Genomic DNA, 72089 nt, shown 5'->3' on the forward strand with positions numbered 1-72089 from the left:
AACAATCTTTCTTGGTCGTGTGACAAGAACCCAGTTTTTCCTACAACATAAATATATTTAATAATATTCTGTACATACATATATAATAAGTTATTGTTAATAGAAATAAAACAACAGCTTGAAGCAAGTATAACAAACACTGTCAACGCCTGGGCCTGCAGGATATCAATTGTTGCTTTTCTTTCATGACAGTGGATGGTGGGTGAGGCATGGAGGAGAAAGATATCCTATGATTCATCAGTAATAGTGGTTGTAAGGAGAGCTAAGGTGAGGAGCCCAAGAGAACAGAGCCAGAGGCTAAAGCCTCCTGGAAACTAGAACTGGAGAAAGAAGAGGAAATCAGACCAGAAGCCCGCTAGGGCCAGGCTTGTGAACAGGAAAGCAAGTGGAATGAGATAGGAATAGATGAGATGGCTCCACTCTAATATAGTTCTTGTGCCAAGTGAAGAGCTTTGAGAAAATGAAACACAGTGGGTATAAATATGTGAATAAGGAACATGACATTTATTGAAGGCATAGTTTATGTTGGTCATTTGCTAGGTTCTATCAACTGCTAAAAGTGGAAATGAGTAATGTAATTATATTTGAGAGTAAAAGTAAAATGCTGTAAAGAAACAGTTTTGTTGGCATTTCAAGTCTCCACAAAATTGGAATGAACACAGATTGCTAGTAATCAGCCAATTAAGAAAATGTGTGGGAAAGAATTGATGAGAAATTATTATTTGAATAACAACACTTAGACAAGGGAAGTGTGTCATTTGTTAAGCTCTCATTAAGCCAAGCACTTTCCATGTGACATAAGCATTATTATTATCCCCTTTTGCAAACAGAGGTAATGAGCCTCAGACTACCCAAGGCCACACAGCTTCTAACTGGCAAAGTCAAGATTCAAAAACAGGAGCTAACTCTGAAGCCTAATTTTCTTAACCACTTTGACAGTGAATTGTCAAAGGACATTCTATTCATTTATATTTTTTTAAATTACTGAACGTTATTATGTACCAGACATTTTTCAGGCACTGAGAATGCAGTGATGAATGTAGAATGAAATTTACTTTTTATTTAGAAATGATGAACCCTGTATGATATCTTCTCCATGGTATTCAAAATTTTAGAATTTGGTTAAAATCATACTTGAGAATAGAAAGAAAACAAAATTTCAACCAGAGGTAAGCACAGACCATACATTTGAAAATTTTGGCCTATTTTAGTGGCTCACACCTGTAATCTCAACACTTTGGGAAGCCGAGGTGAACAGATGGCTTGAGTCCAGAAGTACAAGACCAGCCTGGCTAACATGGCGAAGATCCTATCTCTACCAAAAAAATATAAAGAAAAGAAAATTTTATCGATACAAAGCCGTGTTCTAAATGGAACTTAATGATACATAAATTGCTGGGTATCAAGGGAGAATATCCAGGAGAGTTTAGGTTATATCGTTGTTTGGATTTTTTTTAAACTTTTTGTTACATTAATTTTTTTATTAGTTTATTTTAAGTCATATTCATTGAAATATAATTTACATACATAATTATGTGTAATTTTCACACAGTAAAATATGTATAATTTTCATACAGTAAAATTTATACTTTGCTGAGTGTTGGCAAATTAAGATGCAAACCACAAAATATAAACCATCTAAGGGGTTATGTCAGCAAGATAGCAGAATAGGCAGCGCCAGACTCTGCTTCCCTGCGGGGAGACACCGAATCAACAAGAATACATAAATCAATTCCCTTTATAAGAAAACCAGAAACAAGTTAGGAGGTTCCTGCTCTTCAAGGGAAGGCAAAACCAGCCTCACTAAAGCCAGTAGAAAAACTCATGGCACTCACTCACCATAGTCCTTTCTCCCATTTCAGTGTGAATGATCAAAAGAAAACTTCCAGCTACTGTCTTCTGCTTGGGGAGGGAAAGAGAAGGCTAGACAGTACATCCAACATTCAGACTCTTTAGGGGGCTGGTCAAGGGACTGGTTTCTGTCTTGCCTGAATCTAAGTGCAGACAGGAAAGAGTGTCAGGTTGAAGGCTGCTAAGAACAAAGGTGAAGGTTTGCAGCACTCACTTGATGTACTTGCTCCTCCTGGCTCATTGTAAAATAAGTAGGAGAAAACCACCAACTCCTGGCTTTTCCCTGGGGAGGAAAATTATTGGAGCATGTGTTCAATGTTCTGGTTTTTCAGGGAGCTGCCAAGGGATTGGTTTCTGTCTCACCTGTCTCAGAGCACTGACAGGACCTGACAATATATGTAGGGACCACTGACAACAAAAGAATCGGGCAGCTTGATACTGCTTAGGAGGACCTGTGGTATAGCAGATAGAGGCCAACACAGCTCCATAGCCTCCTCGTTGGGGTAGAAAGAGAAGAATTCCATGTATGTCCATGTTCCAACTATTTTGGGAGCTGCCCAAGACACTGGTTTCTGTATCCCTAGTCTCACAGCACTGACAGGACCTGGAATATGCTAGAAGCCTGGAGGTTGCTAAAACCAAAAGAGAATGGGGCAGCTTGAAGCAGCTCCAGAAAATCTTGAGTGTTGCAGACAGACACCAGAGGGAGCAAGAGATTGTGAGCTTCTCCAAAAATAAACTGGCAAATCCCTCTAATTCCGAATTTATGTGCTCAAATACAGAGATAATGCACCCACAGAAAAAGTTTGAGAGACCCCCAGAATCTCTAGCTGGGATAATTGGTGAGGGTATTTTCCTGTTCAAAGTCAGCCCATAAAGACTGGGAGAGGTGGCTGTTTTCTCAAATGTGTAGATCCCAACACAGTTACAAGGCATACAAAGAAACAGAAAGCCTGGCCCTATCAAAGGAACAAAATAAACCTCCAAAAAATGATCCTAAAGAAACAGAGGTATATGAATTGCCTGAAAAAAGTCAAGATGTTATAAAGATGCTTAAAGAGCTCAAGAAAGTGATACATGAACAAAATGAGAATGTCAACAAAGAGAAAATATAAAAAAGATCCAAACAAAAATTCTGGAGCTGCAGAATACAATGTGAAGTTACAGTGGAAAGATCTTCCTCTATGAAGGAAGTGGGCCCTCACCAGGCACCAAATCTGCTGGCACCTTGATGTTGGACTTCCCGATTTCCAGAACTTTGAGAAACAAATTTCTGTTGTTTATGAGCAACACAGTCTAAGGTATTTTGTTATAGTAGCCCAACAAATTAAGATAAGGGGTTCGACAGCAGACTTAGTCAAGCAGAAGAAAGAATCAGTGAACTCAAAGACAGATAAAATAGACTTTAAGTCAAAAATCATCACAAAAGACAAAGAAGGACATTATTTATAGATAAAAAGGTGAATTCACCAGCAAGATAAACAGCTATAAACATATATGCAACCAACATCCAAGGACCCAATTATATGAAGCAAACATTGATAGAAGTGAATAGGGAAATAGCAGTACAATAACAGTGGGAGATTTCAATACTCAACTTTTAAAAATGAGAAAACGTTATTCACATGCAAAAAATGTAATTAGACCCTTATCTTATACCATACACAAAAATCAACTCAAAATGGATTAAAGACATATATATATATATATCCTGAAACTACAAAAACTCTAGAAGAAGACATAGGGAAAAACCTTGATAACATTGGTCTTGACATTGATTTCTTGGATATGACCCTAAAACCACAGGCAACAAAAGTAAAAATAGACGAGTGAGACACCATCAAACTAAAATGCTTCTGTGTGGCAAAGGAAGCCATCAACAGAGTCAACCTATGGAATGGGAGAAAATATTTGCAAACCGTATATCTGATAAGGGATTAATATCCAAAATATATAAGAGACTCTTACAACTCAATAGCAAAAATAACTGATAACCCATTTTTTAAAAAAATTGGGCAAAGGACTGAATAACCATTTCTCCAAAGAAGACATACAAATGGCCAACAGGTATATGAAAAGATGTTCAACATCACTAATTATCAGAGAAATGCAAATCAAATCTACAATGAGATATTACTGCACACCTGTTAGGATAGCATCATTAAATAAAACAGAAAATAACAAGTGTTGACAAGGATGTGAAGAAGTTAGAACTTTAATATACTGTTTGTGGGGATGTAAAATTGCACAGCCACTGTGGACAAGAGTTTGAAGATTCCTCAAAAATTAAAAATAGAACTACCAAGTGATCCAGCAATACCACTTTTGAATGTTTATTCAAAACAACTGAAAATAGGATGTATTTGCACTCCCATGTTCAATGAAGCATTATTCATAACAGCCAAGATGTAGAAATATCCTAAATGTCCATCGACAGATGGATGGTTAGAGAACATGTATTAGCCAGGTGCGGTGACTCACGCCTGTAATCTCAGCACTTTGGGAGGCTCAAGTGGGCAGATTGCTTGAGGTCAGGAGTTTGAGACCAGCCTGGCCAATATGATGAAATCCCATCTCTACTAAAAATACAAAATATAGCCAGGCATGGGGGCACGCACCTGTAATCCCAGCTACTCAGGAGGCTGTGGTACCAGAATTGCTTGAATCTGGAAGGCGGAGGTTGCAGTGAGCTGAGACTGAGATTGTACCACTGCACTCCAGCTTGGGTGACAGAACAAGACTCTGGAAAAAAAAAAAAAAAAAGAAAAGAAAAAGAAAGAAAGAAGGAAGGAAGGAAGGAAAAATGTATTATAGGCTGGGTGTGATGGCTCACGCCTGTAATCCAAGCAATTTGGGAGGACAAGACAGGCAGATTACCTGAGGTCAGGGGTTCAAGACCAGCCTGGCCAACATGATGAAACCCCATCTCTGCTAAAATTATGAAAATTAGCTGGGCGTGGCAGCAGGCGCCTGTAATCCTAGCTACTTGGGAGGCTGAGGCAGGAGAATCGCTTGACCCCGGGAGGCAGAGGTTGTAGTGAGAGTGAGCAGAGATGGTGCCCCTGTACTCTAGCCTGGGCAACAGAGTGAGACCCTGTCTCAAAAAAAGTGAAAAGGTAGTATATAGGGGTGTGTGTGTGTGTGTGTGTGTGTGTGTGTGTGTATACATGAAGATATATTATTCAGCCTTAAGAAATAAGGAAATCCTGTTAGAAATCCTAACCTTGAGGAAATCATGCTAAATAAAATCAAACTTTAGGCACCTTGAGGAGATCATGCTAAATAAAATAAACCAGTATTAGCGGACAAATATTAAATACCACATGATTCCACTCAGATGAGGTATCTAAAATAGTCAAACTCACAGAAGCAGAAAATATAACAATGGTTGTGCCAGCGGCTCAGAGGAAGGAAAAAATGCAAAGTTGCATTTCAGTGTGCCATGGTCTGAATGTTTGCGTCCCACCCCCAAAATTTCTTTGTTGAAATCCTAATCCCCAAGATGATAATATTGGGGATTAGGCGGTGATTCGGTCTTGAAAGCAGGGCCCTCATGATTGGGGTTTGTGCCCTTATATGAGAGACCCTCTTCCCCTCTGTGAGGACATAGCAAGAAGGTGTTATCCATGAACCAGAAACTGGGCCATCACCAAACACCAAATCTGTCAGCACCATGATCTTGAACTTAGCCTCCAGAACTGTGAGAAATACATTTCTATTGTTTATAAGCCACCCTAAGATATTTTGTTGTAGTAGCCTAAACAAATTAAGATAAGGGGTTCAACAGTAGACTTGATCAAGCAGAAGAAAGAATACAGTTTAACCCAGCATTGAAACTTCATGTGACACCCAAGCATTGCTTCAACAACCTAGGCCATATTGTCCTCCGGTAAACATCACGTGCTAGATTAAAGGAAGACGTAGCCATTTCCATTACCTCAGAAAATTCCTTTCGCCCTTTTGCATCAGTCCCTCTCTCCCACTCCCAGCCCCTGGAGACCATTGATGTGGACATTTGTACTTTCTAGAATGTCACATAAGTAAATTAGGCAGTATATAACATGTTATGTCTGAATTCTTACCAGTAATATGTTTTTAAGATTCTTTCCTATTGTTGCATGTACGTGGTTTGTTTCTTTTAATTGCTGAGTAGTATTCCAGTTTGTTTTGACTTTCTCAAGAATTCGATTGAAGTCCAATATGTAATGCTATACCAGAAATCTGTAATTCATGTTCCCCCAAAACAAACACAATACCTAAGAAACAGAAGTGATATGGAAACACAAGAATTTCTGATGGAAGTAAATATCCAAAGTCAGGCTGCTTTGTTGTTGGATGATTCTGTTTTGTTGATTCTGCACACTTTTCTTTCAAGGGCTGTGGTGGATTGAAGAGGTTACTCTTGAAAACCAACTTTTCTCCTTCTAAGGCAGGGATAGCACCAATGCGTGCTGTCTGTTGTTTAGTGAAATAAAACTCTAGCTTACTAACGGAGGAGGGAAAAGAGCAAATTATAAACCTCTCATCCAAGTTACTGGTTCTCGAACCTGCCTAAGTATCAATTTCCCATTAGAAACTTAAAATATAAACACATGCCAATCTCCACCCTTGACTTTGACATTGGAATCCTCAGGTTGGCACTAAAGTGTGAGTGTTCGAAACGTAGTTCTGGCCGAGTATGGTGACACTCACATGTAGTCCCAGCTACTCAGGAGCTGAGGCAGGAGGATCACTTGAGCCCGGGAGTTTGAGTCTGTAGTGTACCATAATCAGGCCTGTGAATATCCACTGCATTCCAGCCTAGGCAACACAGAAAGACTCTGTCTCTAAAAATATATATAAATAAAAAGAAAAAAAGAAAACATAGACCTCTGGTGACTGGTTCCAATGAATAATCAAAGTTGAGAAATCCAATATTTGAAGCTTTTCTTGATTCTGACAACTTGAATTCTCTAGTTAGAACAAATTCAAGCTCCAATTTTTCTCATCTTTTTTCTGCTCTTTTCCCAAGGTGGAACAAAGACTGAGATAGGTCATTTTAGAGAAGCCTTTGATGCCACATCCACATTTTGTAGAACTAGGTTCAGGAAGGTGGGACCCATAACTCAAAAGAGTCCTGGGAAATCCCATTATCCAATTCTGCTGCATCCTTTCAGAGGAAAGGTGAGTAAGGAGCCAATAGTAGGCGTGAAAGAAAGATTGAGGTCAACCTACTGGTTCACTTTTTTTTTTTTTTTCTTTTTTTTTTTTTGAGACAGAGTCTCGCTCCAACATACAGGCTGGAGTGAAAAGGCAAAAATCTTGGCTCACTCTGCAACCTCCCCCTCCCAGGTTCAAGTGATTCTCGTGTCTCAGCCTCCTGAGTTGCTGGGATTACAGGTATGCGCCACCGCATCTGGCTAATTTTTGTATTTTTAATAGAGACAAGATTTTGCCGTGTTGACCAGGTTGGTCTTGAACTCCTGACCTCAAGCGATCCAGCTGCCTCGGCCTCCCAAAGTGTTGGGGTTTCAGGCGTGAGCCACTGCGCCCAGTCTGGTTTACTTTTGAGCATAGCACACCACTCAGAGCGGTAGGTACCACGTAACATTATGAAGTATAACTAAGGCTGTATGACCAAACTGATGGACTAAAAAATGACCAATTCAGTATTTAGGTCAGCTTAAGGACATGATGATAGAAGCTCTATAACTAACCTTCTTTATTTCTCTATAGATTATACAAAGATAGTCACTAAACTTGTCTGAACTATTATGCGATGAAAAGGAGTTTATGTGTTGTCTACAAATAGACACAGCTTATTTTTCCACTGTCTTAATTTTATTACGAAGAATTTCGATCATTGTAGAGGAAATGAAACCCAGACACATAATGTATTACTGTAACCGTAGTAAATTCACAGTAAACTAAGCTGACCGCATCTTCCTAAATAATGTGAAAGGCTCTAAGTCATACACCGAAGTAGGAAGAGTTCTTATTTTTTTCTTCCTCTTTTGCAGAAGTCAGAATGGTTTAGATTACATTCTCACACATTTTCACAGTTGGTGTATTTTAGGTGGGAATGACAAGAATTGCTCAAAAGACTGTTTAAAAAAAATTAGTGCAAAAGTTGCATCCAGTGGCCAAGGTAGGGGTATGGGATGGGGGAAAGAGCACGTACAGGGCATGGAGCTGAGCACCTCCTCTGCTTGCAGTCTCTTCAGAGCTGCTGCTCAAAGTGGTTTCCCGAGCAAAAGTCACCATGCTGATATAGACGTGTGACCTGCCATTGCGACCACAGATGATTAGCTCAAAGAGTGATCCCTCACCCAAGGCACTCGCGGTGGGAAAATAGTCTCTGGAACATGATCACGAAAGGTCTGCCCAACAGAGAGGCTCCACACTGAATAGTGACTGGTCAACCAATTGGATTCTCTGTCAGAGAAAGCTTGAACATGGGCATGTTGGTAAATCAATAGAGACAGAAATAGGATCAGTACAAGTCCACCTTAAAAGTTTGGTTGCTCCTGGCCAGACGCCGTGGCTAATACTGTAATCCCAGTACTTTGGGAGGCCAAGGCAGGCAGAGCGCTTGAGGTCAGTAGTTTGAGACCAGCCTGACCAACATGGTAAAACCTGAACTCTACTGAAAATACAAAAATTAGCCAGGTGTAGTGGTGAGCACCTGTGGTCCCAGGTACTTGGGAGGCTGAGGCATGAGAACCACTTGAACCCAGAAGGCAGGGGTTGCAGTGAGCTGAGATGGCACCACCGCACTCCAGCCTGGGCAACAGAGCAAGACTCTATCACACAAAAAAAGTTAAGTCACTCCCACTAGGTATATGCCCAAAGGAAATGAAATTTGGATTTTGAAGAAGTATCTCCACTCCTATGTTCTTTGCAGCATTATTCACAATTGCCAAGATATAGAAACATCCTAAATGTCCAACAATGAATAAATGGATAAAGAAAATGTGCTAGGCAGGGTGTGGTGGCTCACGCCTGTAATCCCAGCACTTTGGGAGGCTGAGGCAGCCGGATCATCTGAGGTCGGGAGTTCGAGACCAGCCTGACCAACATGGAGACACTGTCTCTACTAAAAATACAAAATTAACCGGGCATGGCGGTGCATGCCTGTAATCCCAGCTACTCAGTAGGCTGAGGCAGGAGAATCACTTGAACCCAGGAGGCAGAGGTTGTGGTGAGCCAAGATCAGGCCATTGAACTCCAGCCTGGGCAACGAGAGTGAAACTCTGTCTCAAAAATTAAAAATGTGAGATATCTATATATATACACACACACAGAAAGAGACACAACAGAATAGTACTCATCCATAAAAAAGCTTGCAACAACACGAATAAACCTGGAAGACATTGTGCTAAGTGAAATAAGTCAGACACAGAAAGACAAATACTGCATTATCTCACTTCTATGTAGAATCTAAAAAGTCAAGTTCAGGGAAGCAGAGAGTAGAATGGAGGCTGCCAGGAACTGGGGGATGGGGAATTGGGGAGATGTGGGGCAAAGGGTACAAACCTTTGGTTATGCAAGATGAATGAGTTTTTGAAATCTAATGTATAGCATCGTGACTACAGTTAATGATGCTGAATTGTCTACTTGAAATTTGCTAGGAGGGTAGGTCTAAAGTGTTCTTACCACAGAAGAAAAGGAAGGAAAGAAGGAGGGAAATAGTAACTACAGGATGTGATAAATCAAGCTAATTAGCTTGAATGTGATGATCATTTTTCAATATACACTCGTAGGAAACATCAAGTTGTACACCTTAAATATATACAATTCCTACTTTTAATTATACCTTTTATGGAAAAAAAGTTAAATCACTCCTTGAATAGAAAGTTAAAGTAGAAAGTAATGAGGCCCACTTATAGGAAGTCAATTAGCACAGGAACTTTTGATTATGAAGCAAGGCTGGGTGGAGGACGACTGCAAATATTGGAGGGGAGTAAAGGGTAAGAATGTGAGTGGAAACCTACTGACTATATGTCTAAATATTTAGAAGTTACGCATCAACTCATGCCCATGGCTCAGCTCTTATTCCCAACGGAAAACCTGCAGCTTATTCCTCAGATGTGGCCCTCACAGACTAGAGGCCAAAGTTGTGTGAACTCCTCTGTCCCTGCTTCCACTTTATCCCATCCCTTCACTACCTCTCACCTCCAGCCCCCAACCTCCAGGCCAGCAGCCTGTCAGTCTGAGTGTTAGTGTGGCTCTCTGAGGGCAAGACAGGCTGGAAGCTGTGCTCTGACACCACGGCTTAACCAGACCTGCCCAAGCCTAGAATGGGAACTGACTAGTCCAAGTGCCCTACAGTGCATAGATGACCTTCCCCAATGCCTCACTTTTCTGACATAAGATTTTCAGGTGGTTCTAAGCACCTGCCCAAACTACATGACCCCAGCAGGGAGGAGCAAGGGAGCAAAGATATCTGGGTGACCTCATCTGCATAGATGCCCACTTCATGTGATCTAAGGCAGACAATTTTAACCTTGATCCCCCCCAACCCCACCATCCATGTACACATATTGCCGCACTCTCAGCCTTGTCTGTACTGACTCTGTGGGCCAATGCAGCTTGTGCTTCCTTCTCCCATAATGCCATTCACTCAAAGGGGGAGCAAAATTTCAAAAACCTTCTTATGATACCAGATTTAAAAAGTGTTTTTTTTAATGTGTAAGACACTCTATAAAGTATGGGGCCCAGTCTGGGGGTCCTTCTTGCCCTGCTCCAAGGATGGCATGGCTGTGAGCCCGCAGAGCTTCCACCGATCTTCCTCATATCTACAAGCATCCTCACCATGAACTCCCACTTTCCAGGTAACCCGGGGTTTCCCTGTGCCCAGCACTCGAAAATACCTAACTCCAGGACACTAGATCATGAGAAGGGAGACAAATCTCTCTATCTCTCTCCTACTCATTTTATTATATATACATGTATGTATACATTAAGCTTACACAGATATGTACAAATACACATATATGAATATACTTTTCATGATCCCCGCCATACACTGAGTTTCCAGTGAGAATACAGAAAAGATAATAGGCAATTTTAAGGCCAAAAAAAAAAAAGGGTTGGGGGAGGCCATGCCCCTAACTCAAACCTGGAGCCAGGGAATACTTCTGAGAGGAAGTGACATTTAAAATGAGACTTAAAGGTTGAAGAGGGAGTTAGCTGGGATGGGAAGAATGTCCTATACTAAGGCCAGAAAGGATAGAGAGCATCACATCTTCAAGGAACTGAAAGAATGACTGAAGCTGAGGCTGCAATGGGGTGGGGAGGTATGGAGGTAGGGGAGAGGAGAATGAGGGGCCACAGAGTGAGAGGCAGATGGGGTGCATGGCATCAGGACAGGTGGATGTTTATAAGCCATTCTGAAGAGTCTCAATTGAATTCTGAAAGCCAGGTAGAACCATTGATGGGTTTTATTTTATTTATTTATTTTGAGATGGAGTCTTACTCTGTCCTGCCCAGGCTGGCATGCAGTGGTGCGATCTCGGCTCACTGCAACCTCTGCCTGTCAGGTTCAAGCAGTTCTCCTGTCTCAGCCTCCTGAGTAGCTGGCACTACAGGCGTGGGTCACCATGATCAGCTAATTTTGTATTTTTAGTAGAGACGGGGTTTCACCATGTTGGCCAGGCTGGTCTCGAACTCCTGACCTCAGGTGATCCACTCGCCTTGGCCTCCCACAGTGCTGGGATTACAGGCATGAGCCACTGACCCCAGCCATTGATGGGTTTTAAGCAAAGGAGTGACATGTTGTTCAATAAGGAGGAAGTTACTAGATCCTTTTTTCTCTTTCCTGAAAAAATGATTAAGACTACTGGGTGACTTTGGCCTCTGGTGTATGTTTGCACTTTTGTCTAATGGGGAACTAATTTGGAATTATTTTTGATTAATAATAAAGGAAAACAATAGATCTGTCCTAAGTATAGAGTAAGAGGAAATGATATTTTGACCCCATGTAGATAATATTCTAAATAAAATGAACTGATGAAAAACACCTTCTTGAAAACAAAAATATTTTAACATTCCATATTTCTTTTTTGTGTGTTTTGAGTCATCTATATAAATTTGTACTGAAAAACTTTATACATTTCTTGTCTGATTGATTGGTTCTTTCTACCTAGAAGGCGATTCTTTCTTGTTCAAACCCAGCCCAGATACTCGCATACTGCATAGGGATGTAGGAACAGTTTCTGTTTGCTTTTGGTCAGTCATGAACCCCTACGTATCTTATAAACATGTGAGATGTAACTTCAGGTATACTGGAGAAAGAAAAGATCCATCCAGGTCTCAAAGACTTATGATCTAATTAGATCACAGGCAGAGGAGATAAAAAGACAGAGATGCTCGAGAGGTTAACAAAGCAGCTTTGAAGCAGATGTGAAATAACATCTCGAGCAAACTGGGAGTTAGAATTAGCATGTCTCAGTGTGTGTTTATCAGCAAAAGCTGCTAAAAAGTGCTGCAGAAGATGAAAAGGAAGGAATGAAGATTTTATTTCCCTATTACCCAAAGAGCCTGAAGGCAGATGGAAGTTATGGTCAGAACATGGGTTAAATGAGTCACAGTGTGGAGGAAGCCACGAACTTCCATGTAACCCACTCCCGTCCCTCAATTGTCGTCTTTTCCAAATGTGGGTAACCCTGCCATGGGATACACCCTCAGCTGAGATCCCCTGGATGGGACCCAGAAAGGGGAACAACCATGATTCTTTGTTGTAAAGTCAGTGCACAGAGCACGGCCACCTGAGCCACAGAAGCCTTCGGATACCATTCATTTCAGCTCAGTTTTGCCCATGCTGTCTTTTGTCCCTCCTGAGGCCTGCATTCTAGGAACACAAGTGACTCACATGAGATCTCCTTGAAGCAAATTTGTCCTTGCAGTGCTCACGTCCAGCAGTAGCCTAAAAATCCTGACAGTTTTACTTCTCTGGCGGCTAGAGGTGGAAAGTCACATTCTAAGAATATGAAGATTGAGGAAGTGAAGCAAGCTCAAATTGCCTCCAGGCCCCTCAGCAGGATCAGGGTGGTGGAGAGCTCCATTAACTTCAACCGGCAAAAGTAGTGGTGGCCTGAGAGAGCCTTAACCTTCATGTGAACTATAACTTTATATAAAACTTGTTAGTTTTACTTACATTTTGATCTGTTCTATGTGTTAGAGTAAAAATAACCATGTTCTCTCAGTCTACAAAAGGTCCTCATAGGCAGTCTCTTTTATTTTATTTTATTTTATCTTTATTTATTTATTTGAGACAGAGTCTCGCTCTGTTTCCCAGGCTGGAGTGCAGCGGCCCAATCTCCACTCACTGCACCCTCCGCCTCCCAGGTTCAAGTGATTCTCGTGCCTCAGCCTCCCGAATAGCTGGGATTACAGGCACGTACAACTATACCCGGCTAAATTTTGTATTTTCAGTAGAGACAGAGTTTCACCCTGTTGCCCAAGTTGGTCTTGAACTCCTGGCCTCAGGTAATCTGCCCACTTTGGTCTCCCAAAGTGCTGGGATTACAGGCGTGAGCCACTGCACCCAGGCAGTCTCATTTATTTTCAACAACCTGGATGTCTCTTTGTCCATGGTCACTGGGGTTCACTTGACCATGTACTTTGGGGTTTTTCACACTGAGGATCATAATTTTCTTTCAGGCTTTCTTTCCTCAGTGATTTCTCTGCTATTTTGCTATTTCTCCTTAGCTTTTCTCTGAGTCTTCGCTAAATCTGTTAAGTTGTAGATATGTGCAGGACTACATGAAGTTTTAAATAGTTTTTGAACAAGCAAGGAAAACACTCTTATTAGAAATATATATCAGTCATCTCCTATACCATGGAGTCAGTACATCAGAGCGGTTAAGAACATGAACTTTGGGATCACACAAAAGTCCACACCCTGATTCTATTTCTTACTCGCTGTGTTTCAAAGAAAATTCTTAACCTCTTCAAGCCATGGTTTTTTCTCCTATAAAGTGAGCTTAATAATAGAATTACTATATCGTCTGTTGAGAAGATCAGATGATACAGACATAACACACTCAGCATAGTGCATGGCGCGTTGTGTGTGTTCCACAAATGTTAGCCATTAGTAATAAGACTGTAATTATTGAGGAATCAAAGAAAAGTAAAGAATGGATCCTTCTCTCAAGGGGAAAATATTTTACTTGCCTCCATTAAGGTGGAGAAAAAGACAATTCTGCAAATAATCATAAAATATGAAGGGTACGTACTGCAAATCTGTTTTGCTTTGTTTGCCTGCGGAATATTCTCTCTCTTTTAGTAAAAGCACCCAACTTCTGTTCTGAGGAACTTTCCCTTCCTTGTCCCCCAGGGTCATTGTGCTATGGGCTGTAAGTCTAGTCAGCCCTATGCTGCCCCACCAAGAGTGGCTGATGGCCTTAAGCCAAGAGAACACAGCTCTCTCTTCCTGGAGTTTCCCTCTTGGGTAGACTAGTATAAGATGGAAGCAGGAGAGCAGAATCATCTCAGTGGAGTGCCAGAGGAAGTCTGGGTTCCTGCTCCAATATATCAGGACTCTGTTGGATCCTGTCCTTCCTGATATCTAGGAGTTGAGCTTTACTTTCAATTCTGTGAACTCCCCAGCATCCTTAGCTAGAATTCAGTTCTACTACTTGCATTCAAAGAGCCCCAAAAGATACAAAATGGAATTAAAACCAAAATAGAAGAGTTAAGTGCTGTGTTTAGAAGGCAGATGACATTGGTCTAGTGTGACAAAGGGTGGCTTTGTGGAGAAAGTAGCGTATACAACATGTGTCCATCCATACGGGTCAGCCACTCTCTATCTCCATTTCTGCTTCTGTTCTTGCTGGCAAAGAACTTCCTCTGCTCCCATCTCTGCATGATGGTTTCTCACCCACTCATGACTTCTCCTGACTCATAGCTTCTTCTCGACTCATCTTCTTTCTGTATCTTTTTACTCTATTGTACCCTAATGTCTGTGGATTCCCTCAAATCTTGCATTTAGATTTTCTGTGAGAGAGCAGCTGATTAGTTAATTGACTGCCATCCAATATAGAACATCTGTTAGGCAAAGTTCTTTTGCCGGGTTGCCTTAGAGGTCATTGTCCAGACTGTATATGTCTAGCCAGATGCTTTGGCCAGGACAGTGGGATCCTGTGGGAGAGAACATGGTGACCCCTGTGTATGGGACTGTGAGGAGAGGGCTGTGGATATGGTAGGCATAGACTGTGCTTTGTCTAGGACAGGATCCTGGATAAGTCATCTAGATTCACTGTATAGGCAATAAAAAGCCACTGAAGGTTTTAAACAAAAACTACTAGAATATTGTTTAGAAAGATGAATTAGTAACTGTGTGGGAAAGGATGACCAGCACAGGAGGCAGGGAGGACAGTATGCAGGCTATTGCAATGGTCTGGGTAAGAAGTTATCAGATCCTGACCCAGGGCTTAGGCAGTGGGAATAAAAATAAGAAACTGATGAGGAAGGCATTTAGGAGAATTGGGCAACCAGCTGGGTGGAAGAGGGGAGGAACAGGAATCTGTCAAAAACAACTCTGAAGTTTTGGATTTGTGTGACAAAACCAAAAATAGTACTAGGAAATTCAAATTGGCTTGTGGGAGGACAGGAAAGGTGCTTTGGATAGAGTCATAATTCAAGATGAAAAAGGCCTAATAATGATCAGAATCAGTGATTTTAAAATTTAAATGTTTAATTTTAATGTAGGCATCTTTCTGCACATGAAATTTTAAATGGGAGTCCAATATGTGTAGCAAAATAAAAGGAAAATGATTCTTGTTGGGGTAAGATTGGGTGGGAGGGTCCCACATACTTCCTACTCAGGCCTCCTCTCATTACTTCCCCAACACCAACACACACCTAAGGGGGCCTCTTAGACGGTGCATGGAAAGTGGTTTAAAAATCAGAGCTCCATCTTTTTACAGAAGAGAAAACGGTTGTCTGAGGAGGCAAAGTGAATTGCCCAAGGGTACACAGCTGGTCAGTAACAGATCTAGGACTAAAACCCAGGTTTTCTTAATGCAGAATTCAGTAATGGAATGTCTAATGGGTGCTAGGTGCTAAGGCTACAATGTGACCGAGACTCAGTCTCATAAAACTTGCATTTAAACAAACAGGTATCTCATTGTGGTTTTGATTTGCATTTCTCTGATGGCCAGTGATGATGAGCATTTTTTCATGTGTTTTTTGGCTGCATAAATGTCTTCTTTTGAGAAGTGTCTGTTCATGTCCTTCGCCCACTTTTTGATGGGGTTGTTTGTTTTTTTCTTGTAAATTTGTTTGAGTTCATTGTAGATTCTGGATATTAGCCCTTTGTCAGATAAGTAGGTTGTGAAAATTTTCTCCCATTTTGTAGGTTGCCTGTTCACTCTGATGAGATACCATCTCACACCAGTTAGAATGGCAATCATTAAAAAGTCAGGAAACAACAGGTGCTGGAGAGGATGTGGAGAAATAGGAACACTTTTACACTGTTGGTGGGACTGTAAACTAGTTCAACCATTGTGGAAGTCAGTGTGGCGATTCCTCAGGGATCTAGAACTAGAAATACCATTTGACCCAGCCATCCCATTACTGGGTATATACCCAAAGGACTATAAATCATGCTGCTATAAAGACACATGCACACGTATGTTTATTGCGGCATTATTCACAATAGCAAAGACTTGGAACCAACCCAAATGTCCAACAATGATAGACTGGATTAAGAAAATGTGGCACATATACACCATGGAATACTATGCAGCCATAAAAAAGGATGAGTTCATGTCCTTTGTAGCGACATGGATGAAATTGGAAATCATCATTCTCAGTAAACTATCACAAGAACAAAAAACCAAACACCCCATATTCTCACTCATAGGTGGGAATTGAACAATGAGATCACATGGACACAGGAAGGGGAATATCACACTCTGGGGACTGTGGTGGGGTGGGGGGAGGGGGGAGGGATAGCATTGGGAGATATACCTAATGCTAGATGACGAGTTAGTGGGTGCAGCACACCAGCATGGCACATGTATACATATGTAACTAACCTGCACAATGTGCACATGTACCCTAAAACTTAAAGTATAATTAAAAAAATAAAAAAATAAAAAAATAAACAAACAGGTAACAGATCCACACTGAGAGAGTGATAAACCCTATGGAGGAAGTAGAACAGATTTCCGTGAAAGACAGCAGCTGCCCCCAGGCTGCCTAAGAGTAAGGAGCCAGCAGTGTGGAGAACCAGGAGAGGTGGGTCCCAAAGGGGAAGAGCAATTGCAAAGACCCTGGGGCAGGAATGAGCTTGATAGGTGGGAAGAACAGAAAGGCGCCAATGTGGTCAAAGAACAGGGAAAAAATTAGGAGATAAGTGACAAGAGGTGAGTGACATCGGTGACACAAATTGGGACCAATCAGGCACTGTCTTGCTTTGTGAAGTTCAGTGTCACCACCAAGAACTTCAAATGGAGAGTTGCAACCACCACTCAAAATTCAGATCAAGACTGGGCTAGAGATACAGCCTTAAGAGGCAGTGTCTTCTCAGGAAAAAGCCATTGGAAATGCCAGAAGTGCATTAAGCAGGAAAAGGCAGGATGACAAGGAGAAAGAAAAGACCTAAAGAGAGAAACTTAGAGAACATTTATGGGAAAGCAGAAGAAAAAAATGTCAGAACTAAGAGAACTAAGCAAAACACCAATTAAGTGTGACCTTACAGAAGCCATGGATGCCAGGACCTTTGAAAAGAGGGCAGATGTCAGCAGCGTCAAAAGCTTCCACCCCTAACCATTCCCTGACGTCCAAAAATAGTCAAAGACATGAGGAATAAAGACTCTTATGCTTGACAATTAAAGAAACACAGCTATTCAGAAAACCTTGGAAAGCACAGTCTCAGTAGGATAGTAGGGCTTTGGGTTGAAGCCACATAACAAGGATTGGATGAATTAATTACGTGTCAGAAGTAGACTCAGTGCAGTTCATGAACTATGCATCAAGCACTGACATGTGCTATAACAGCATTTGACATTGGGGTAGAGAGATAGGAAAAGAATCATCAACAATAGGAGACAATTAGTGCCTCCACCCTCAAGTAACATATTATCTAGAAGAGAGAGGGAGAGGAAAGCTGAGGACAGTGTGAGAGTCTGTCAGAATCAAATGCATTCACTAGTCATGCCCCCAGAAGTTTACTGTTTAATGTGACAATGATGAACCTGTTCAGGTTACCATTTCTGTGGCGGCTTTGAGTCCTTTAGAAACATTGGCACCATCATTGTGTTGTAAAAGTTGTGTGTTATGTGGAGCCTCATAGTTCCATATCAGGGTCAAGCTTCAATCCAATTTGGTTCAGAACGTTCTATGTAAAATGCAGAGCTGTAGGCACAAGATGTGATCCCACAATGCTTCTGCAAGCTAATGGGAGATACAAATGCTGGAAGAAAAGTAAAAGCAATGTGCTTTGTAGAAGAGGAAAAGAGAATTCTATCTGAACGTGTAAGGTCGGCTAGGCCTTTAGTAAGCACTCTTCTCCAGTCAGTAAAATTGATAGAGCGCAATTTTATAATTGGTAACAGAATAGAGGGGTCCCCGCCTGTCTTGCTCTTTCAACTAGGCTTAAGGACAACCTAGGGGATACTCAAATGTTTGCCCACTGAAGTAGCAGTGTCTTAGAGTCACACTAGACTAGGGGTCTATACGCTTCATCATCCTCTCCTTCTCAATCCTCTGGATTGTATTACATTTACTGGAACTGGAGCTTCATGGCAAAACAGATTTTCCAAAATGGTTAATAAATTACATATATTACCACATGAAAGGCAAGGAAGGCTGTGAGTGAGTAATAATGTCTAGGTTACTAATTAAACATGTGCTTGCTTTAAAGCTCTTCTCTGTAATAAGGTTATTACAGTATAATTGATTTTCCTTTCCCACAAGTTAATCATTTTAAAACCACAAATGAACTACAAGTTTCAGCTTGTTCCAGGGCTGTATTTTCCCTGTCTAGTTTGTACTGGCTTAGACATCATGTAATGACAGAAGTCTTTTTCTAAATTTATTGGTACAACACCTTAAAGATCCTAATTCCAAAGTCAAAAGGTTTTGAAGGAACAGATTTTAAAGAACTACCAAAAACTGAAGAAAGGGACAAAATATTGATTAGTCTAGAAAATCTGAAAGATGCTTTTCTATATGATAAATGAGCTCTAAATATGCCATATGAACTTGCTGTGCCTCTATTCCTTCCTGTTAGTGTTTGTTACTTTATGATTCCTTCGGTTTAAATGTGAGGAGGTATAAGTGAATTCATTCAGAGATGAGTTGAACAATAACTTCCAGTGATGCAAGCCAAACTCCCCATTGCTTAGCACTTAGCCTTTGGAGATCTTAGAAGATAGTAGGAATGTAAGAAGGAAGGAAGGAAGGAAGGAAGGAAGGAAGGAAGGAAGGAAGGAAGGAAGCAAGGAAGGAAGGAAGGGAGGGAGGGAGGGAGGGAGGGAGGGAGGGAGGAAGGAAGGAAGGAAAGGGAGGGAGGGGAGGAAAGAAGGAAAAAAGGGAAGGAGGGAGAGGGAGCTGGGATCTAGGAATAACCAATAATACTTCATGTTAATACATACTTTATCATTTACATGTTTCAAGGATGCTATTTTATATGATCTTTAGAGCAATCCTGTGAGGTAGGCAAGGCAAGTATTTCTATCTTCATTTTAATGCACAAGAATGTAAAATACAGAGGTGCTTGAAAGTGCTAGAGCTCAAATTCAAACTTTGATATTTTATTTTTTTGGCATTACTGTGCTGCATTATCACATTTGACAGCTGTGCTGCTGTGGCCAAGACACCAAAAGAAATTCTGGATGTCTCCAGAGAGGGAATTTAAATGTGTATCTTTGGGTCTGCAGAGGCTATGGGACCTCCTCTAGTCTTGGGCTGTCGATCTTCCAGTCACTGTGCTCTAGGGCTCATGTGCTCTTATTGTGGTCCATGCTGCAGGAAAATAGGACTAGGTGGATGTAATAGCTCCCCTGATGAGCACACACATACACACACACTCCAGACAGCATATTCCACTTCAGCACTGTTTAATGTGTACTCATTTGGGGTGGGAGGCACATCTCCCAAGTGCCCTTTGGGCACAGCAGTTTGTAGCAGGGTGAATAGCTGCAGAATATGCAGTCTTTTCTTTCTCTTATTCCATTCCAAGGCCCCTTATTTCCTCCCATTTCTCTTCCCTTTCTCCTTGCACACTGTAATCAGCTCCTGTTGTCTAAACCCTCCTCTAAGCCAGTGACCAGCATTTCATACACAGGGGTGTTTCTGAGTCAGAATAAGACCATGAACCTGGGAAGCTTTGTAGCCAACATGACTCTCACCAAAGCAGAAAACCTGCTAGATTCATTCAAGGTCCTACAGCCAGCCCTGGCCTGTGGGTGATCATCACAGTCACCTCGTCACCATGGCTCAGGTACAGGAACCATCACAACGGGGACTGCCAGCCTGGGAGGGCATGCCAAAGTCGCTATCCTTTGTCACAGGTAAAAGATGAAACTACTCAGTGCCACACAGATAAAATGAGTCTCTGTCTTAACAGAGTGTTTGTCTAGGGATTGCAGTAGAACTATACTACCTCGGAGAGAAGCTACACGGGGAAGTCACTGGAATACTGGAAGTTTTTGCACTTTCATTGAGGGTAAGAAGGGAGACCCAATTAATTTCAGGGACCTGTTATTCCCCAAACTATTCTGCCCTTGGTCACCAAGTATGTTGCCAGTGGTCAGCAACCATGAGAATGTACCTACTTTGCCATGGGAATGATGTGTAACCCAAGGTGGTAAAATTATGTAGATCAAATAATCTGATATCTTGCAACTCTAACCTGCCAGTCAATTTATATGATGAACTAAATATGTCCTGCTACTTTTAATTTTTTTTTCTTTTGAAGTGTCTTTTGTATGTTATTCTGGCACTTTTTACTTAAATTTCTCACATGAGTGGCTTGGCTCAGTTTTAAACCTAAACCTAATTTTAGTTCCTCCCTGAGAAATATACCAACAACCTCAGTAATCAGAATTGACTTGCTATATACACAGTATTACTATCCCTAGTGAATTAGGAAGGAATGAACAAAAACTCAGAGTTAAATTTTATTTTAAGAAATTTGGACGACAGTTTTATTAATGGTAGCTTGCCCACCTCCTGAGAGCTCCAACTATGGGAATTAGCCTAGAGGGGATATACAGAGAGCCTTCTCAAACTTGACTCAATTCTGATGATTGTGATTTCATGTTCAGTAACATGCATTCAGCTGGTATAAAACTATGCTTCTACAGGGTGTGTTTTTACCCCCAGGTCCAAAGTCTTAATCCTTCTTCACTAAGTAAAGAATCATCAATGACTATACCACTGAAGGGAACACCTTAAACTATCTTCTTCCTTTTCTCGAGGAGGAATTGGGAGTTGATAGCATCAACTGTCAGTTACTACTGGAGTTGGCAGAGAGATATGAACATATCCTCCGGGTAGCGTGAGACACGTTTCAGTGATCTAAGGGTATGGCCACGTCGATGTGCTGTCTGTGGAATGCCTACATACACTCCACGTGGTTTTAAAAGAGTGGGTTAAGGCTCAAGAGGATTTGGTGTTTTCAGCAACTGTATGAATCCTCAGAGTTGATTCAATTACTGATGTAGAAATAAAGGCAGGCATATGTTTGGAAAAAATGACTACCTTGTACTTCAGCTGACTGGGTCATATGGCATGGCCAAGTTGTGTAAGTATGGGAGTAAATAGGTTCAGGGAAGCGTTGGATGTCAACACTTTTTGTCTGTGCCCACTTGAGGATCCAGCAAGATTTTAGTCTCAGATGTTTTATGTCCCAAGTACAGTGCTTCCATCATCCCATCTGGTCTTCACCTTTCTGTGAGAGAAATTCCTGATGACTGGCTAATATTTTTTGTATTTTAGAAACCACTGGGTCGTTCCCCCTTGGCTTTGTATATGCTCAGGAAATACAGATGAATTTTAAAACTAGCCTAACTAAGATATCTAGTAAAAGAAAAACTGTTTCCTCAAACAAAGCTTAAACTTTATTCTGTGGACCAATAATAATGCATCTTTTCTTGGGCATTTGTTCCTGTTTCCTAAGCCACCATATTCCCATGCCAATAATCACCATTAGTGTGGATAGTTCAGTAGTTGGCTAAAAGGTCGAATGGTCTTCACAAAGGGCAGAAGGGTCTTCTGATTCCACCACCCATCGAGGAAGGACCCTCTGTTTGTCCAGAACCAAATGAAGGGAGGTAAGACTTATTAGTTGCAAATAAAAAAAACCATGATTCATGTTTTTAGTTTTAATTCTAGATATATTTTTTTGAATTTTTAAAACAGAACTTTATATCCTCAAAAATACACAGTAGATATACAAACACTTAATTATTTCACTAAACTGAGAAGTGGCCCTGAGGTTGTACAGACAGAGGAAGTACTTGAGGACCACTGCTGTAAACCTGAAAGAATGACTTCAGATACTGGTGTTGAGGGTGAGGTTTGTGTGTGATTTCATTAGACCTCTCACCCATACCTCTACCACCCATGACCCACTTTTACCGCCATCTTCAGGATTGAGGAAGTAGCAGCTATGACTTACTGAGCACTTGCTATGTGCCAAGGAGTCTGCTAAGTGCTGTAGATCCATTCTTTCAGTTTAGTGCATAGTTCTAAAGGTAGAATGGCTGGGTTCAAATCCCAGTTCTTCCACATACTGGTTGTGTGACCTAGGGCAAGTCTCTTCACCTCTGTGTGCTTTCTTCCTCACTCATAAGAACAAAAACAGAACTTTTGTGACAATAAGTTAATTAATATATGTGAAGCATGTAAACATCCCTGGCACATAGAAAAGTATACATGTTTGTTACTATTATCAGCCATATTTTAGAAACTGAGACTTGGGGGGGCTACTTAGTTTCTTCAGTGTTTCACATCATTCTTCTGGGAGCAGGTTAAGAACTGCTTTGAGGCTGATTTACACAATGTTTTATAGATAATTTCTTGTCTGTATTATCACATTGGCTCCAATTTCTTTACTGCAGCCACCCAGGAGCATCCTCATCATCAAACCAATACTCCTGGCTAGGTGTGGTGGCTCACACCTGTAATCTCAGCACTTTGGGAGGCTGAGGCGGGTGGATCACTTGAGCTCAGGAGTTCAAGACAAACCTGACCAAAATGGTGAAACCCCATTTCTACTAAAAAGACAAAAATTAGCCGGTCACAGTGGCATGCGCCTGTAGTCCCAGCTACTCGGGAGGCTGAGGCAGGAGAATGCTTGAACCTGGAAGGCGGAGGTTGCAGTGAGCCGAGATCGCGCCACTGCACTCCAGCGTGGGTGACAGTGCGAGACTCCATCCCCACCCCCCAAAAATAAAAATAAAGAATAAAGAATAAAAAAATAAAATCCAATACTCCTGAAGGTGGAGACTTTAGATTCCAACAGCTTTGTGTTTTCCTCCAACAACTCCTCCAAGTTCCTCATTTTGAAAGGAAATAGAAGTGTTGGTAGGCTGGAGTGGTGAAAAGGGCAAAGGAGCAGGACTGTTGTCGAGAGGTCTGGCGTAGATTCAGAATACAGTGAGACAAAAGGAGGCTAATAGATTTAGAAAAGGTGACAGCGCCACCCTGTATTTGGGCCTGCTTTGCTCTCCCCAGGCTGCAGTTCTCTGCAGGTTCAGGGATGTGCCTTCAGATGCCTGTACCCACCCATTTCCTATACTGTCCCTACCCATTTCCTATGCTGTCCCTTTCTGTAGCTACAGGTAGCGACTGAGCACTGGAAATGTGGCTGGTCAGAATTCAGATATGCTGTTAAGGATGAAACACACACCAGATTTTGAAGACTTTTTGTGAGAAACAGGAGGTAAAACCATCTTTTTAAAGAATCTTCATTAGCTGAGCATGGTGGCTCACGCCTGTAATCCCGGGACTTTGGGAGGCCGAGGCAGGTGGATCACCTGAGGTCAGGAGTTCGAGGCCAGCCTGGCCAACATGGTGAAACCCCATCTCTACTAAAAATACAAAAATTAGCTGGGTGTGATAGTGCACACCTGTAATCCCAGCTATTCGGGAGGCTGAGGCAGAAGAATCGCTTGAACCTAGGAGGTGGAGGTTGCAGTAAGCCGAGATCATGCCACTGTACTCCAGCCTGGGTGACAGAATGAGACTCTGTCTCAAAAAAAAAAAAAAAAAAAAAAGATAAAATATATCATTTAAGTTCATTTTACCTATTCCTTTTTACTGCTTTTAATGTGGTCACTAGAAAATGTAGACTTCTGCATGTGACTTGTGCTATAGTTCTCTTAGACAGGGCTGCTCTAGACCACAGGTCCCCTGAATTTCCTACTTCCAAGGCCTCAGTGGGCCTCTTCCACGGGCTCATTCTCCCAAGGGTGGAACCCCTCAATGATGTGCACACCCCTAGTGGTGGCCAATGGACTACCGGGTCAGCAGATGTGGAGGGACCTATAGGTGGCATGTCCATACCCTTGCACCTAAAGTCCCTTGCAATGCAGAGCAAAGCCAGGGATCGGAAGAGAAGAACCAGCCCAGAGGAGGGGCCTCATAAGTGTCAGGGACAGGCCTGGACTCTGGTAAAGGTGGCCTTGAGGAGGTCAAAGAACATGTATTGTTGCAGGAGATGACAGTGAGGGAGCTGGAAGAATAAAGGTTGGGATTGGCATTTATTCTGACAATGTCTCAAGCAACGCTATAGGGTGTGCACTCATGTGAGTGGGGGTGCAGGTCTTTGCAGTTGACAGCTATTTTTTGGTTGGGGAAGAGGGAGATGGAGTCTCGCTCTTGTCAGCCAGGCTGGAGTACAATGACATGATCTCAGCTCACTGCAACCTCTGCCTCCTTGGTTCAAGTGATTCTCCTGCCTCAGCCTCCTGAGCAGCTGGGATTACAGGCGCCACCATCATTCCCAGCTTATTTTTGTATTTTTATTAGAGACAGGGTTTCAACTAAACCCATGTTGGCCAGACTGGTCTCAAACTCCTGCAGTCAATCCACCTGCCTCAGCCTTTCAAAGGTCTGGGATTATAGGCATGAACCACCATGCCCGGCTGACAGCTATTTTCTTTCTGAAGAAAGAAGTCAACTTTATGGCTAAAGGCAAAAGGGAGAGGAAAAATATAAGCTGTGTGAAATAGAGTAAAATGTAAGATTGTTGTATGTATTTGTCTCAATATTTATGTCTTCACTAAAGGCAGAGGCCAGCCTCTCATCCATAAATAGTGGGACACAACCTCTGGCAGGAACCAGAACTTGAGCCCCTCAAGTCAACCAAATGGAAAGAAGGTAGGCACAATAGCAGGTGCCTGTAGTCCCAGCTACTCAAGAGACTGAGGGCAGGAGGTTCGCTTGATCCCAGGTGTTCGAGGCTGTAGTGCATAATGATTGCGTCTGTGAATAGCCATGACACTCTAGCCTGGGCAACATAGCAAGATTCCTGTCTGTAAAAAAAAAGTATCCACTGGGAACAGAGTATTTAAAAAGCAGAGACTCTAATATCCCACATCTATAAGGAACATAAACCAATTTACAAGCAAAAACCAAACAACCCCATTAAAAGGTGAGCAAAGAACACAAACACTTTTGAAAAGAAGACATGTATGCAGGCAAGAAGTATATGAAAATAGCTCAATATCACTAATCATTAGAGAAATGCAAATCAAACCACAGTGAGATACCATCTCACATCAGTAAGAATGGCTATCAGCAAAATATCAGAAAATAACAGATGCTGGCAAGGTTGTGGAGAAAAAGAAACACTTATACACGTGGGTGGGAGTGTGAATTCATTCAACCATTGTGGAAAGCAGTTTGGCAATTCTCAGAGAATTAAAAACAGAACTACCGTTTGACCCCAAAATCTCATTACTGGGTATATACCCAAATGAATATAAATCATTCTACCACAAAGACAAAGGCACACATTATGTTTATTGCAGCACCAGTCACTATTGCAAAGACATGAAATCAACCTAAATGCCCAGCAGTGGTAGATTGGATAAAGAAAATGTGGTACATATACACCATGGAATACTATGCAGCCATAAAAAAGAACAAAATCATGTCCTTTGCAGGAATATGGTTGGAGTTGGAGGCCATTATCCTTAGCAAATGAACGAACACAGGAACCAAAAACCAAACACCACATGTTCTCCTTATAAGTGGGAGATAAATGATGAGAACACACGGACACAAAAAGGGGAACAACAGACACTGGGGCCTACTTGAGGGAGGAGGGTGGGAAGAGGGAGAGGATCAGAAAAGGTAACTATTGGGTACTAAGCTTAGTACCCAGGTGACTAAATAATCTAAACAAACCCCCGTGAGACAAGTTTACCTATACAACAAACCTGCACGTGTACCCTTGAATCTAAAATAAGAGTTAAAAATAAAATAAAAATAAAAAGCCGAGACTCTGGCATAGAGGATAATGGAGAGATCCAGTTTTCTATGCTGTAGCAAAAGTGGGGACTCAGTCTTGGGGAAAACACAGAAACCCAGTTTTCAAAACTAGATACAAAGTCAAAGTTGTTCTGGCAAAGATTTTTCATTGAGCCGCAGACAGCTGAGTTTCAACTCCCTCAATCTCTTTTGACTAAGGTCAGTCATGGTCAAGCAGCCTCAGCAGTGGGGAGAAGATGGTCAGCAAAGGCTGAGCATCCAAGATAATATAGAGACATCAGCTCAGCTTCCCTTGACTCTGGGACATGGATGCCATCAGGCTAGTGGTATCATTCCAGTAGAATTACATTTCATGCCCCCTGATAGACAATCTATGCCCTGGCCTGTGGAAGAGAGTAGAGGAGTTAACAAGATAGAAGGAGAAAAGTGGATGATGTTTATGGCCTAGTCTTCAGCATTATTGTATGCTCTTGAAAGGATCATTTCCTCTCTTTTGGCCCCAGATTTTTATTTGTAAACTGAAGGAATTGAAATCAGATGATCTAATACGTTTCTCTAAATTTTTGTATCTTATGTAAACACAGGACTCACAATATTGCCATATTTCTCTAGTCCCCAAAGCTGCCCCATTGAAAGATTTCAGGAAATGTTTTAAAAGTAAATACCAAGTAGAAGCATATTTCATATACAGAGTGTACAGTGCATTTCTCATAAAATAGCTCTGAGCCCTTAATTCATATTCCAGTTAATCCCACGTAATGCCTGGGTAATTTTTGTTGCCAAGTATCTGACTTCCATTACGATGACTGCAAAATATTGCCCATTATTTCACTTCCTTGAGATTCTGCTTCCTTAACCTGTATCTTATCTTGCTGTTATTCAAACCATAAAACAATTTAGATGTTTCCTATGAAATTAGGAATGCAAATATTTAGGAGATATCTTATTTATTAAGGGATAAAGCCTTATAAATGGGTTCAGAAAAGGATGTGGCTGGAGGCACAGCTGATGCTGTGTCCCAGCCCTCTGCTCAGCTCAAAATACTCAGAACTAGAGTTGGCCAAAAACTGAGCCAGCACTAGTGTACACATTGTACCCCATGTGCTCAGAAACACAACTCAGACTTCTTTTTCCTTGCGTTGTTTTGGAAGCAAAGCCACAAGGCCCTGAGCACTCACTGAGCCGAGGCACGAGCTGGCCAAAGGATACAACCCAGAAAGGCAGATGCTCTCAACTCCAGAATACAACACTCCTTTTTTAGATAGAATTGGAAGGGCCACATGAATGGTTTTGCTTGTGACCTGTACAGGCTTTTAGTGCCCAGTCTAATAAAGGAAAGAGAAGATTGTCCAGAAAAGGAAGGCTACTGGTATATGTAACCATTTAAAAACAAGTAAACAAAAAATAAACAAACAAACCTTTTTAGTTGCTAATTTTACATATTTTTGGCGCAAGAGATCGGACACATAAGCGCAAAAGATGGAACGCAGATAAGGATGCTTGTGCAATGTCCTTTAATCCAGCATAAATTATGAAAAAAGAGCATCACTATCTTCACTTATAAAAAACTGTAAGGCATAACAGGTGGATTTGGAGAGTAAGTCCAGTTTCATTGCAATCAAAATTTAAGAGACAGAATTCTCTGGATATCACGTACTTACAATTGTTCCTTGCCCAGTTGATGTGTGATGACGTTATTGAATGAGTAATTCTAGAGTGGGTTACAATGAATTTTGCATATACTTGTGTGTGTTTCTCCATGTGTGTACAACTCAGATAGCATTTATGCAATAGAATTTTACCTGTTCGGGCTCAAGTATGAAAGAGAAATTTTCCTTCTCACAGAACCTAATTTTAGGGTATAGTTTCGTTACAGGAAAGGGGTCCCGATCCAGACCCCAAGAGAGGGTTCTTGGATGTCACACAAGAAAGAATTCAGGGCGAGTCTGCAGTGCAAAGTAAAAGCAAGTTTATTAAGAAAGTAAAGGAATAAAAGAATGGCTACTCCATAGAGCAGCCCCGAGGGCTTCTGGTTGCCCATTTATATGGTTATTTCTTGCTGATGTGCTAAACAAGGGGTGGATTATTCATGCCTCCCCTTTTTAGACCACATAGGGTAATTTCCTGATGTTGCCATGGCATTTGTAAACTGTCACTGTGCTGGTGGGAGTGTAGCAGTGAGGATGACCTGAGGTCACTCTCATCGCCATTTTGGTTTTGGTGGGTTTTAGGCAGCTCCTTTACTGCAATCTGTTTTATCAGCAAGGTCTTTATGACCTGTATTTTGTGCCGACCTCCTATCTCATCCTGTGACATAGAAGGCCTTAACTGTCTGGGAATGCAGCCCAGTAGATTTCAGCCTTGTTTTACCCAGCTCCTATTTAAGATGGAATTGCTCTGGTTCACATACCTTTGGCAGTTTTGGCAATTCAGGTCAATTAAGACATCATGATAACCTCTTACAAAAATGGCCATGCTGTTGCTATTAACTCAGCACATTTTTTATTTTCCAGAGATCATTATTAGCTGGCAGTTCAATCTGAGTGTCTTGTAAGCAGTGAGGTAGAACAAAATCAAGGAATCTTAAATCAGCATTTCGCATACTTCAATATACCAGGCAGTTATAAAAGTCAAAAAAATTAGAAAAACTAAACCATGTGAGAAAGAAACTTCGGAAACTGTAAAGCCTTTCTTCCTCTAAACTTGCCATTGTCCTCAGGTAATAAGCAATTGTTCACTTTTTTGGTTGGTAATCTCAACCTCCCGGATTCGAGGGATTCTCCTGCCTCAGCCTCCCAAGTAAATGGGATTACAGGTGCCCGCCACCATGCCTGGCTAATTTTTGTATTTTTAGTAGAGACGGGGTTTCACCATGTTGGTCAGGCTGGTCTCCAAATGCTGACCTCAGGTGATCCACCCGTCTCAGCCTCCAGAAGTGCTGGGATTACACACGTGAGCCACCACCGTGCCCGGCCCACTTTTTTATTTAGAAAACAAAATTTATCATGCCTGGTAGTTTGGGTTTTCCTCCCTCTTGGTGCCAGAACAGTGCTGGTTTGTTTTCTCTTTGGAGTGCTGATTCTATTGGTTGTGTAGATTGTGTATCTTGTAGTTCACGTTGGAGTCTGTCACCCAGGGGCCTGTGATGACTCACAAGCCCTAGCTGTAAGGGGTGCATGCTTCAGGTCTTGGTGGCTTCCTCAAGCCACCAAGTCAGGATGACACAGAATTCCGGCTCACCTCTGAGAGATCAGTGAGGGGAACTCATATACAAAAACTAAGAAAACTGGAGCAAGCTGTTCTTGAATTCCATAGCTATTAAATCTTACTTGAAAGTCAGTAATGTAAAGTCAGGAGTTAAACAATCAGCGATGTGGCTAAGTTCCTCAACCTTATGTTAAATAACAAAGCACTGGTTTTGTGACTTAATTGAATTCTCTGACCAGTTCAACCTTTTTAAAAAGGGTGTTGCTGGTGCCACCTAGTGGAAGTATTGTAAATCTCACAGCGTCGTGATGAATCCGTAAATCAAGGTATTTTCTGTGACCAGGGCTTAATCCACTCCTGTTGGCTCCGAGAAAACTGTGCGTGCAGAGAGCTGCACTTTTTTTTCTAAACGGGAAGTGAGTTAAACTTGGTAGCTTTTATGGTGGCTATCTTTCTGTTATATATGTTTTCGTGTTTTTTATTCTGACATGAGGATATGGAAATCCAGGACAATATTTTTGCTTTAATACAAAAGTTCTCCCAGGATAATTCCAAAAGCAAAATTTGTTACACCAATATAAGATCTTGTCAGTTTCTCCTATTCCAAATACAAGTATGCTATTGGTTCACTTTGAGGAGTTTTTCAAACCTTTTACCCTTATTATCTGATGAAGAGGCCATTACTAGCTACAATTCAATTTTAAGACAGTGCATTTGCCTAGTACATTAGCTCTAGGTAAATGCACACTCTCACTTTAATTTGTGAATATAATATTACTTCTCATAAAACATTCATTTGGTCTTCTCAACCCCATTCGTGAATATCTATACAAACTGGCTGTCTGTATTTTACCTGTAACCTATTTCATAGAAGATTCTATTAGGACCATCTGCTCAGTTCATAATCAGCTCTCTTTAATGCTACCCCTATCACCAGTGGTAAACTCCAAATAGACATTTGCTATAATTTGAATTCGATGCTTTGGTTACTGTGGAAGGACACTCATCAGAGTAACACCAATTGGATTTGGAATTTTGAATTGAGACTGGAGTAAAGATGGAAGTCAGGAAACAATCTTGACTATATATATTTTTCTATATACCTTTATGTATATCTTTATATCTATATATCTTTATGTATATCTGTCTGTCTGTCTGTCTGTCTATCCATGAGAGAGAAGTATCATGAAAGAAAATGGTTAAACATAGGGAAAATGTTTCTGAAATCAAGTTAAACATCTTTTTTATTTTTGTTTGTTTATTTTTTGAGACAGGGTCTCACTCTATCACCCAGGATGGAGTGCAGTGGTGTAAGCATAGCTCACTGCAGCCTCAACCTCCTGGGCTCAGGTGATCCTTTTGCCTCAGCCTCCTGAGTAGCTGGGACCTGGCTTCTTCTCCTTCTCCTTCTCCTTCTCCTTCTCCTTCTCCTTCTCCTTCTCCTTCTCCTTCTCCTTCTTCTTCTTCGACTAGGTCTTGCTCTGTCACCCAGGCTGGAGTGCAGTGGTGTGATCACATTTCACTGCAGCCTTGACCTCTCCCTGCCTCATGTAGTCCTCCCACCTTAGCCTCCCTAGTAGCTGAGACTACAGGCACATACCACCACCCCCAGCTAATTTTTTTTTTTTTTTTTTTTGTAGAGACTGTGTTTCACCATGGTACCCAGGCTGATCTTGAAATCCTGGGCCCAAACAATTGGTCTCCCAAAGTGCTGGGAGTGTAAACATGAGCCACTGAACCTGGCCTAAACATCTTTTCTTAAAAAGAAAAAAAAAAAAAGAAGGGTCCAGTGCAGTGGCCCACACCTGTAATCCCAGGACTTTGGGAGGCTGAGGCAGGCAGATCACCTGAGATCAGGAATTCAAGACTACCTGGCCAATATGGTGAAACCCCATCTCTATTAAAAATACAAAAACTAGCCGGGCATGGTGGCGCTCACCTGTAATCCCAGCTACTTGGGAGGCTGAGGCAGGAGAATCGCCTGAACTCGGGAAGTGGAGGTTGCAGTGAGCTGGAATCACACCACTGCATTCAAGCCTGGGCAACTGAGCGAGACTCTGTCTCCAAAAATAAAAATATTGGCAATGAACCCTCTTTGGGTGAGGAAAGATTGAAATTATACCTAAAGACAAAATGTACCATATAGCAATTGTCTGTTGAAAATATATTTTTATTATAAACAACATAAACACTTCCTAATACACTTTGCAAATATGCATTTCATTTTCTTTGCCTGAGTTTTCATCAACAGTGTCTCTGAGCACAATAGTTCTTCCCTTGATGGCCGATCATATATTCAACAAGTGCCAAGCACCCTCCCCAAGTATCAATAGGCACTGTGGGAAGTGCTGGGGGATTTTTTTAAATGCAGAGAAAAAAAGGCATCCTTCCATATCTCAAGGGATCACAATCTAGTAGACTGCTTTAAAAAAAAATTTGGATGTCTCTCTTTTAATATACATACTTCCACTTTATAAGATATATTTTATTTCATGCTATACAAATCTTTAGAAAATAGCCTATATATCCAAGACAAACTGGACAATTAAATAATTAGCTAGGTAAAATAGGGTTAAAATGCAACTTTTAGTCTTAAATAATCAAATAATTTATGAAAAAGGGATGCCATGGCCTTAGACTATTTTGATAACGACTTTAACTTTGTAATGTGTGACTTCTGAAGAACCTGAAATATTTTAATAAAAAGACATCATCTTTCTTTATCCTTTATAATATGCAAAGGAATATTTGTCTTATATGAGAGCAGACTTTGAGTCATTGCCAAAAGTGAAAATTAAACAGAATTCAAAGGCCACATCTACTATTCTTACCACTGCTCTTTTGTCTCCTGTCTTTAATGACTTTGATATTTTGTTAGTGTCTGTGTGAAGAAGGGCACATACATCTGAATATCCTCAGTGCAAAATGAAAATTATTTATTTGGAAGTTACAGTCTATTACAGACATTTTCCTTTGGTTTATTTCTTTTATGTATGGCTCTCCCAAAGTTCCATTTTCATACTATTTTATACTTTTTAGTAAGAATGATTTATTCATTATATGAATGTATTTACTTTATGCCCTTGTAAAATTTCCTTATAAATATATTTTTAAATTATGCTCTCATTGACAGACCATGTGTCCCATTTGTGGTGTGGGAAGTATCATCAACCATTGCTTTTGTACAGCAACAAGAATCAGGTGCTCTTTAGAGATCCTCCATTTCATTACTCTAACATTCTTCAATGTGGTTCCAGCCACGCATAGTCATATAGATACTACATATTCAAAGATAACTTACTGAAGCTTGTTCACAGAACCAAGCTTTCTCCTGATAGCTCTCCTTCCCCCACCCCGCACTTCTGGAAGTATTACCCCAAATGCTCTTCAGGATTTAAATAACAATTTTTAAAAAGACACTTAACACCACAATATGGAATTTGCTGGCATGACGCGAACAATACGGTTACTCCAGATGCTGTATTCAAACTGTATGGGTCCGTTGAAAAAATAGATATAACCTATAAGAAAAAGCATAAAGACAATTTCAGAGTTTGAAAATAATAAGGTTTTAATCCAGTTAATATTAATGGTTCAATCTCTTAGATCCCATTTGTAGGAATTTCAAACTTTTTCTTTTTAAACTCTATTAGTGCTTTCATAGTTGTTCCTTTTTAAATTTTTTATTTTTTTATTTTTATTTTTTAGTTGTTCTTTTAAGGTGTGAATCTTCCTACACAGTTTTGCTACTTGGATTATCGATTTTTGTGTGTGTATATTAGACAGAGTCTCACTCTGTCATCCAGGCTGGAGTGCAGTGGCAGTGATCTTGGCTCACTGCAACCTCTGACTCCTAAGTTCAAGTGATTCTCCTGCCTCAGCCTCCTGACTAGCTGGGATTACAGGTGCATGCCACCACGCCCAGCTTTTTTTTTTTTTTTTTTTTTTTTTTTTGTATTTTTAGTAGAGATGGGGTTTCGCCATGTTGGTCAGGCTGGTCTTGAACTCCTGACCTCAAGTGATCTGCCCACCTCAGCTTCCCAAAGTGCTCAGATTACAGGCATGAGCCACTGCACCCAGCCTATTTGTTATAAGTTATCAATAATATCTCTTTTCATAGTTAAAGGAGGTCGGTGAGGTCAGGCCTGTAATCTGAGCACTTTGGGAGGCCGAGGCGGGTGAATCGCTTGAGGCCAGGAGTTCAAGACCAGCCTGGCCAACATGGCGAAAGCCCATCTCTACTAAAAATGCAAAAATCAGCCGGGCATGGTGGCAGGCACCTGTAATCCCAGCTACTCCGGAGGCAGAGGCAGGCGAATCTCTTGAACCCAGGAGGCGGAGGTTGCAGCGAGCTGAGATTGCGCCAGTGAACTCCAGCCTGGACGACAGAGTGAGACTCTGTCAAAAAAAAAAAAAAAAAAAAAAAAGGTTGAGAACATAATTAAAGTAAAAAGTCACTATATAGTTATGGTAGTTATGAGTCTTTATATATAAATTACTTCCCACTCCACAGCCAGTTTGAATTCTGGCAATATCCTTGCATTTTGGCATCTTTAAGCATAGATTAAGGTAATGTTGAAGGTTTAGCATCTCGTATTTATAGAATTAGCAATCATTAAGTAAAATTCTTATTTATTCTAACCATGTTTTTTTTGGTTTGCTGTCTTTGTAGGTAGTCACACAGGAACGATTAATTCCTTAACTGCCATACATTTATTAACACATCTAGGTCCTATATAAAAATGCTTTGTACAGAAAAGAGTTTTGAGGGGCTACAGAAGCTCCTCTTTAAAGTCAATGCAATGTAACTACTTACCATTTTTCTCGTAGACAGCATCTACTTTATCACCAATTCCTGGGAAGTCTTCTTCTATTAGTCTCGGATAGTCTTTATCCATAATATGGTTAGTATCATCATATCTATTTAAAGAAAAAAAACTCCTAAGTCAGTTATATTTCTTAGAAAGTACCTTAGAAATAATACAATAGATACAATGGCATCTTTCAAAATTGACAAGAATTTTAAAATTTTCAGTCCATTTAAAACATCTGGTAGCTTTTTAAAATTAGGAATGAGAATACTGAGTGTACAGTGGATGCTTGATGAGTATTTGTTGACTTGCCCAAAGGCCGTCTTTTTAAAGAGAGTTACAAGCTCATTTCCATTTCACAAATGATATATCTGTTATAAAAGTATGTCATTAGGAACATGTTCTTAAGCATGAAATAAACGCATGTTTGTGCATAGAACAATTAGCTATTGATCTCCCACTATGTGTAAGACAACTTGCTAAGTACAGTAATGGCTACAAAAATATTTAAGGTTTAATTTCTGTACTAAAAAGTTGTAGGGGCATATGGTAATACTAAAGGTAGGAAGGGAAGCATAGCTTTCACCCTCCATAACTGCATATTTCAAGCTCCTTCTCCCCTGCCCACAGCCACACCCTAACCAGGCAAACATATCCTAAAATTAACCTAGGAAAACAGGCTCCCATAAGGTGCCACTACTGTTACTGATGAGAGCTTTTTGAATATCTTGGAGGTATGTTCCAACAAGTAAAAGATAAGAACCACTAAACTACCAATAAAGCTAAGGCATGTGTATACACATAACTGCAACGCCAGGCAATAGAAGTCAAGCATGAGAGAGTAATCATGAAATGTCATGGGAGTACAGGAAGCCGGGCAATAACCCCTGAATGGGGAAATCAAAAGAGGCTTTGTAGATGAAAAGATATTTCGAATGAACTTTAAACAATGGGTAGAATTTCAAGAGGGAGAGATGCAGGGAAGGATCTTCTGGCAAAAAAAAAAAAATTGCCTAAGAGAAGCTTAAGGGGATATAAAAAACAGCATATCTGAGATGCAGTAAGCAATTAATCCTGACTGAACCATATACTTCTTATGGAGGTAGGGAATGAAATGCGGTACCTGGTAGAAGCTGGCAGTGATTTCTAGAATGTTGTAAATGTCATTGTCAGAAATAAGTCAAAAGGCAAAGATGATATATACAGGTATGTGCATGTGTGTGGGTATGCATGTGTGTGTGTGACTGTGTGTATGTAGAGATGGAGGAAAGTTTCCACTTTAAACATTTCGAATGTAGGGTACTGATGAGATATTCCCATTCCCAAATATAGACTTGAATCTGGACTCTTAAGTGTTGTTGATGTCAATGCTGCCTAAATCTTTACATATGTTTTAAACATTCCAGCTTCACTCGCCCTTCAGAAAGTTTCACTTTATAAACTATGGGCCTGTCAGCTTCCTGGTCAACCTCTTCAGTGGATCAGCTAACTCTGCAGATAGGAGGGCCTTCTCTAAACCAATCTTTTCCCGTACTTATGCTGGTATCCTCTTTGGCCACGGAAGATGGAGCTACATGTAAATTAGGAGAAAGTGACAAGAAAGAGAATACAGGAGAAAGATTAGAAAGAGAAGGTGCCAGTTGGGTGTGGTGGCTCACGACTGAAATTCCACCATTTTGGGAGGCTGAGGCAGGTGGATTGCTGGAAGCCAGGAGCCTGACCAATGTGGCAAAACCCCATCTCTACTAAAAATACAAAAATTAGTTGGGTGTAGTGGCACATGCCTGTAATCCCAGCTTCTTGGGAGACTGAGACACGAGACACGAGAATTGCTTCAGTACAGGAGGCAGAGGTTACAGTGAGCCAAGATCATGCCACTACACTCAAGCCTGGATAACAGAGCAAGACTCAGTCTCAAAAAAAAAAAAGAAAGAAAGAGGCGGTGCCAAAGATGGTTGAGAGGCAAAACAAATGGCTAAGAAAAGAATGTTTGAGAAGAGGAATGTTTGAGTATTGTGTGTGTGTGTGTGTGTGTGTGTGTGTGTGTATGTGTGTGTGTGTGTGTGTGTTCAAGAGAGCTTGAGACTTTTAAATACATGTCTGAGGGGCTGCCTGAAAGAGCTGACATGGAATGAAAATGAATGACTAGTATGACATTTACAATAGTGTGTAGGAATAATGTATAGTAGTGACAGATGTTTGAGGCACTTTGCGGCTATGACACAGATGGGTCAGTACCTACTGCTGCCATACCTCCAGACCTGGTTTCCTGAGAACAGGAGAGTCTTGCCTGTATCCTCAAAGTGAACAGCTGCACTTATCTTCTTAACTTCTTTTGGAAGACCCAGTTCAGATATTTTTTTGGGATAACCTTCCAGAATGTCATAACCATTAAGAGCCCAAAATTTTCTACCTGGAATGAGTGAAATAACAGTTCTGTTATCCAAGGGAATCCATTAGGACTTACATATATAGACATGTGCTTAAAGACAGGCCCACTTTTACATTTAGAAATATTAATAAAATATTTAGTATTTATAGTTATCATGTTTATGAAACATAAAAATATAAGCATTCTTGAAACAAAAAAATAAAATTTAGGATCTTAACTTCCCAATTATGAATATAGCTAATCAAATATCACAATTAACTTGGCAATTTATTAGCTCTGAATATTAAGTTTAAAGCTAGGTGAAAAAAATACATTAAAATTTGCACATGAATAAACAACGCAGTAGGAAGAGTAAATTAGACTGAAAACTCAAATGTTATACCAGTTTGAAAGTTATTTTATTCTCTAAAAAGTAGCTTTATTATAACATTGATATTATAAATAGTTAAACAATAGAAACAGTGTCAGCAGGAAGTTATGTAATCATTTTAAATTATGGTCATAAAGACAAAGTAGCAATTTGGAAATTGGTCATAATTTTATGTCAAGGAAAGCAGTAGAATATAAAAATGTATCTATACTATGAAAATAAATATGTAAAAATTTGTATTACATAATGAAAATGAGCAAATGAAATAAACTGAGTTTTCAGAAGGAAGAATGATTCATAATATTTTTTCCACTTTTTCAGAATATATTGGTATAATGTTTTCTCAATAAACAATTTTTAAGCAGAACTAAGAGAAAAAACTGACATGATTCATATGAAAGAAAGAGTGGATATGACAAGACTAATAATGTAGACCTTTTATATGTTCAATTTGGAGATTCATGGTAGAATGGTTTCAGGTACTTTCTGGCTTCCATTTTTTTAATACTTGGTCTTTAATTTACGTATATTTTCAGTAGTGATCATTTTACTACTCCAGTGGCATCAAATTCAGCACTGCCTCCCCTGGTCTTGTGCGAGGCCTCCTCTGTGGAAAGCTTACCTCTGAAGACGAAGATGAGGTCATAAGAAGGATGCTCATATGCAGCATCAATACGGTTGGGAAGTTCTGGCCAAAATGATTTCGTTAAAAATAGCTCCGCATCAACCTGCTGAGGATGCAGGCGCCAGAAGAATCTAACACAAAAGTAAAATGGAGTTTTCTGTCACATTTTTCAATGCAATATTTCTATCCTGCTAGTCACCTCTCTCCACATCAACACAGATAAGTTAGATACAACCAATACCTCCCACCTGTGAAGGGAAAAAATATTCCATTACCCTTTAAGCGCCAGTGACAAGTTGTGCTATCCTAACTAGCGTAAGGTATTCAACTCTGAAATCTCACAGAGCCTGTGTGAGGTCTCTGAGTTCTTTGCGGGTTGAAACTGTCTTGCTCAATTTTGGGTATCTTGCCAGGGGCAAGCAAATGTGCCAGGCATTGTGTTGGCCTCTAGAGAGAAGATATGAGTTATATGAACTATGTCTTCCATGGTCTCATGGCCTGGGAAAACTGATACATGAGAACCACCTCCCGCCCCACGAGTACAATGTAATTAGAGTTATAACAGAGGGGATAAACATGCTATTGGATCACAGATGAGGGATCAATGAATGAATGAATAAACAAGCATACTAGAACAATGTAGAAATTAAAATTTTATATTGCATTTCTAGGTTCATTTCATTTCATCCCTCAAATTCCAACATGTATCCAGAATCAAAGTCTTTCCATACCAAAACGAATCCGTGTGGGCCTAACGAGTAACCATTTATTAATACAGCAGTTACTTTCAATGCTTGTCTGTTTTTAAAATAAATTGGATTTCGAGATTTTCTTGGTTATCTTTATAAGAAAGACTGTAACTAGAGATGTAAAAGGAAGCTACACAGTGTCAAGGTTATACATTGAAAAGTAAAACATTTATCCATCAGTCATTTATTTGATCTGAAATATGTAAATAAACTGCCTGCCCATTTTCACTGCTAACTTCGCCTTTGGAAGTCTGACAGGATGTTTTGGCGATATACAGAAGCAGCTTCACAGATGTTTGTCACATACAGACTTTATGAAAGAATCTCAAGAGTACCTGTCTTTAAAGATCATTGTTTCTCCTCGGAGACTGGTAATGGCATCAAGGGATAAGGAGGGGTCACATTTGTCTGGCGTTTTTGGATGTTTAGGGTTGGGGTCTTCATCTCCTGGACCTGCAGTCGTGAAAGGCAAGAGAGAAGCTATGAGTGTGACATTACTGATAACCTGAGTCACAGCACAACAGGCTGATCTGCTGATGGACAGTGGGAGAGGGTTTCTCCAGGAAAAGCTGTAGGTCCTGGGGCTCCTACATCATGGTGCAAGTACCGTGTAATCTTACTTCCTTCCTCCCCTCCACTTCCATCCTTCAAGACCTCTCGAGATTCTTTAGAAGTATAAACTTAGGTTTCTTGAGGTTGATGATAAAAAGGAGGGAAAAAAGCAACAGAATTTGAAGAAATTTTCCCTACACCTTGCACAATCTATTGACAGACTGTTCTTGAAAACTAGACTCCCCTTAAAGCCATTTTTGATGGCTTATTTTTCCTGCAAAACTCCTCATCTTGCCTCCTCCTCTTGACTATTTTACCAGCTGTCAACATCAGCTAATGTTGCTTCACCAGTTTGCCATGGTGCAGCTGTATCTCAGCTGTGACAAGCCAGGCCTTCAGCACTTATGTGACTTACCACATGTTGGTAAATTCCCAACCGTCTCCCATGAGTGCAGACAGGGTGGGGGTGCAGTATATAATAATAATAACCCTACACTGTTTTTCTTTCTGTCTAGTTTTTATTAGTTCTTTCATCAGTCCCTGAGTCATAACAATGTAGAAATAATAATTGCAAAATAAATTTGCAAATTCCCTTTGCCATCTTCAAGTTCATGCCCATGGCTATGCTAGCTACTGTGATAGATTCAAATCTAGAGGGTAAAAGAATGGGTTGGATGCTACGAGCAAGTTTTCTGAGCTGTGTGCTCCAGAAGTGTTTACACTGATGACTGTGTACTGTGGCTTTAACTCTATTTGTAACAGGTCATCTATAAATAAATACTTGGGTTGAAGTTTAATAATTTTGTAAATATTATTGAAAACTTGGTGGGGGGGGAGTGAAAAGGAAGAATTTTTTTTTACAATGGTTACTGTAGATGTTGATTAAAAACTACCACAGGCCACTTGAGAGGTTTCTACTGTGCCAGATTGGACTGGTTGAAAGAGTACTTGGAATTTCTAAAAGCTTTAGGATCTCACTTTCACTACCAACCTTGTTACTATAGGTATGCTACTTAAACTCTACAGGGCTTTGTTTCTTCATTGGTTAAATGGGGAATAAAATATTTTTCTTTCTTATTGCAGAGGTGTTTGGAGGATATCAAATGCACATTGCAATGTATAAAGTACAAATACAAGGAGTTATAGTCTGCAAAAATTTGGAGAATGAAATCTTTTCTATCTGAGTGGGTAGTTAGATTTGGAAAGAAAAAATGGGTATGTTTTCCTAGGTTTTAACAACAAAACCAACAAAGCAGCATTGGCAGTGGTGAATTCAATTAGTAGAGTCATGTGTTGCTTAACAACAGGGATACATTCTGAAAAATGTGTTGTTAGGAGATTTTGTCACTGGGTGAATATTGTAGCGTGTACTTATACAAACCTAGATATATAACCTACTACAGATATAGGCTGTATGGAACAGCCCATGGCTCCTAGGCTAGAAACCTGTCCAGCATATTACTGTTCTGAGTACTGCAGGCACATGTAACACAATGGTGAGTATTAAGTGTATCTAAATATAAGAAAGGTACATTAAAAATACTGTATTACAGTATTATGAAATCTTTGCCATGCATGCGCTTCACTGTACCAAAACATCATTATGCAGCATGACTGCAATTTAGAAAATAAATGCATGGGTTTCTTCTGCTTTTATAACTGATACATTCTATTTCTATAACTGAGTTACCATAGAGAGACTGGATCCCTTGTACATCGTCATCAGGAAGCATAAAGTGGCTTTTGCCGGTGTAGGTGTAGATAGGAAACATGAGTGCTCCAGGGTCCTTGGAGTGGTCGAGACCTAAGGAGTGGCCGAACTCATGCGCAGCAACAAGAAACAAGTTGTAGCCTGTAAGAAAACAAAGAAACAATGAGAAAAAAAGGAATTCCAGTGACCAGGTAATGAAAGGAATATCATTTTATCTATTTGGTATGTTTCTTTCTTGGCTATATACTTTCTTTTCTCTTTCTTCAGTCTCTTACTTTTTAAAATCAATATTCAGTTGCTTGAAGGAAGATTCAAAGTATTGATTTAATCCTTATAAATAATTTAGTGTTCTTTTGATTATAGCTGCCTACACAATTAGAATGTCAACAGATTACTCTCATGTAATTAGTAATTAATAAGGATTTACTGTGAATACACTAGAACTCCTGATTTGCGCTTAGTATTCTCAGGTCAGGTGAGGGAAGTGGACAGAGATTACCTTAAAAGAGTGGGGAAATCACATAGGGTGGTACCTAGCTAGGGTGCTGCCCGGAACATCCTCCAATCAGGAGGCAGCATCCAAAGGGACGGTACCAAGGATGGAGGATGCACTAAATAGGTTCTCTGTGTATACTCTTGGGAGCAAATTCCAACCAAATGATTCTTTCCAGAACGTCTCTAGACTCTGGGTTCTGGAGAAACAGAAACTCTAGACATGATTAGCCATCTTTTCTCTACTCTAGAAGACTACTATGTCACTGTATTTACATTGTTCCCTCTAAGCATTCTGTCTGCCAATTTTGAGCTTCCTAATGCAGGTATTTCAAACTGGAAAAAAGAAAATAAAAAACTGAAAGAAAAATAAGAAGTGTAAGGCAATAGGATTGTTGTAACTTGTGCTTAGATTACCTGAAAACTAGAGTCAGTGGATTCCATTTGACCTTAAATAGCCTTTGCTATTGTAGCCTGTGCATGAAGAAAATGAACCAACCTAGCAAATCTTGCAGACCATGAGAGCAATTAGAGGTCACATAATCTGAGTGTTAACTAATTCTTCATTGAATGACTAGTAATGGATACCGCTCTTGGCCTTCCACTGAAAAATGAATCCAGACTTGTTTGTGGATGTTTTTATTCACTTCAATTAAATATTTCAAACCCAGAATTTATAAAGGAACCTAAATTTGAGGCTTACTGTGATTCTGCCTTAACAATGTTGGATATTATTTCTTCTTCCTGAAACCATTCTTACCTGTGAAATACCCAGAACATAAATATATAAATTTTCACTTTTCCCTCCATAGACAGAATGGAGGTATTAGAGTTGAGACACTGATCATGTAAGGCCCAGATTTATTCTTTGGAGAAATAATCTTTTTTATTTAAATGAAAAATAAAACTCAGCTGTCTATGAAGACAACATCTACTTGTCATAACTAAGTCCTAGTTAGAACAATCTATGGCTTTTCTTCCTAAGTTAACATTCCCAATTATTTTGAGACTTGAAGATTTAACTACTAACTGATCTCATTCAACACTCAGTTTCATTTTGCTCTTGTAAATACAACCATCATCTTGTCTGTTTCATGCTGTTTGGAGTAAGACTCTGTCTAGGTTTTTAAGAATAGTGTTTACAATATATAGACAAGACTAAATCAAGCAACTCATATAATGGGAAACAGAAATTTGATTGAACATATTTCTACCAAGGAAAAAACTATTTCAATTCACATCTAATTCATGTATGACCCATAGATCCAGCCCTGGTAGTTTTTAGTTAGATATTTATAATAAACTGTACTTCTTCAACATGCCAAAAGGTAATTTGCAGTAATAACATGCTGGCTGACAAACATAAACATTTTGGTCCTACTTCAAAGTTCATTAGTATCCCTCAAGCCACAGTGACAGATTAAGTAGATTTTGTTCATTTTTTAATGTTGATATCAATTTGTAGAAATGTCACTTGTAGAGACACTAATACATCTAAAATAAACTTTATTTAAGAAAATATAGTCAAATACCAAATATATTTAACTTTTATGTGTTTTAACTTCATACCAGTGTGTTCACTGTCTAATCTAATAACACATAAATGATATCTTTATAAGAAATATTACCTTTGGAACTACTTGTCCAGGTTTCATCGTCATCAAAATGGGCATCTCCTCCATAATTTGGCCCAGGAGGAAAAGCGTGAGCCAGCAGGCCAGAGGGCCCATCAAATGGGTAGAAGTCGCCATGCTCTACACACAAAAGCAAGGGTTAGGAGTCTTATCACATCCAGGAGTACTTAGCATAGGTGTTTGGTAAATTAGTGTTGAATGCTTTAAAAAGTAATGAATGACTGAAAGAAATAATTTTAAAATGGAACCAACTAAGAATTAGAATATAAAAATGTTTGTAAAATAAATGTGCATCATTACCCTTAATTCCAAAAGAGATCATGATGTCAGCAATGCCATCGTGAAGTCTGGTAAAATTCAGAGGAGTTACATCGGACCAAACTTTGAAGGCTTTTTTGAACGCCTTTTCGACTTCAGAATGAGTCATATCAGGGGTGTAATTCACAATTCTATTTAACAGAGAAAGTTTCAATGAACTTTTTGGAAAGTGACAGCTATTTTAGAATACATTTTCTTGGTATATTGCTTTTCAATTCAAAATGCAATAATTTCTTTGAAAGTTCTACTAGAGGTTTATTGTTTCAAATAATGTATTAATTATGATGCCATACAGGAATAAAAAGTCAAAAGTTCAGTCACATTTGAGTATCTCCAAATATCTGACCATATGGCATCTTAAGTTTAAAATATTCCAATGTTTAATATAATTTATTTTGCACGCTAAAAGTTTAGATTACATTGATAAAGCCCAAATAAATGAAATAGCTCTGTAAAGTTTCTAGAAAGAGTGGAACTCTTCATTTTGAGCACTGTTGTAATAAATACACCTAATGTACTATGTTTGCAAATTTTCTTTAATCTACTTTTCTCTTTTGATTTCATTTCTAAAAGAAATACTTCGAGATGCCCACTAAAAAATAATGCTGAGTTAATGTAACAATAATAGATGTTATGAGGCCTTCTCTGCAACCATATTAAAGCTATTCTGGAATTTAACTGCCAATTAAATAATAAGGCCTACTTAATATTAGACATTTAATACTACAAGAAAAGGCTAACACATATGAAAGAAAGATAGCCTGTGATTTACCTGTAGGTTAAATTCATTTTGGACCATTTAAGAGTTCGAGGGAAAACATTGTATTCACCCACATCAGGAACCCCGCATCTTGGTTTTTTCATGACATCTAAGGTGTTATCGTCAAGTTTGCCAGTCACCTCTAAGCCGAAAAAAGACTGCATTTCTCGGAGCCTGTCAGTCATGGAGCTTGCTGCATTCTCCTTCAGGATTCCCGCGAGATTTGTAGGATGGTAGTATGATCTCAGGTAGCGCTAGAAAAGACACCAAAATGAACTGCGTTTAAAAGAGAAGGACATTTCTGAGATGTACCAACCACATCATCAGGATTGGCAAGATACTCTACCTCTGCAAACTGGAGGTCTTCCTCAGACAAATCATCTTCATCACCACCACTGGGAAGGGGCAGGGCCCGACTATGAGTCCAGCTCAAGAAGAGGAAGGCAGCCAGGACCCCTGGATGCATCTTGAATGGTGATGCCTGGGGACTGTTGTCTTTCCGCAGAGATTACCTTTACTTTTTATAGGCCTGCAATGGTGAGTCATCACTTATGGATAGGTTTCCACTTCCTAGTCACTTGAAGGTAAACATGCTTACGTGGCGACTTTTTCTTTTCCCTCCCAAGTGTGGTTTGTGGTAGAATTTGAGGGAAATATAAATGAGAGCATCTCTTGTTTCGGCAGGGTCTCAAAACCCATCTGGCAAAATAAACGGCCTCAGCATATTTATGGATACTGTGGGAAGAAGCAGAGAGTAGTACATTTTTTACTTCACTTAGCAAAAAAAATTTTTTTTTTTGCCTTCTGTAAGAACGTATCTACTTTTGCTTCTTCGAATAATAAGTGTATCAAGATGGCATGTTTACTTCCATGAAGAGAAACTTAGTACTGCTTCTAGAATGTTTACTACTGCCTGGTAAATTATAAACTGCATTTTCTCTAGAATAACTACAGAGAGATGTCTTGTGTCTACCTGAAGTTCACGATATTGGACCAAAACCAAGCTTGATGACTTGGAGGTGCTACAGCACAACCGCAGGATTGAGCCCCATGGTTGGAATTTAAACACACTGGCATGACCTCTTGACAAATATGGAGTCCTGCATAAATTCCCTACAGATCCAGATAGAGGTGGAAGAATTACATTGGAACGGAACAACTGTAATGGCTAGCACAAACAGGGATTACTGCATTCTAGGTTTAAAAGGCATTATCTGATTTAATCCTTACAACAGCCACATAGGTACTGTCAGAAAGCTTGTTTTCCATTTTACATATGAATAATCTGATACACTGAGAAGTTAAATACTTGTATACGGTCATACAGTTTATAAATGATACCAGGATTTGAACCTAGGCCAATAACTCAAAACTCAATGTTCTTGACCACCGTCCCTGTCTAATTATGACCTCCACCCTTTCCATTCTCAGATATTTTCTTAAAAGCTGAGCTCTTTGGTTCCTACACCTCAGGGAGTGCCCAAGAAAACTAGGGCTGCAGTAGGCCAATTTCAAGTTTCTCAATTTTTAAGTTTGAATAATAGAAGTAATCTTGGTCCAACCATCAGGAAAATAGTCCTAGGGGCCTCTACCCTATTATTCCTTTCAGAACATCACACATTCAGTACCGTGAAATCAAAGTGCCATCTTTGGTCCCCTGCAGAAGTAAACGGGTAGAGCAATATAGGCCATGATCTTTGGATTTATTGGACTTCTTTAAATAAATGATTGGAAATGCAGGTTAATTTGAGTGACTAAGAGTCAGAAAGAAATTGCTGCTCAGGTCAGGAATATAGTAAGACAAAGAGAAGGAGCACGAATACACCTTTAGGGTGAGTACAAAATGGGTATCCTAACATATGAGTAAAATCCTATAATCTAGAGTAGCCAGTGCCTTAGCGAAAAATCAGAAAAGCCTACAACATGTACGTGATCATTTGAGGGAAATTTACTATATGCCTTTATCCAAACAAAATACAGCCAAATATACCCTTTCAAATAGATTGTTTCCAGTGAGTTCAAGATTAGATTGGTGCTCAATCAGGAATGCAAAGCAATAATTTATTTTAAGTTGCTTCCATGTATCATAATATTTAATTTTGAGATTAAGTGAAAAATTATCCAAAAAAGTTTGATTCATCAACTAAGCTTATAAAAGTTAGTTTATTAGAAAGCATTTGTTTTTACAAATAAATTTTCATAATATATTAAAATCTCATTAGATAAGAAGTGCTTAAGAAGCTGGAAAACAAATAATATTTTATTAAACATTTGAAAGTGGAGAAAAAGAATCAAATAGGCTAACTGTTCTTATAGATTTTCACATATTTGTAGAAACGTTACTACTTCAAACTAGAAGAAAAGAAGCTTTTTTATCTATCAATTTAATGAATATATTAATTGAGCATCAACCATATAGGATACCATGCTAGTGTCTATGGAAATGAAATGAAGGCTAAAATGAGGGCCTTTTTCTGAGGATCATTACAATATTACCTCCCCCATTAAAAAAAAAACATTTTTAATAACAAATGAAAATAAATACATGCCACTATTTTTCAAATTTAAATATAAAGTTTATTATCAAACAACTTTAGTATTTTACTAGTTTCTCATTCCATTTAAGAACATGATCAGCGCAAAAGAAAAAACACAGAAAGGTTAATGAGAACATACTATTATATGTTCTGTAGTTTTCTTAAGTAGAAATAAATAAAAATTCCTCCAAAGATTAAAATAAACATTAATTCATTAAGAAAATAATCAGACTGCTCATTTATAGAATATTGTTCAGGGAAAAGTGTTTTTAGATGGTGATAGGGATGTGTCATCACATCATAATGTGTTGGCAAACTGCTTGTCAACGCAAGTCCTTATATCAGGTTGTTAATTGTTAAAGTCAAGGCTTCTGGTTACCACTGTGAAATGATTTGTGGTTTCAGATGTCATCTTTAACACAATAGGGCTGAGCTGGTATTTAAAAATGGTTCTAACAAGTCTACCAAATCACTGGGAAATTTGAAAACCTGTAGAATGAACAAACAAAACTGGACTAAATTAGAATTATGTATTCACTGCTGATTCAGACATTAGCAATTTGGGACTTTTTAAAACATAGGTCATCATCAGTTTTCAAGTTCAAAATGTCACCCAAACGGGAACAAAAAATGTCTATGAACAGCCAGATACTAAAGCACAGAGGGGTCCCAGACTAGGAATAACATGAACAATTGGCCATGTGTGTTAGATTAAAATTATGAAAAATCTTTAAGTAAAAGAACGATTAAGATCAAGATTTTGGCTTCAGTTTAGAGTATAGTAAAAACTCATTGTCGATGGCACTTAGCGGTGTGTTTATTTTTCTAAAATGTAAGTGATTTGACTCTGCAAATGCACGAAGTAATAATTTTTTGTAGACACTCTCTGATGGTTGCTTTGTTCTACCTTCCGATTTCTCTTTTTTTTTTCATAATCTCACGAGCTGGGCTTACATGGTCTTAAAAAGGAGAACTAGCTGGCATAGGGCATGTCTATAGTCCCAGCTACTCAGGAGGCTGAGGTTGGAGGATTGCTTGAGCCCAGGGGTGAAGTTTGAGGACAGCCTAGGGCAGACAGGGAGGCGCCATTAAAAAAAAAAAAAAAAAAGGAAAGCTAAATTTCTTCTAAATTTGAATTTAAACACTACTTTTGTGCAGTCATGGCATCATCCACAGGTGTGGAACAAAACAAAGAAGAGCTAATTTTACATGCTGTAGCTACAAAGCAAAGGTTGGGTAACTTAGGAGGTCATTTACTTTTAACATTTGAATGATATGCTCTTCAGAGATGCCATACTCATACTGGGTTGATCCACAAAAGTTACTAAAAGAATTTACAAGAAGTAAAATAAATTATTTTTGGTTCTTACTGGAGTATAACATCTGAAAGTCAAGTCCTAATTTCCTGGGCTCCCCTCCTAAAGAATTTTATTTTTTGTGTGTGTTTGGTTAAAAAAGAGTGGTTACTGAATGTCCACCTTGGCCAGATTTAACCAAATACTCTAAGAGAAAACAACTGGGAATAGAACACACATTCTAGCCCAACCCTTCACAAATGTCTTTGAAAAAGGAAAAATCTAGATTGCTTGGTAGTGAATAATAGAAATAAAAACAAGTTAGGAAAATGGAGAAATGCTTTAGTGGTTTTAACAACAAGCAATTTTTTTACATTTAAAGATTCCTAATGTTTAAACAATGAGGCAAAGGTCTATTTTTAAACAACTTAGTCTCACCTTGTTAGCTTAATTCACTAAAGTGGAAGCCATTACATATTTTTTAAAAAGCAGATTATCTGATAAAAATTAATACACAAAAACAGAATGTAATGTTATTACATAATGTTTGGGAAATAAAAACTTTTCTCAGAAGAAAAAAATTATGTAACATCTCAAGATTTTTGAGATAATCTGCCTCCATACACACACACACACACTACATACACATATATATAGCATGTGTGTGTGTATACATATTCCTTATCTTACAATGGAGTTACATCCAAATAAACCCATCATAAATTGAAAATATCATAAGTCAAAAATGCTTGATTCAACTGACCTACCAAATATCATTACTTAACTCAGACTACCTTAAATGTGCACGGAACACTTACATTAGCCTAAAATTGGGCAAGATCATCTAACACAAAGCCCATTTTATAATAAAGTTATTATAAAGAATTTTGAATCAAAATTCAAAATTTGAAGTACAGTTTCTACTCAATGCATATATCTTTTGCACCATTGTAAAGTCAAAAAATCATAAGCTGAACCATCATGTTGTAATGGAATGCAAGTCCAGTCACTCACTGCTTGCAGAGTCCAATTAAAAGGAGCAAGGCCTGGTAGAAAGAAAGTGACCATATTTCAGAGCTAGCTGAGGGGAGGTAGTATAGGCTCCTGCCTTGAGGGCAGCACCTCAGTCTTCAGGCAGAAGACAGGGGCTTTTAAAAGGAGGGTTTGACATGAATGGCATGTAGGGGAGGAAACAATGAGGTGTGGGGTCTACATGACTTGCTTTGTGACTCGCTTCGGGTGTCGTATCTATTGGGTGGTCTGGCTGGAGCCATCGCAGGCAGAGGTAAGCTGTAAACTGAAGCAATCTCCTGGTGGAAGAGAGTTCCAGAGACCTGATTTGCTTCAAGGTTTCTTCTGTGGAACTTCTAAGTAAACACATTGTTAGATAACCTTGCTGTGCCTGGTGGAGAGAAGGTAAAGGTTATAATTGCATTGCTAAAAAGCTAAGTAAAAGGGGCAGGGGCACAGTGACTCATGCCTGTTTTCTTAGCACTTTGGGAGGCCGAAGCAGGCAGATCACCTGAGGTCAGGAGTTCTAGACCAGCCTGGCCAATGTGGTGAAACCCCGTCTCTACTAAAAATGCAAAAATTAGTTGGTCGTGGTGGCAGGTGCCTGTAATCCCAGCTACTCGGGAGGCTGAGGTAGGAGAATTGCTTGAACCCAGGAGACAGAGGGTTGCAGTGAGCCGAGATCACACCACTGCACTCCAGCCTGGGCGACAGAGATACTCCATCTGGAAAAAAAAAAAAAAAAGGTTGGGGGGAAAAAGAAAAGAAATCCAAGAAATTCATTTTTTTCTCTTAAAAATAGGGTACTCATCTATAAAATGTCAGGGACTGTCTCTCTCTCTCTCTCTCTCTCACACACACACACACACACACACACATACATACACTCACCTCTCCTTAAAGTTGATTTATTGATATATTTAGCCTATAGTCTATCTTAACATGTATAAGGCAAGAAACATCATAAACTAACTCTAAATTACAAAGAAATATTTTGAAGTATGGATGGATGTTTGTTTCTTTTACCTCTCCAGTGATCCAGCCCTCAAATAAACCAATGGAGCCACGTAGGGATTAAGAGCACAGGCCAGGCCTTGGAGTCAGATGCACCAGACAAAATCCCAACTCTGCCATTTATGAGCTCTCTGACTTTGGGCAGTTTGTTTCATTTTCGCAAACCTTCCCTTCCTCCTCTGTCAAGGAAGGATCACATGAAGGCTTTCATGAGGTGATGCAGGTAAAGAGCTAAACTCACTACATGGCTCCTGTGAAAAGGGTTATTATATTCATTCATTTATTCGTTCATTCATTAGCTCACTCATTCACTGCCAGAAACTGTTCTTGGTTCTAGAGATAAGTGTTTCTAACCAAAACAGACGAAAATTCCTGCTCTTGCAAAGCTGACATTCTGGTGCAAGGAATGACATATTCTTCTCTGGTATCTTTCAATCAATTTTCATCTCTCTCCTCTCACCTTGATAATTCATCTCTATGTCATCACTGTCTCCTGTCCTGCCCTCTATTATCTCAGAACATTAGACTTAGCTGTCTTAACCTCACTACTGTACCACCAACCAAACTTTAAAACTTTAAAATCGGCCTTGTTCTTCTTGCAAATATTTGTAGTTATTATTATTTTGAGACAAGGTCTCACTCTTTCACCCAGGTTGGAGTGCAGTGGCACGATCTTGGCTCCCTAGAACCTTTGCTTCCTGGGTTCATGCAATCCTCCTACCTCAGCCCCCTGAATATCTGGGACCACAGGTGCATGCCACCACACCCAGCTAATTTTTTTTTAAATTCTTGTAGAGATGGAGTTTCTCCATATTGCTCAGGCTGGTCTCAAATTCCTGAGCTAAAGCAATCCGCCTGCCTCGACCTCCCAAAGTGCTGGGATTACAGATGTGAGCCACCACACCTGGCCGTATTTGTAATTGTTGAAAGGATAACAAGCCTCCAAGCTTCAAAGAACTAAATGTCTAATGATGGAATCCCAGACATGACGAAAGTCACCCTGTGATGGAGAACATAGTTGGGGCTGCAGGGCTTCCATATATCCAGCAAACTTGAGACTAGCAGGAGCAGTATACTCCGACAGATGTGGAAAAGCCTGCATACATCCTGACAGAAGCCCTCCTTTCCCAACAGAAGTAGAAGACATTCACCTCTGAAGAGGAATGTAAATCTTTCATAGGATCTTCATAAACGACATCAATGTGGTTGGGGAAATCAGCCCAAAATAAATGGATTAGCAATATCGCCTCTTCAGGGAACTGGAAAAGGTCAGACCAGAAAAATCTAATCTTTATAAAGCAAGATTATGTAATTAGATTGTATCAATTAGAGATGCAAGATCATCTCATAGAAGTCTGCAAGAGCAAAACTCTTTTTTAAAATTTTCTTAACGTCTATTAAATTTGGCACAAGAAAAGCCAAAATATAGGAATACTTGCACCATCATCAGGAGAAGTCTGCTGGGGTCTGGAAGATCCACAGCACCAGGCCTGAATAAGCATCTGTGGGGCAGTGCTTAACATAGTGAAAGAATGCACAGCCTTGGGTCGGAGAGACATGGTTCAATTTCAGACTCCATCACTTAACAGGCTGAGTGGCCTTTCATCCATTCTTTCATCCAGTGAATATTTATTAAGAGCCAACCATATGCCTAGAACTGTTGTAGGCACTGAGGATACAGCAGAGAGCAAACCACATCAAGATCCTGGTTATCATGAGGCTAACACTCTAGCAAGGAGGGAGAGATACAATTACTAGAGAAATACATAGTATTTTCCTAAGGAGAAAACTAGAGTAAGAAAGAGGAGAGGGAGTAGGAAGATCAGGGTGGTCAGGGAAATGTTGCAATTTATATATGGAGGCCAGGGAGGCCTCATATATATATATATATGAGGAAGTTATATATATATATATATGAGGAAGTGATATTTGAGTAAAGACCTGAGGGAGGTGAAGGGGTGAGCTATGCAGCTGTCTGGAGGGGGAATGCTCTAGGCCCATCCCACTGGGCACTGCTATAAGCACAGGGGATATAGAGTGATCAGTCTAAACAAAGACTCTTACGTCTTAGAAAGAAGATAAAAGAGACATTGAAAAAGGCAATTTTGGGAGAGTTGTAGGTGTCATTAAGAACATAAAGTTAAATGATTCTGTAGAGCGATTGGAGCCAGGGTGAGGAGGGTGAACACTTTCAATCAAATGTCAAAGAGGGCCTCTCTAATGAGAAATATTTAAGACTGGGACCTGAAGGAGAAGAAAGGTCCAGCCACGCAAATGTCTTGGAGAAAGGCGTTAGTCTAGGCAAAATGAGCACAGCACAAAGGAACAGGGTGAAAACAAGCTTCCTTTCCGGGAATGGACAAATTGTGCTGGAGCATACAGTATTAGGTCCAAAATTAGACATCCGCGTCCTAAAGATAACTTTTCCCCTCGTAACTGTGTGATGGTATCAAGTATAAAGTCTGGATCACATTTTTCTGGAATGTGACTGTTGAATGATCTCTGTCTTGGACCTAAAAGTAAGAAAATAGTGACCCCAACATAGCCTCTTGATTTGCTTCAAGCTGTCTCTGATTAATAATCATTAGCATTCTAGTTATAATGTCTAAATGAAACGTAAGAAGAAAAAGACTTCAGACCATATTTCAAGGAAGGATGGGAAATTTCTGTGATCAAGTAAGTTTGGGAGATACTGGATTTAAAAACCATGAGGGAGTCTCTTTCCTGGGGGACTTCTGAGAGCTTCATGACATCCTGAGAATATAAGAGAGGTGGAGCTTGCAGTGATTCTCTTCAGTTATTTGAACCTGGAACAATTGTCAGGTTGCTTCTTGTCATACTGGAGTTTCACAGCACACAGACTGGGTAAACCTCTTTTAGGGAATTAGCAAGGCAAATGAATACTTCTAGAAAAAGAAGAAAAACAAACTTAAGCAAAGCATAGAGAATCTAGATGCCTTTGACATCATCCTCAGAGAGCATCATTTTCTCTTGCTAGGGTGGTTGTAGAATGGGGTACATCAGAGCCTCAGGGGCATTGGAGTGATGGAGGCCCAAGGCATGGCCAAATTCATGTGAAGCCACAGCAAACACATTAAAGTCTACAAGGAAAGATGAAGTTGATGACTTAGGTAAATGCCCCCCAAAATCAGAGTTCTCCTAAAGGATTTTGTTAGATTGATTCTTCAAGGCTTATTAATTACATCCCTCCTCTATAGCATATTTAAGGAAGAAGGACAAAGCCAAAACCTGTAGGGATACCATCCTCAGTGGCACGATGCCTAAGGGTGCATGTTGGAGCCACCGAGAGTCCATCATTGATTCTGCTTGCCCTTTGACTCCTCAGTTGCTAGGCAGTAATGGATAAGAGAAAAATTATAATTATGGCCACTTTACTTTTAGGAAAACAAATACAATATATAGGTGATACAGACAGAAGGCAGGGAAATACTGATTAGAAGAGGGTAGTGCCCAGCGAGGGCCCCACCCTCAAGCCTGGACCCATGGCCCAAAGTGAGAACTTTACATCTCTGTTTTCCCACTTGAATGTTGCTTTTTCCAAAACCACCCTGGCCCACCCCACCCCCAATCTTGTACGCATAAAAACCCCAGGCTCCGCTGGCAGTGAAGTGGCAGAGAAGGAGAGAAAAGCAGCAGCTCAATCGGCGAGAATTAGCCTGACTTCAGAGAGACGGCTTGACTGCAGGACCTCGGAGAAGAGTTTGGCTCAGGATGGCTGAACTCCAGGGGAAGACCCGCTTTCCAGCTCTCCATCCCACTGAGAGCCACTTCCATTGGCAATAAAATCCACCACATTTACGACCTTCAATTTGTTCATGCAACCTAAATCTTCCTGGATACCAGACAAGAGCTCGGGATACAGAGGGCTGCCATATTGAGTTGTTAAATACTTAAGCCATCCATGGATGGCAAAGCTAAAAGAGCACACTGTAACACACACCCTGTGGGGGTCGGGGGTTGCGGGTACTCCCCCGCCCCGATGCTGCCGAGGGCCTGCACAGAGTTCTGCTACTGCCGGCGCCCAGAAGCGACTCATCCCGGCCCCTCCACCCACTCTGCGTGCTCCCCTTCCTGCAAGGGGTTGAGAGCTGCGGACTGAGTAAACAAGCCACCGCTTCCGTGAGTCGTGGGAAGGGGTGAGGGAAAATTTCCTGTTTCATAGGCACAACACAACTGTTACGTTATTTTTAATGGAAAAACCCACAGTTACTTTTGCACCAATCTAATATTATGTCTAAAATTCTAACTAGTTTGGGATGTGTAAAACAAATAGCAGAACTGGTAATGAAATATAGGCCTTCAAACCAGACATACCACTGTTTCCTCATGGTGAAGTGAGGATAAGAAAACTAGTCTTATAGGGTTAGTGTGAGAATACAATTGTGAAGCACTTGGCACATTATAAGAGCTCAGTAACTGCAGTAGCAATGAGCTTTTGTTGTTGTTTACATTATTCATATCAGAGCACCTGGAAAATGGGAAATGCTCAATGTGTAGTAGCTAAAAGGATTAAATTCTGAATTAATGATAATGGAGTTTGTTCAAAGTTTATTTTGGCACTGTGAAAACAGTTGCTGATTCTCCAGCAATAATAGATAGACACACAAGAGAAATTCAAATCTGAGGCTTTAGGTTGTTTCTAAGTACTTAGCAATATTCACATAAAAACAATAAAAATGTCAATTACAATAATCCTTATTGATTCAGCAAGCCATCAGGCAGAAAATATTTGGCAAACATAAGTATTATATGTAATTGATACACACACACACACACACTCCTTCTTAATTCCACATTTGCCCGACTTTGGGGAATTTTTACAGAAAGCTTTTCTACTGTTCATTAGGTTACTATGAGAAACATTTTGTATGTCAGCTTATAGTCAGAATGACACTTTTGTCCCTAATAAAAAAAGTAGAGACATTGTAGATAGATACTTAATGTCTGTGTTACCTACCTCTTAGTATAACATTTAGTCAAAATGTCAGTAAAGAATAGGAATATAAAATAAAGCAGTCAAACATGAAATAAAGACTATTGTCTTATATCTGAATGTATGACAATATGTTTTGTTTGTGAATCACTGTAAATAGTTTCACCACACGGCAATTTAAATGACTGACAATTGGTAAACTCTGTTACACTTTCTTCAACCACTGAGGGAAAAAAACTGGGTCAAGTCAAACCTTATAATGTTACCACACAGTTCCCACGGTGTTAGCTTAACCCTCCAGGACCTCAAAAAGCATTTTGTTTGACTCTGTTTTGTTGCCTTAATTGCCATTTAGGGATATGAGCTAGAAATCCCAATATTTTGACCACTTATGTACATAAACTGGACAAAGCAATTTTCTCTGAAAAGGAAGATTTCTGTAACTTTGACCACTCTTCAAGTTCAATGACCACATTAAATCCTGAAGAATATTCATCTTTGCCTTTGGAATCATTTGTCCAGACTTCATCATCATCTAAGTAAACATCACCTTCAGACCCTTACCAGGAGAAAAGGCATGAGCTGGCTGTCTAAAAGGGCCCATCAAATGGGGAGAAATCACCATGTTCTAAAAGGGGAGGAACTCAGAAAATAACTGGGAAAATCATCAAGACAATAACAAAGCCTATCACTTCACAGAGAGGGTATTCAAAAATGGGAAATCTTCAATAAAGAAAATCGTTTCTTCGTTATTATCTCTGCTTCCAAAGAAGATCATGATGTCAGCAGTGTCCCAGAAAAGTCTATTGAAATGAAGTAGGGTCTCATCACTCCAAACCTTGAATGCTGCTTGGACGGTAAGGTCCACAGTTTCAGAGGGTAAATCTGGCATGTAATTCACTATTCTGACCAACATACATACACATGAGAGGCATTTCAGTAGGCCTCAAATATGACATTTTAAATATTGTTGTATTTTAAAAAATAAATTCTTTTGATGATTATTTTTGTTCCTTAGGGAATCAGAAATCTAAGGTACACCATGGCATATTAAAGTTTCTTTAGAGACATCCTTATTTTTTATGTATTTATGAGTGTTCTTGGTTAAAAAAAACTAAACTGTTCTAAAATCACCCAAGGTTGAAAAACTTAATAAGACATTAATAATTAAATAAGGTTGTAAAATTCCATTTATTATAAAATGTTTGTCTTTTAAATTATATTGAAGTACAAGGCAAGAGATAATTGAGTACAATTAATAAACTAACATTCAGCCTGTGCTATAGACCAACTAGTGATATACTAAAAGGTTGAACTGGTGTTGCCAGAGTTCTTAGACACAACATTAAAAAAAATATTGTTATAAAAAAGATAAAAGGATCATTAAGTTCGTAAACCCTTAGAAAGAATTAGCTTTCACTCTCTTTGATTTGCTTTTTGAGTAAATTAAGCATTAACACAGAAAGACTTTGAAGTGTATCCTTTCTCCAACATTTTGCTAAATGAGTTTTATGCACACTATATAAAATATTCAAATCTATTAGCAGCCTTTACATCAATAGATTTTTGTTTAAAAGACATTCACTAGTAGAGAAATATCTTTCAGATGCACTTGAAGTTGAGTGCAAAAATGTTTCTTATTCATCTGTATATCCCTAGAGATTAGCCCTAGGCCTGTTGCATATTAGGCACTGTATTAAAATGTGCTGAATAGATGAACAAATGAATAAATGAGACAAAGGAAAGGCTCAAGAAGATTATCTACAGATTTTTTTTGTTAGAATTAGCTCATGTCTTAATCCTTCACTTCATTTGAGTTGTTATTTGGAATCTCACTTGAGAAAGAATCAGCTCCACTCAATGATATGGGCTAATATTTGTTGATTCTGAACCTTCTAAATTTGGAAGATGATTTGTTGTACCAAGCTACCACAGTAAAGAGACAACTAATTTTAGCTTTTTCCTAAAGTTCAATTCTCATTGATAATTATTACACCATAAAAAAAAATAAAACCATTAGTACTTTATCATATTTTGTAATTTAAAATTTTTATTTTAGAGGTTTTTTTTTCATTATTGTACTTTAAGCTTTAGGGTACATGTGCACAATGTGCAGGTTTGTTACATATGTATACATGTGCCATGTTGGTGTGCTGCACCCATTAACTCGTCATTTAACATTAGGTATATCTCCTAATGCTATCCCTCCCCCCTCCCCCCACCCCACAACAGGCCCCGGTGTGTGATGTTCCCCTTCCTGTGTCCATGTGTTCTCAGTGTTCCATTCCCACCTATGAGTGAGAACATGCAGTGTTTGGTTTTTTGTCCCTGTGATAGTTTGTTGAGAATGATGGTTTCCAGCTTAATCCATGTCCCTACAAAGGACATGAACTCGTCATTTTTCATGGCTGCATAGTATTCCATGATGTAGATGTGCCACATTTTCTTAATCCAGTCTATCATCGTTGGACATTTGGGTTGGTTCCAAGTCTTTGCTATTGTGAATAGTGCCACAATAAACATACGTGTGGACGTGTCTTTATAGCAGCATGTTTTATAATCCTTTGGGTATATACCCAGTAATGGGATGGCTGGGTCAAATGGTATTTCTAGTTCTAGATCCCTGAGGAATTGCCAACCTGACTTCCACAATGGTTGAACTAGTTTACAGTCCCACCAACAGTGTAAAAGTGTTCCTATTTCTCCACATCCTCTCCAGCACCTGTTGTTTCCTGACTTTTTAATGATTGCCATTCTAACTGGTGTGAGATGGTATCTCATTGTGGTTTTGATTTGCATTTCTCTGATGGCCAGTGATGATGAGCATTTTTTCATGTGTTTTTTGGCTGCATAAATGTCTTCTTTTGAGAAGTGTGTTCATATCCTTTGCCCACTTTTTGATGGGATTGTTTTTTTTTCTTGTAAATTTGTTTGAGTTCGTTGTAGATTCTGGATATTAGCCCTTTGTCAGGTGAGTAGATTGCAAAAATTTACTCTCATTCTGTAGGTTGCCTGTTCACTCTGATGGTAGTTTCTTTTGCTGTGTAGAAGCTGTTTAGTTTAATTAGATCACACTTGTCAATTTTGGCTTTTGTTGCCATTGCTTTTGGTGTGTTAGACATGAAGTCGTTGCCCACACCTATGTCCTGAATGGTATTGCCTAGGTTTTCTTCTAGGCTTTTTATGGTTTTAGGTCTAACATTTAAGTCTTTAATCCATCTCAAATTAATTTTTGTATTAGGTGTAAGGAACGGATCCAGTTTCAGCTTTCTACATATGGCTAGCCAGTTTTCCAAGCACCATTTATTAAATAGGGAATCCTTTCCCCATTTCTTGTTTTTGTCAGGTCTGTCAAAGATCAGATGGTTGTAGATATGCGGCATTATTTCTGAGGGCTCTGTTCTGTTCCATTGGTCTATATCTCTGTTTTGGTACGAGTACCACACTGTTTTGGTTACTGTAGCCTTGTAGTATAGTTTGAAGTCAGGTAGTGTGATGCCTCCAGCTTTGTTATTTTGGCTTAGATTGACTTGGCAATGTGGGGTCTCTTTTGGTTCCATATGAACTTTACGGTAGTTTTTTCCAATTCTGTGAAGAAAGTCATTGGTAGATTGATGGGGATGGCATTGAATCTATAAATTACCTTGGGCAGTATGGCCATTTTCACCATATTGATTCATGTAATCCAGCATATAAACAGAACCAAAGACAAAAACCACATGATTATCTCAATAGATGCAGAAAAGGCCTTTGACAAAATTCAACAACCCTTCATACTAAAAACTCTCAATAAATTAGGTATTGATGGGACGTATCTTAAAATAATAAGAGTTATCTATGACAAACCCACAGTCAATATCATACTGAATGGGCAAAAACTGGAAGCATTCCCTTTGAAAACTGGCACAAGACAGGGATGCCCTCTCTCACCACTCCTATTCAACATAGTGTTGGAAGTTCTGGCCAGGGCAATCAGGCAGGAGAAGGAAATAAAGGGTATTCAGTTAGGAAAAGAGGAAGTCAAATTGTCCCTGTTTGCAGATGACATGATTGTATATCTAGAAAACCCCATCGTCTCAGCCCAAAATCTCCTTAAGCTGATAGGCAACTTCAGCAAAGTCTCAGGATACAAAATCAATGTGCAAAAATCACAAGCATTCTTATATACCAATAACAGAGAAAGAGAGAGCCAAATCATGAGTGAACTCCCATTCACAATTGCTTCAAAGAAAATAAAATTTCTAGGAATCCAACTTACAAGGGATGTGAAGGACCTCTTCAAGGAGAACTACAAACCACTGCTCAATGAAATAAAAGAGGATACAAAGAAATTTAAAGGGTATTTTAAGCCACCTAGAAATGACTTAGTAACTCAGGATTCAAGTAAGAGAGATAAAGCCTGATATGGAATATGCAGAAGTGATTTGAGGATGATATAGACTTGTAGATCCTCCAAACACCTCCAGAGATCATCAACCTTCATTCCTTTATATTACATTGAAAAACAGTTCAAAGACATTGAGAAGCTTCCTTAAAATTACACAAAGTGATAAACTTAGTGCTGGAATCAGAGCCTTAGCCACCTGGCTAGGATAGCCCAGAATACTCTGTATTATCCCAAACTACTTCTTAACACGTAAAGATGTGATCTGCAAAAGCGAACCCTGCCAGCTATAGCAACATTACACACTGCATAGAGAAAAAATTATGAGCGACACGTTCACCTGTATGTCAGGATACCAGTTAGCTGCTTCATTTTCTTAGGGAAGAAAATTATACTCCACTGCGTCAGGAGTTTCACACTTTGGCTGCGTCACCAAGGCTAAAGTTTCAGCATCCAGTTGGCCATTTGATTCTAGACCAAAGAAGGCCTGCCATACGCTGGGGTCTGTTCTGCAGGAGCTTGGAATTTCTCCTCTCCTCTGTGTTGATCTCAAAGGAAGTTGATAAAAGGCTTTCAAATATGCTAGAAAGATAGCACACAATCATCACCGTTAAATGAAAAAACTACATGCTCAATTAGGGAAACACCAATAGGAAGGACCTGTTACCTCTGCAAGATGGAATTTCACTCCACATTGGTTAGGATATCTCATTCTCTAGAAGTACATAAGGGAACTGTTAGCAGCCACCAGACAATGAGATTCCAGAGCACAGAGGAAATTTTACTCCACATTGGTTAGGATATCTCATTCTCTAGAAGTACATAAGGGAACTGTTAGCAGCCAGCAGACAATGAGATTCCAGAGCACAGAGGCAATTTTTCTCTGCCACTCGGTGGTCTGCAGATACCTTCATTTGGAGGTGAGTGTTTGGAGGGTGATAATTTGGGCATCTGCCTCACTGAGATGCTTTTATGGGGTCAAAGGGGTTGGCACAAGATTCATTTCTTATCCTTACTTTATTGGCACTACTTTTTGTTCAAGTACAGAGCAAGTATAGCACGCTCTTTTATCCAAAGTAAAAGTTTTTATAGGTAAAAACAAAGGCTTCATTCCTTGGTTAATGTCCTTAAATGTAGAATGTAAGTTTTGCCTTTTTGAGGATTTCATCTGTAAAATTGACTAGCAGCAGACAGCTTGTAATTTGTCTCTTGACATGGAAGGAAGAAAGACAGGGAGGAAGAGAAGGGAGGAGGGAGGGAGAGAGGAATGGAGGAAGGGAGAGAGCAAAGGAGGGAGGGAGGGGAGGAATAGAAAAAGAGGAAGGGAGCAAGGGAGATGGGTTAGGAGGGAAGTGACATTTATTAGGAAGTCACTGACGGGCCAGGCACTGTCCTTGTGTTTTCACTCTTATTTACTACAGTGAGTCTGTCCCAGACACCTAGATACAGATATGTGCAGAACTAGACAGGGCTATAAGACTAGGCAGAATTTCCCCCAAAGAGTCATGACCCAAGGGCCTTTGCTATGAGTTTGCTTCAGTGTGGGAACCCATATAATTACCTTGCTGCCAGGACCATTTTAATCATTAGTCTAATCCCAAATGGGATAATATAATCCAGATGTAGGAATTCAGTCATTGCCTGGTAAAGCATCATTGAGGATTTGTGTTAAAATTTTTCAAAACCAAAATTATTTCCCAACTTTCCAAAACATTGGCAAACAGAAATGATTAGGCAGATTGGACTCCCTCTTGTACAAATATGCAAGTTGATGAATCTGATCAAGCAAGGGGTAGAATTTGATCCGTCCTTCCTCCAGGGGGAAATGCTTTACACATTTTGGAAAGTCCTACACCTGTCAGTTTGTGCTGACTTCAGAGTGCTTTCAGCTTGAAGATGTTAGAACATTGCATAACTGGTAGAAATTGAGACATTTATGTTAATTTTCATTTGCTCCCAGGGTATTTTGTCATATCCAAATTAAATTAATGACTTTGAATCTGTTTTCTCTACCATTACTCATTTTCTAGAAAATCCAGTCGCTTGATGGGGTTTGAGGCACATCACAATCCAAAAACTAAAATGAAGCCCCTCGGAACTTAAGCACTAACTCAAGAAATGGGTCCCAGAAACCGCTGGTGACCAAAGATAGTTTCCTAATGAGATCTAAGTAAGCTTATTCATTTTCAACCTATTTTCTGTTGTCCCAAGTGGTGGGACATGTGCACATGTCTTTGAACTGCACAGGGCACCAGCTGTCATTCTACCTCTTTCTCTCTAAGAAAACATACTAGAAAGGAGTGAGAGTGACTTTATAAAAACAAAACAAAACAAAAAAAAAACTAGAATCTGAAATGAATGTTAAAATGTAAATTACTAAGATAAGTCAGCACTTTGTTATTATTTATCATAACTAAACTTACACAATTAGTGGAGACACTTTATTGAATTATGATAGCAGAGTAGAAAATTTTCCAAAAATGTAAAGCGTGAACATGGTAGTATTGAAATTAATACAGAAAACTCGATATACTAAATCTTCATCTGTAGATGAACTAAAGACTACGAAAGTGAGCATAAAGTACTTTCTTTGAAAGCAAAACTACAGTGAAAAAATTGCAATCCCAGCTGGGATAGGTTAATTTAAAAGATACCTGTGCCAGGCATGGTGGCTTATGCCTGTAATCACAGATAGCAATTTGAGACCAGCTTCAGCAACATAGCAAGACCCAGTCTCAACTAAAATAAATAAATAGAGATGTCTTCAAAGTTCTGAAATAAATAGTGGTGTTATTTTAAGCTCGGAGTATCAGAGGAAACTATCTGAAGTCAGCTTATAGCTATCTCCTCAATTGTTCCCAAACTGGTATAGAATCAGAAAGAGCTGTTTCAGCACTGGAAAGTTTATCAGTTTTCATGACTCAGGAATAAAATCTTTGAATTGATTTGTTTTTTAAAATAAGCATTTAAAAATAATCTAACAATATTATTTTAATTTTTTATGACTGATTCCATTTTCTTCATGTTATACTTTTCTTATTTTAATAATACCTTTTAACAACTAATTTTAAGAAATATATTACATATTTAACAAATGTAGAAAGATAGAAAGATAATACACATTTAACAAATTATTGAGAAAGATAATACATATTTAACAAATGTTTGTAAATTTGATATTCGATAATGCACTCATATTTTTTATTTGCAATGCATTAACTACTGAATTTCAGTGATTTTTTTTTAATGTTATAAATGCTGAAAGTGTTTTTAAAAGTAAAAGACCAGGACAGGGCGCAAAGGCGCATGCCTGTAATCCTAGCACTTTGGGAGGCCAAGATGGGCAGATCACTTGAGGCCAGGAGTTCAAGACCAGCGTGTCCAACATTGTGAAACCCCATCTCTACTAAAACTTCAAAAGTTAGCTGGGTGTCATGGTGGACGCCTGTAGTCCCAGCTACTCGGGAGACGGAGGCAGGAGAATCACTTGAACCTGGGAGGCAGAGGTTGCAATGAGCCGAGATCATGCCACTGCAGTTCAGCCTGGGTGACAGAGCAAGACTGTGTCTCAAATAAATAAATAAATAAATAAATAAATAAATAAGACCAGTACTAAACACAAATTTTTATGAAATAAACTCTGAAACATCAATATTATCATTTTGTTTATTTCAGAAAAGTATTGGAATCTCTCAAGTAATAATGAACTCTCTCATTCTCTTGTTTTTTTTGTAGGGTTTTATAATTTTTATTTGTTTTCTATAATTTAAGCAGACTAAGGATTGACATACAGATTTGTCTGCAGCAATATCTAGCATGCTCTCCCTGGGTTATCTGGTCTGTAAGGGAGGAAGAAGTAACACAGCAGGCCTAAGAGAACCATCCTTTAAAATCACCCTAGCCCTTCACTCTGCCTTCACATAAACTAAGAAAAGTCCTGCTCTTGATTATCATATATTTAATACATTTCTCTCAATGGCAAAGAACGTATAGATTATTGGATATGATTCTTTAATAATCATATTTTTTCCTAGCAGTGTGTTTTTCGATCCAAATGACCATTGGAGCACTGATTTGTCAGTTTCTTGTAAATAGCTCTGGTCTATATTGAATTGCCATGATCTAAAGATGGTATTTAGGGTAAAGGATATTAGAGTGCTAGAGATATAAGAGGACAAATGGTGCTAACCTAGTTGAGCTGTGTAACTTCTCTGCCATCCTAGACCAGACTAACCCCGATTACCTGTTACAAAGTGCTTTTATCTGCTCTTTGCTTCATAATATAAATGCAATTGCCTTTTTTGGTACATACATATTTGAGTCCCAGGAAAACATGTACAGCAGTATGACACAAGCAAGTCTCTAATCAGAATATATATAGAGACAAACATATATAGAGGAGGCTCTAGAGATTTATTTTTAATTGTCTGTCTGAAGAGAATTCTCTGCGAACCTAACCTCCTTATAACTGTTTTTTCTGTGAGTCACATATTACTTACAATTATTTTTTAACTCTTGAATTTATGAAGTCAGTGCTCAAAGATTACTTGATTAATGGATGGATTAAACAGAAAATCACCTAGACCCAAATCCAGTTTAAACAGTAAGAAGCCTCATCTAGTTAAAATATTAGTAAGCTAAATATTATTATACCATTAACATTAATACATACAATTTCAAGGAGCTGTTTACAATCTTTTTTACATTGATAAGATTTTAAGGTACAAAGAGTCACTGAATAATGTGAGTCATGTTCTCTGGCTTCAACTCTAGATAATATTTGTGGCCTACATTAAATTAAAATATAAATGATAAGGAGAGTTTGTGAGTCATGCCCTTGAGGCAGGGCGGAGGGTGCTGCATACCTTTAATAAAAGCTTTGAAATTTATTTTGTATGTATGAATCACCACTGGATTTTCCACAACCACAAAATAAAAAAGAAAAAAAACTATAGATAAAAAATAAATAAGTGACTTGTTTCCTTAAAAGTCATTTAAGGAAGAAAATTCTTAATTCAGATATGCAAAATATTTTCACAATAAAGTAGACTATTGTGAAAACTCATGTTTTAGGCTATAGGCAATACTAGTCCTTGAGATATTGAGTGTCCTCAGTAGAAGAGAATATCTAAAAATGTTAACCACTGGTATAATGGAAAGAAACACTGAGTTTAATCTTGATGGCATGACATAAAACCTGTGTGACTTTGGCAAATTGTTTAACCTTTTCCTGAGTTTCATTTTTCTCCTCTGTAAACTAGGAATGAAAAATATTTACCTTTAATATCAATATGAGGAATAGAGATAATGTAAGTAAAGCAAAAATACCTCACCTGACACAGAGTACGTTCTCAATAATTTTCATTAGTGTCAGTACTTGCTGCTGGTGTTTATTACTGAAGATGAGTTAATATTTATTGTGCATTAATTATGCACAGAGTACTTAAAGTTTTAGAAGACATGCAAGAAATAGGAGACATAATCTTTTAGACACAAAACAAGGGAAAACAAATGATCAGAATCCTTTTTACCAAGCAGCGGTTCTGTTACACATTCTAATATAAGGTAACAGAAATAATCAAGAGCTAAGGGCAGATGAGGTAGAAATCAGTGAACTGGGAAACACTTCCTGGAGGTAGTAAATTTTGATTACTTCTGCAGGGATTTCATGAGTGTATAGAGCACCCTTGATATAAGTAGCTCTATCTTAGAAAAAGACTCAATTTTACATTTCAAAAGCATTATGCCAACAGGGATCAAAGGTTCACCTAATCAATAGAGACTGCACCCAACCAGAGAAGGATATAACTACACACATTCTTTACTATTAGTACTCACCAGAGGACTCTAGGGCTATTTAGAAAAAAACAGGACTTCACCAACTCAAGATGACCATGTTAACAGACACTGTTTTGCTGTCACTCATGATCAAAACCCGGCCCGTGCTGCCAAAGGCTGTCACCAAATCAAAGATTCTTCCTTGCAAGATGCTGAGGACCATCTGGATCAGTCCAAGACACTCTTCTTTCTCATGTTACTTTCCTTGGGTTGGTTCATTAAGCTCTTTTTCCTTTCCCCTTTTCTCTTTATGTTAAATATCACTTTGTTTAAGGTGAAATGTTTAATCTGTAATATTTATATATAGATTAAATACACTACTATGTATAGTTTACAATGTTGACTGACTTGGTGGATTGGCTTGAGTGCCTGCAGCTCTAAGGAAAATTGCCTTCTTGGGAACTTCATGCAGCTCATGACTTTAATGATGAAAACAGCATCGATAAAAACTTGACCTTGTGAAAGCACACAAATGTGCATGAACTTGATTACATCTGACATTGTGCCACTAGCAACGGTGAGGGACTTGGGCTAGCAGAGAAAGGGTGAATAACATCTGAGTAGAGAAAATGGCATATGTGGCAAATGTACAGAGATAAACAAGTTGCTTTCCAGTTGATAAATCATATTCTTCCTTGTTTTGACATATTCACAGGAGTCCTCTCTTTGACCTTTCTCCTCACCAGGCTTTACCTTTGAGTACACAGTGCATTGAGGTTTTATGGTAAAGGCCAACCTGAAAGGTGCCTGAAGGTGTGACACATGTTTAAGCTACGAGTGCTGCTGGGATGCTCAGGTACAGACACCACCAAGTGTTGGCAGGTTACCTGCTAGCCAAAGAGAAAGGAAGAAAAGGGAGAGGAAGAAGTCAGAATGTGAGGTGTAGGGTTCCCTGTAAGGGCCAGCTTATCCCAAAGATTGACCAAGTGGTCGCTATCTGGGAATACTTGAAGGGAGTTATGAAGGCCCCATTACCTTTAAAATATTTACATCATCTAAACAGTCCTTGTGGAGAATTAAAAGTTATTTCCCAATGCCTTGGCAACTCTCATTGTCCAATCAGCTCTGGCTGATATTCCCACCAAAGCCCAAGACTAGCCTGGGGTCACTGCTGCACGCATGCCTCTTTTCTTCTGTTTCTTTGCTCCTGCTGAGCTTTCTACTGCCTGAATTGACCCTCCACTCTCCCAGTTTTCCTTCATTCTTGGTTTCTGTTTATTTATGGTTTCTATTGCTTCAAAGCATCTGCTTATAAAACCTTTTTAGATACAGGTTTTTCAACCTTTCTATTTCTACCTACCCTGATGTGTGTGTGTGTGTGTGTGTGTGTGTGTGTGTGTGTGTGTGTGTGATGTGCTCTAACACAGAGAATCTGATTAATTCAGTTTAGATGCTCTCTAATACAGAATTGTTCCTCCTGCATAAAGCTTTCTGGCAAGCCTATAACGGTCACCTTTGGGTCAGGGGTACTGGTTAAATTACGTGGCCAGGATGATGTTACAGTGGTCAACAGACACGTATAACCAGTGTGTAAGGAGTCACTCCTGGAAAGGGGGCCTCAGGCCTGGTATGTGCTGAGCAAATCATTAACTTCCCAAAAATACTCAGCTGCTTCACAGCCTCCACTAGGGTTGGCTAATACTCCTGTTAGAATATAAAAGATATTCCTAGGTATTTTATTCTCTTTGTAGCAATTGTGAATGGGAGTTCACTCATGATTTGGCTCTCTGTTTGTCTATTGTTGGTGTGTAGGAATGCTTGTAATTTTTGCACATTAGCTTTGTATCCTGAGACTTTGCTGAAGTTGCTTATCAGCTTAAGGAGATTTTAGGCTGAGACGATGGGATTTTCTGAATATACAATCACATCATCTGCAAACAGAGACAATTTGACTTCCTCTCTCCCTATCTGAATACTTTCGTTTCTTTCTCTTGCCTGATTGCCCTGGCCAGAAATTCCAATACTATATTGAATAGGAGTGGTGAGAGAGGACATCCTTGTCTTGTGCCGGTTTTCAAAGGGAATGCTTCCAGCTTTTGCCCATTCAATATGACATTGGCTGTGGATTTGTCATAAATAGCTCTTATTACTTTGAGATATCAGTACCTAGTTTATTGAGTGGTTTTAGCATGAACGGGTTGTCTGCATTTTATCAAAGGCCTTTTCCCTTTTCTGCATCTATTGAGATAATCATGTAGTTTTTGTCATTGGTTCTGTTTATGTGATGGATTACATTCATTGATTTGCATATGTTGAATCAGCCTTGCATCCCAAGGATGAAGCCATCTTGATCTGGATAAGCTTTTTGATGTGTTGCTGGATTCGGTTTGCCAGTATTTTATTGAGGATTTTCACATCTATATTCATCATGGATATTGACCTGAAATTTTCTTTTTTTGTTGTGTCTCTGCCAGGTTTTGGTATCAGGATGATGCTGGCCTAATAAAATGAGTTTGGGAGGATTCCCTCTTTTTCTATTGTTTGGAATAGTTTCAGAAGGAATTGTACCAACTCTTCTTTGTACCTCTGGTAGAATTCGGCTGTGAATCTGTCTGGTCCTGGGCATTTTTTGGTTGGTAGGCTATTAATTACTGCCTCAACTTCAGAACTTATTATTGGTCTATTCAGGGATTCGACTTGTTCCTGGTTTAGACTTGGGAGGGTGTATGTGTCCAGGAATTTATCCATTTCTTCTAGATTTTCTAATTTATTTGCAAAGAGGTGTTTATAGTATTCTCTGATGGTAGTTTGTATTTCTATGGGATCAGTGGTGATCTCCCCTTTATCATTTTTACTGTGTCTATTTGATTCTTCTCTCTTTTCATCATTTGTCTGGCTAGCAGTCTATCTCTTTTGTTAATCTTTTCAAAAAACCAACTCCTGGATTAACTTACAAGGAATGTGAAGGACCTCAAGGAAAACTACAAACCACTGCTCAAGGAAATAACAGAGGGCACAATCAAATGTAAAAACATTCCATGCTCATGGATAAGAAGAATCAATATCGTGAAAATGGCCAAATTGCCCAAAATAATTTATAGATTCAATTCTATTCCCATAAAGCTACCATTGACTTTCTTCACAGAATTAGCAAAAACTACTTTAAATTTCATATGGAACCAAAAAATAGACTGTATAGCCAAGAAAATCCTAAGCAAAAAGAACAAAGCTGGAGGCATCACACTACCTGACTTCAAACTATATTACAAGTCTGCAGTAATAAAAACAGCATGATACTAGTAGCAAAACAGATATATAGACCAATGGAACAAAACAGAGGCCTCAGAAATAACATCACACATCTACAACCATCTGATCTTTGACAAACCTGACAAAAACAAGCAATGGGGAAAGGATTCCTTATTTAATAAATGGTGTTGGGAAAACTGGCTAGCCATATGCAGAAAATTGAAACTGGATCCCTTCCTTTCACCTTATACAAAAACTAACTCAAGATGGATTAAAAGCTTAAACGTAAGACTTAAAACTATAAAAACCCTAGAAGAAAACCTAGGCGATACCATTCAGGATGTAGGCATGAGCAAAGACTTCATGACTAAAACACCAACAGCAATTGCGACAAAAGCTAAAATTGACAAATGGGATCTAATTAAACTAAAGAGCTTCTGCACATCAAAAGAAACTATCATTAGAGTGAACAGGCAACCTACAGAATAGGAGAAAATTTTTGCAATTTATTCATCTGACAAAGGGCTAGTATCCAGAATCTACAAGGAACCTAAACAAATTTACAAGAAAAAAAACAACCCCATCAAAAAGTGGGCAAAGGACATGTACAGACAGATCTCAAAATAAGACATTTATGTGGCCAACAAACATATGAAAAAAAGTTCATCATCCCTGGTCATTAGAGACATGCAAAATCAAAACCACAATGAGATACCATCTCATGCCAGTTAGAATGGTGATTATCAAAAAGTCAGTAAACAACAGTTGCTGGGGAGGATGTGGAGAAATAGGAATACTTTTACACTGTTGATGGGAGTGTAAATTAGTTCATCCATTGTGGAAGACAGTGTGGCAATTCCTCAAGGATCTAGAACCAGAAATACCATTTGACCCAGCAATCCCATTACTGGGTATATACCCAAAGGATTGTAAATCATTCTACTATAAAGACACATGCACATATATGTTTATTGCAGCACTATTCACAGTAGCAAAGACTTGGAACCAACCCAAATGCCCATCAATGATAGACTGGATAAGGAAAATGTGGCACATATATACCATGGAATACTATGCAGCCATAAAAAAGAATGAGTTCATGTCCTTTGCAGGGATGTGGGTGAAGCTGGAAACCATCATTCTCAGCAAAGTAACACAGGAACAGAAAACCAAACACCACATGTTCTCACTCATAAGTGGGAGGTGAACAATGAGAACACATGGACACAGGGAGGGGAACATCACACACCAGGGCCTGGTGGGGGATGGGGGGCAAGGGGAGGCATAGCATTAGGAGAAATACCTAATGTAGATGACGGGTTGATGGGTGCAGCAAACCACCATGGCACATGTATACCTACGTAACAAAGCTGCATGTTCTGCACATGTATCACAGAACTTAAAGTATATTAAAAAAAGAATATAAAAGATAATGCAGGTTGGACAAAGAGGGAGAAAGCCAAAGTTAACAACTCCCAAATCACTTAGGTTGATTTCCTAAGTGAGGTGTTACTCCAACACTTTTAACTTACTGAAACACACTGAAACATTTTATAATAATCACCAGTAGGCATCTTGAAAATAAAGTGTGCCTTGTATTACATATTTCTGAAACTGACCAAAAGAATAGTCCTTAAATCAATCACTTTTATACTAAGAAAGTTTCTTTTTGTCTAATTTGTCCCTCTACCACTATTCTGCATTATACACACTGACATAGAAATTAAATAAGAAGAATGGTGATAATAGCTAATGCTTATTTTGTAACTTGAATAACCTCATTTAATCATGTAATAATACTTAATGAGTATGAATATTTTATTATTATTTCCTTCTTACAGATAAGGAAACTGAAATTCAGAGTTTGAGGAGAAAAAGAGAGAGAGAGAGAGGCATATCCCCCAGAAAGAACATGAAACTAAAGGTCAAAAGAGGGAAAATATCAAGAAGTAAACACTCAAGACTGAAAGATTCAGATCTGTATATAACATTTGATTGGTGCCCTTAACCCATCTGGGGACAAAAATCAGCCAAATCACTTTCTGCTTGTTGTTAACAATTCATACAGATAACTCAATGGAGTTGTTTGCTTAGAGAGTCCCAGGCAAATGTAGGGGAAAATGGGGCCCTGTAAGTTAGACTAGCAATTGACAGATTAGCAAGAGAAAAACAAGCAGAAGTTTGCTAGCATGTGCATTGTGTACACACAAAGGAGCAGTCAGTGATGAGTAACTCAAAGAGGTGATTAGAACTTGGGGTTAGATCACATCTTAACAAAAGAACAATTTGTAGAGAAGTGACAAAACAAAGGAAAAGTACTTTGAATTTCTGGGGTGGCAAATTGTGGGAGAGCAAATATGTAGGGAAATTAATTATAGATAAAGGCTGGTTAGTATTTGCTATGTAGACTACTCTGGGTGCAGTCTTCAGGATGATAAAGGTCTAGAGTGGTTTCTGGTGATTAGCTTCTGTCTTTCCTGGTAGAGACGGAAGGGGGAACACCTTGACAAATTTATATCCCACTTTTAGGCAGGTAGGACGAAGGCAGAGACCTTTCTTGTGTCTGCTTCTTCTCAATTGCCTTTACCTAAAAATAATCTTTATGTCGAAGTGGCATATTTTGGTGTGGCATACCTTGCTTCCTTTCACCAGCAAATAACAAATGATCCCAAGGACCAAGCTAGGAGAAAAAGAAAGTTGTCCTGGGCTCAGGCGACTTTCTAAGTAAGGTGGTACTCCACTGCTTTTCACCTACTGATACACACTAAAAAATTTTACAATAATCACCAGTAGGCATCTTGAAAATAAAGTGTGGATTTCATTGTATTACATAGTTCTGAAATTGACCATGTCTTTACTACTAACTACCACCACAACTACTACTACTACTACTTCTACTACTACAGATTTTGTCTTATAGAGTAGCCAATTTGTTTAGATAAAAAGTAACATCCCAGGCCAGATGCAGTGGCTCATGCCTGTAATCCCAGCACTTTGGGAGGCTGAGGTGGGTAGATCATTTGAGGTCAGGAGTTCAAGAACAGCCTGACCAACATGGTGAAACCCCATCTCTACTAAAAATATAAAAATTAACCAGGCGTGGTGGCAGGCACCTGTAGTCCCAGCTACTCAGGAGGCTGAGGCAGGAGAATCACTTGAACCCAGGAGGCAGACGTTGCAGTGAGCTGAGATTGCACCACTGCATTCCAGCATAGGCAACAGCATGAGTCTCTGCTTCAAAATAAATTAAATAAATAAATAACATGCCAAAGTGGATACTTATTTATATTTGGCATGTTATCTCCACACGACACTTCTAATCAACCTCTGGGTAAACTTATCCTAAATAATTACTGGGGCAGAGTTTCTCAAATCTTGGGCAGAAAAAAATTCCAAGTCAAAATAAAGATAGCTTGTTACCCAGATCTCATTCTCATAAAATAACCTGCAATAAGGCTGGCACAGTGGCTCAGGCCTGTAATCCCAGCACTTCGGGAGGCCAAGGTGGGCAGATCACCTGAGGTCAGGAGTTCAAGACCAGCCTGCCAACATGGTGAAACCCCATCTCTAGCAAAACAAAAAATTAGCTGGGTATGGTGGTGCATGCCTATAGTCCCAACTACTTGGAAGGCTGAGGCAGGAGAATTGCTTGAACCTGGGAGGCAGAGGTTGACACTGCACTCCAGTCTGGACAAAAGTGAGACTCTGTCTTGAAAAAACAAAAAACAAAAACCCCGCAATAAGCCAGTCAGGAGAAAAAAGAGAAAATAAGCAAAAATAATTAGAGAATAATTCTATAATAATTAAAGGTTCATCAAGATCCCATTACAAGGTCTAGAATATCATTACTGAGTCGAACATTTTATGCTTCTGTTCTGAAGTAAATGTGTCACATTAGGGAAACCATTTAAAATAATATTTTTATTTTTCTTTAGATTCCTGGAAGCCACAGTGGTGCTA

The 72089-nt window shown here is 39.2% G+C and overlaps 1 protein-coding gene across 1 annotated transcript; it reads right to left on the minus strand.

Moving 5' to 3' along the window:
* Positions 1-31645: 31645 nt before the first annotated feature.
* Positions 31646-44400, minus strand: MMP13 (matrix metallopeptidase 13). Its single transcript, XM_004052040.5, has 10 exons — positions 44254-44400; positions 43920-44161; positions 43130-43278; positions 42824-42949; positions 40683-40844; positions 38776-38893; positions 37689-37822; positions 36558-36717; positions 34310-34413; positions 31646-33014 (listed from the first exon to the last, which is right to left on the minus strand). Exons 1-10 carry the CDS (start codon positions 44371-44373, stop codon positions 32914-32916), a joined length of 1416 nt encoding a protein of 471 aa, XP_004052088.1. The 5' UTR covers positions 44374-44400; the 3' UTR covers positions 31646-32913.
* Positions 44401-72089: the final 27689 nt, after the last annotated feature.

This window comes from Gorilla gorilla, chromosome 9 (genome assembly GCF_029281585.2).
Source record: "Gorilla gorilla gorilla isolate KB3781 chromosome 9, NHGRI_mGorGor1-v2.1_pri, whole genome shotgun sequence".
Lineage (NCBI taxonomy): Eukaryota > Metazoa > Chordata > Mammalia > Primates > Hominidae > Gorilla > Gorilla gorilla.

Coding starts and splice junctions, on each gene's coding strand:
- MMP13 (XM_004052040.5), bottom strand. CDS start 44,373: ATGCATCCAGGGGTCCTGGCTGCCTTCCTCTTCTTGAGCTGGACTCAT. Junction 42,950..43,129: donor GATCTCTTTTGGAATTAAGG/GTAATGATGCAC, acceptor TTTTGTGTGTAG/AGCATGGCGACTTCTACCCA. Junction 40,845..42,823: donor CTGGACAAGTAGTTCCAAAG/GTAATATTTCTT, acceptor GTTTTCTTACAG/GCTACAACTTGTTTCTTGTT.